This window comes from Mesoplodon mirus (assembly GCF_964341445.2).
Source record: "Mesoplodon mirus genome assembly, chromosome: 18".
Lineage (NCBI taxonomy): Eukaryota > Metazoa > Chordata > Mammalia > Artiodactyla > Ziphiidae > Mesoplodon > Mesoplodon mirus.
In genome coordinates, this window is record NC_138994.1 from 41,318,336 (window position 1) to 41,390,424 (window position 72,089).

Here is a 72,089-nt window from a genome sequence, read left to right on the forward strand (position 1 = left end):
GAGGGTAAGGAATCAAGGATGAGCTTAGCTGTGTGGTTGCAGATAAATGGAACTGCCTTGGAGATGGTCGTTTTTAGCACTGCTAGGCTATATTTTAACTGGCATAAGGACAGCACATCAAAACTCAGCATAATTTCCATAAAGACATTGTTGAGGATTTTATTCGTTCCAGGACATGTGTTCTGTCCTGTTTTTGAGGACCTGTTGGAGAAAAGTATAAGAAATAGCTGTGCTTTCTGGGAGCATGTGGTTTAGGAGTGCCCCTTAAGGATGCTCCAAATTATGCAATAATCTGATTTCACTCTTCATTTTGGAACTAGCAAATGTAGAAAGCAAATGTACAAGGGCTGTATAATACGTATGTGTATTAGCTTCACGCCTGACTCTCCTGGATGTCCCTGTCCTTTTGCTTTCCCTTTTCTGTCTCTTCTTCTTCTACTCTTCGGTTTTATTTTATATATTCTTGTAAGCTTCCTTAAAGCCTGTCTAGAACAAGACATTAATACATAAATAAGTAAACAAAGCACTACCTATAGTAATTATATGTATATGTACATAAATACAGATAATCTAAGAAGGATACATTTAAAAATATGTTAGTCACATTTAAAATTGAAGTGAAAAATAATGCCATTTGCAATAGCCTAAAGATGTGAAACTGTTAAAAGAAAACAAATTATATGCAAGACTTCTACGTTAAAAAATACAAAATATTGCTGAGGGAAAATAAAGAAGACATGGATTAGAAGACTGAATATTATGAAGATGGTAATGACCCCCCAAACTGATATAAAGACTCCACACAATTCCAATCCAAATTACACCAGGCAATTTTGGTAACAATTGACATGCTGATTTTAATTTTATATTAAAATGTAGAGGACTTAGCATAGCCCAGAGAATTTTATGAAATAAGAAAACTGGAGGACATAGACTACTAGATTTCAATATTCACTCTACAGTAACCAAGGCAGCATGGTAGTGGAGCAAGTGTAGAACTATAGATCAGTGAACCAGAGAAGAATCCAGAAATAGACCTCACCCCAATATAGGCCAAGTGATTTTAAGTAAAATCACCAAGGTAGTTCATTGGGGAAAACAGGCTTTTCAATAAATGGTGCTGAAACAATTAGCTACCCATCTGTCAATATACAAATATGTAGATTGATAGATGGATGGATAGATGGATAGATAGATAGATAGATAGGTGATAGATGATAGATAGATAGATAGATGATAGATAGAGATAGAGGTAGATGGATAGATGGATGGATAGATAGGTAGGTAGATAGATAGATAGATAATCAACGCTTATTTCAACGATACTTAAAAATGAACTCAAGTTGGATCATAGAACTCAGTGAAAGAGCTAAAACTAAAACTTTAGGGAAAAAATGGGAGAAAATCTTTGTGACACAAAAAGCACAAATCACAGAAGAAAATATACTCACATGTATGTTGGCCTTCACAGTTTAAAGCTTTTGTTCTTCAAGAGACATGGTTAAGAAAATCAAAAGACAAACACAGGCTTGCTTTTTTAGTAACATTTGAACCTTCAGACATTGCTGGTAGGAATGTAAAATGGGGGAGCCAGCTTTTTAGAAAACAATCCGTTTCTTATAAAGTTAAGCATATACTTACCATTCCACCCAGCCATTCCTCTCCTAGGCATCTACCCAGGAGAAATGAAAACACATGTCTACGCAAACCCATGAATGTTCAAAGCAGCTTCGTTTATCATAGCCCAAAGCTGGAAACAAGCACATGCCCCCCGACTGGTGAATGGATGAAAAAATTGTGAGAATAGATACCCCAGTTTCTTGCCTTAGTATAGGATGAGCCTGAGGTGTGGTCCGCATCCACTCCCTGGGGTCCTCGTGGGACTGTCCTGGTTGCCCGCATAAGAGCCTGTTCATCACCTCCCCCTGCACTGGCTTCCCTGCCGTCCTTGTCACACTTGCTTCCTACCCCCAGCCACGTGTCCCGGCTTATGCCCAAATAAACCACTTGCACTTGCACCCCTGTCTCAGGATCTGCGGTGATGCAGCCCAAGACGGTTCTGCTGACTGGGAGCTCTGGTTTGCTTTCTCTTTTTTTTTTTTTTTTTTTTTTTTTTTTTTGCGGTACACGGGCCTCTCACTGTTGTGGCCTCCCCCATTGCGGAGCACAGGCTCCGGACGCGCAGGCTCAGTGGCCATGGCTCACGGGCCCAGCCGCTCCGCGGCATGTGGGATCCTCCTGGACCGGGACACGAACCCACGTACCCTGCATCGGCAGGCAGACTCCTAACCACTGCGCCACCAGGGAAGCCCTGGTTTGCTTTCAAAGCATTCTTCACCCCATAACTACCCCTAAGGGAAGTCTGGGGTTGGACTCCTCGATGGCTTTTCAAACGGGGTATGGCTGTGGTCACGGTGAAGACTGAAGTGCCAGGTGACACGTGGGAACAGGAGTTTGCAGGCTTTGCCCCCAGTGGAAATCTGCCACTGTAACTAGGGCTTTGGAACCCACCCTGTCACCCCTGTACATGTGACATGAGACATGTAACATTTAGGTTAACATGTGACATTTAGGTTAACACTAAAACCGGGGAGGAGGTGAGCTGTGCACTCTACCTTCTTCTGGAGAGAAATGGCCTTGTCTTTCATTGGGTATAATAATCACAGACAGAGATTCATTATGACACATTTAAGTACTTAAAAATTGTCGAGTATCTACCGTGTGCCTGGCACTCTACTAGACACCGTGAGACCAAGAATTGAAACAGGAGGAGATAAGCCTGGTAAACGAGACAAAAAAGCAAAATCAAAATATGAAGCACGTAGAGAGGCACAGGGTGCTACCTGTCAACTGAAAAAAAGCACAAAGTGAGAGTTGTGAGTTGAGTTTTATTGGGGGCAAAATGAGGACTATAGCCTGGGAGCAGCCTCTCAGAGAGCTCTGAGGACCTGCTCGGAGGAGGTGGGGGGGTCAGTACGTATGTGGGTTTGGTGAAGGGGGTGCAATCAAGCACACATATTGGCAGAGGCTGGCTGCTGGCCTCGTGAAGGTCACTGCTGGTCACAAGGAAAGGATGTTTCTGTTAGTGATTTGAGCGCTTTTCTAGATGTGAGAAGATGCAAGAAATTGGGCTCATAAAATCTTCTCCTGAAAATATCTTACTATCTGAAGACCTGTTCTGACAGTTTTCCCAGGGCACAGTGTCTCATTCCTGATCTCCACCCTGAAGCCCTTTCAGGGGGTGTTGAAGGTCAGAGACTGCTGTGGCCAGCGACTTTATTCTTCTAGATTGTAGGGGCCCAGTTTTAGTCGGCACAGCCTAGGTATGAAGGGAGGATGGGGGAGACAGAGGGCTCTTTAGCAAAGCTCAAGCTGAGTTTTGAAAGGTAAAGAGGAGCTTATCAGGTAGAGAAAGGGAAGGGCACTTAGGCAGACAGAATAAAGTGTGCAAAGGCACCGAACACCAAGAGCAGGGCACGGTCAGCCGTGCGAAGTCTGCAGAACAGCTGGAGGGGAGAGGTTTTGTTCTGACCAGCAAATGGTCGAGGAGAAGGGGGTGCAGGTGGGCCCAGATGCTTTCACCCAGCCATCGCTTCTGAGATGCAGGTACATGGCATGTGTGGTCACCCAAGAGGCCAAGTAGAAAGGTGAATTTCCCAGTGCTCGGGGTGGGACCAGGGAACTCATGCCCTCGGGCCTGGAGAAGCTTGGAAACCCCTCTCGCGGCTGTCACCCCTTTTCTCAGACCCACCTGTACCGTCTCCCTACAGCTGCCACTCAGATGACCCCAGCTCTGGTTCTCTCCTGCACAGAAAGAGACAGACTCTCCGTACGTCTTTCAAGATTTGTGAACAGTGACAGGGTCTTGGCCGCCGTTTCCTCGTCTGTCAAGCCACACACTTGGCTCTGCATGAGGAGGATTGTAAAACTGATGTGACCATTACTGACCATCTCCCCTTTGCTTCTGACCACGTCAGTAGCCTCTGCCAGATGGCCATGATGTGTTTTACACAATCATAGCAGTTTTGCCTGCCAAAGTACTTAGCTGTGGTATTTATGGAGTTAAGGAGATTATCTCCTCAATGCTAGTGTTAGGCAGGTACCAGTGCTACCCAATCAGATTCCTTGGCATCGGGGCGGCTTCTCGAAAAGGTGATGCAGGGGTCGAGAGGCCCCAATTCTGACATTTTCTCCAGCTTAAAAGATGCCCACACACATGTCATCTGTACATGGAGAAGCAGGGTCCCAGAGAGAAGCCTGAGCTTCCGCAGCCACCAAGCTCTCCAATCTATCTCTGCTTGGCCTTTGAAAAATTACAAAGAAGCTTTGGAGTTTGTTCTGTTCTGTTTTGTTTTATGGGGTTTTTTTGCACGGTGAGGTAAAAGTGAGGGTCAAGACGCTGGAAGCGAACAACTTATCTTTTCACTTCTCTGCTCAAAAAGATGGATGCCAAAGGATCCACGTTTTCATCTCTCCTCCCTCTTTCCTCCCCTGAGCTAATCCTTACACTCAGGGATATAAAGATAAACACTGATCCAGCTGCCAAGAAACTTGCAGTGTCTTCAGAGAGAAACACAGTGCAAACAAAAGCACCAAGCTGTCCTCCTGCCCTTGTGGAGACCAGGAGCATGACTTGGACGCCACTAGAAATGCAGAGTCCCAGGCCCAGCCCACAGCCCTGAATCCGAACCTGCCTTGTAACTGGATCTCCAGGTGACTTGTACGGATGTTGAAGTTTGAGAAATATCCTGTGCTTTCAAATCAGGAGGCTGTGGGAGAATGAAGGATTCTGGAATAAGAGACTGCAAAGCAGGTTCTATGGAAACAAGCCACCAGCTTTGACAAAAGCTCAATATAAACCAGGTAAGTAGAAGAGAGACTGGAGAACAAGACATACAGAGCCTGGGTGGGATTGTAGAATCAAGGGAGAGTTCTGGGACGAAAGCAAGACCATCCAGATTCTAGTTTCAGAACTCGTCTCTAATCACTTTTTTTCTTTTTATAAATGTGTTTATTTATTTTTGGCTACGTTGGGTCTTCATTGCTGAGCGCAGGCTTTCTCTAGTTGCGGCGAGCAGGGGCTACTCTTTGTTGCGGCGTGTGGGCTTCTCATTACAGTGGCTTCTCTTGTTGTGGAGCACGGGCTCTAGGTGCGTGGGCTTCAGTAGTTGTGGCACGTGGACTCAGTAGTTGCGGCACGTGGGCTCTAGAGCGCAGGCTCAGTAATTGTGGTGCACGGGCTTAGTTGCTCCGTGGCATGTGGGATCTTCCCCGACCAAGGCTTGAACCCATGTCCCCTGCATTGGCAGGCAGATTCTTAACCACTGTGCCACCAGGGAAGTCATCTAATCACTTTCGAAACATGTGATATTGGACAAAAATCTCAGTTTTTTATCAGTAAAATGCAGATCATGATATCTGCCCTGCTAACTTCAGAAGGTGCTTGTAAATGTCATATCTGTTCACATACAGGAGAAAGAATTCTAAGTGGCAAAGTGCTTACAAATGTAAGTTTTAATTAAGAAACTAGACAAATGGGCAGGAATTGATGGTCACACAGCTTATATTACAAGCGATATACTGAAAGAGTTGACCAAGTTGAATCTAGTCCCTGCTCTTCGAACATCTAGAGTATCTCAGGAATCAAAGATCTGAGCCCAACTCGAGTTTCTGATTCAGTTGCTCTGGGGTGGCAGCCAGGAATTTGCATTTCTAGAATGTTCTGCCTTGATATCAATGCTGCTGGCCCAGGAAGCACACTTTGAGAACCACTCTTCTCCTATTCATAAGATGAAAAGAAACATTTACCAGGGTTTGAGGACAGTCTGGTTTTCTATCCTTTCATTGAAAATGTATCTTCTGATAGTTCTTCACCTTAAGACTGAGTCGTGGAAGGAGACCCCTTTGGGCTTCTAAGGTTGACCTGTGGCATCGTAGGGCAAGGAAGCTGTGTAAGGGAGTGGGAGAGAAGGAGCAGGGCCCCTGAGCAGTAAAACAGGTTGGGAGCACATGGTGACCATTGTCTAAGCCAGGACTGCGTCCCTAGAGACCCACTGTCAAAGTCAGGACTTTAATAACAAGTATGTGTCACCTGTACTTGTCACTATAGTTGTTATTACAGCAAAGGTAGGCGTCTTGCCTGGGAAGATGGTGAATTATTTCAGGGCTGGGCGCTCACTTATGAAACTGGGCTCAGAAAAGTCCTGAGAATGCTGGTCTGTGGTTGGCGAGATGCCTGTTGGGCATGGAGGAGAGAAGTGTGTGAGCTTGTTGCCCTCCTCTGCTGTTCCCCAGGAAAGCAAGCTCTTCCACAAGCATCCTACGATAGCACAGAGAAGTGACAACTACAGTCAGGTGAGTGGTCACATCCTGTGTCCCTGACCAGAGGTCAGATGTCCTTACCACTCCTCAGAAGAAATTATAGTTCATTGACCCAACTATTTAAATCATTGGCAATTAAGAATGAGAAGCAGGAGGTGAAAACTTTGCTGGCTGAGGGAGCAGTGACTCTGCTTCCCAGTAATGAATGACCTTGGGGCCAATAGACTTGGTGTCTTCAAACCCCGGGGGACTAAGCTTCAGCAGATGTATTAAATGGGCTTACAGACCTCCGCAAGTAGCAGAGGGACAAAGGACTGGAGGATTCCCTTTCATCATCCCAAAGATCCACAGGAAACTGTCAGTCCCTTCCTCCAGAAAGCAGAAGGAAGGCTAAGAAAGATGATATTTATGCATTTCATTTGTGAAGGGATGGGTAACTTCTACTCAATAAGCCAGAAAGTCAGAAAAGACATCCTAGGATGTCTTGAAGTCCCCGCTCCTTACCAGACTGAGATGTTCGGGAAGAACCTTCTTGGCAGAGGGTTGCTACTGAAAAATCACGAGCCTTCTCTCTTGACTCCTGTCTGTCTCCAAAAGACTGGTTTTCACCATGTGGTTCCCAAACCAGTATCATCAACATCACTTGGGAACTTGGTTAGAAATGCAGATTCTAGAGCTCCACCCAAGAGGTACTGAGTTGGAAGTTCTGGGGCTGAGGTCCAGTGATTTGTATTTCTATTTATTTATTTATTTTATTTTTTAACATCTTTATTGGAGTATAATTGCTTTACAATGGCGTGTTAGTTTCTGCTTTATAACAAAATGAATCAGCTATACATATACATATTTCCCCATATCTCTTCCCTCTTGCGTCTCCCTCCCTCCCACCCTCCCTGTCCCACCCCTCTAGGTGGTCACAAAGCACTGAGCTGATCTCCCTGTGCTATGCGGCTGCTTCCCGCTAGCTATCTCTTTTACATTTGGTAGTGTATATATGTATTTTTAAAGTGTTCTAGATGATGCTGTTACTCACCCAACTTTGAGAACAAAGACTCCGAGATTAGGTTCCACTCTCAGCCTTTGTACATCCTTGCAACGTCATATAATATTTAGCCATTAAGGATGCTGCAGTACAGGGAGATCAGCTCGGTGCTCTGTGACCGCCTGGAGGGGTGGGATAGGGAGGGTGGGAGGGAGGGAGACGCAAGAGGGAAGGGATGTGGGAACAGATGTATATATATAACTGATTCACTCTGTTATAAAGCAGAAACTAATTTTTTAAAAAAAGATGCTGCAGTAGATAGATATATATGTACACAGAAAATATTCCAGCTCACCCTCTCCTGCTCTTTGAAAGAAGCAGTGCCCTGTCCCTTCGAGAATGTGGGGCCAACAGCAGCACATCCCTGGGGCGCCCCTGATTTTGGGGAGGAAAGAAACCCTTACTTCCTGAGGTCAGGGTAAGAAGGCAGATGGTACCAAACCCTCTCCAAATTCTATTCCCAGTAAATTGCAGAAAGGTGGTACTGAGAAAATGCAGAAGTGGATTTGCTTTTTACGCAGTGGCAGTTAAACTGCTAAATCAAGACAGACACGGGATAACTTACATTGTTTTACTGTTTTATTTGGTGAAATTAGCAAGAACTTCTCAAGTTTGACTTGCCTGCTACTTGGGTACTCATTCGGTATTTTCAAGTTCACAGTGACTTGGCTGGCACTCCAGGAGGGACACGTACTTCTCTACCTGTGACGACAACCAGGGCTCCAATGTGATTCTCCAAGGCTGGACGACCACAGTCCTGAGCCATTGTCATTGGATCTGTTCCTCCAGTGAGAGGGCGGCATCCAGGCTGACTCACCACATCCCCATACCTGGCGCTCCTGGTGTCCAGGGCTGTGCCCTGGAAAGGCAGCTGGCCTGATGGGCCTCTACCACCCATGGCCCTGGGACCTTGGCAGGACTTTCTGAGGCTGAATCAGCAACTTAGGTCTCATGAACACAAAGCTACGAGCTAACCCCCTAGTCAAAGATGTTTCTTGTAAAGTCAGCCTGAGTCTGGATGCCTGGTTATCACTTGGCTGGGCTGGAGGGAGTCCCTAGGGGCCTTCTGTGATCACAAAAGGGAAATGTGACAGCCCGAACTGGAGACCACCCCTCCCTTAGAGGAGGACCCCGGCCCAAGTAAACTTGCCTCTCGGGATTAGCTGTACTTGGTTTCCCCTCTCCCACCGCCCCTACCATAATTGTACAAAGGAAAGTCGTCGAGAAAATCACCCCCAGCCCCTTCCCAATCTCTTGTACACACTAGAAACACTATTTATTGGGGTCCAGTCTATGAGAATGCACCCCAGTTCCATAGATGCTCAATCAGTAAAAGAAAGGGTGGGCTTCCCTGGTGGCACAGTGGTTGAGAGTCCGCCTGCCAATGCAGGGGACACGGGTTCGTGCCCCGGTCCGGGAAGATCTCACATACCGCGGAGCGGCTGGGCCTGTGAGCCATGTCTCTGAGCCTGCACATCCGGAGCCTGTGCTCCGCAACGGGAGAGGCCACAACAGTGAGAGGCCCGCGTACAGCAAAAAAAAAAAAAAAAAAAAAAAAAGAATGGAAAACAACTGATGTCCAACGAGTCAAAACTGGACCCACCATTTCCCAGGTGGGGCCTCTTAGACAAGTCACTTAGCTTCTTTAAACGTCAATTTCCTGCCCTTTAAATGGGGTTAATAAACCAGCTCCTCCAGTGTTGCCATAAACATTTTAAAACATGCCACATGTAGAGCGCCTAGGACATCCTGAACAGGCCCTGTGTAGATGAACCAACCAGGCATTGACAGATAACATGGGTTTTCCGGGCTCTGCAGTGGTGAATTGATCAGAGCTGTCCAGAGCCTGGGGTGGGAAGTCTGCTTAGGCTAATTGAACAGAGACCCCTGTCTCCTGTGCTCTTCTGTTTTCCAATGGGACTAATAGAGAGAAACAAGTTAATGAAAAGAAAACATTTCCTGGTGAGCGCTCCTCAGACAGCTGAGGGTGGTTGCAAGGTTGAGAAAGGAAACAACTTCATGTCAGTTGGAAAGGTCAGGAATCAGGAGAAGCAAAACAGTCTCCAGACAAGAGGCAGTCCCTGGGGAGCCATGAGTGACAGAAGCCTGAGGCTGTTCACCCGGTGTGAAAAACAGGAAGGGCCCTGGGAGACGTGAAACAATCCTCCTCTAAGCTCGGCCTCCATTTCCTCGTGTCCTCCTCCTGGAAGGCTAACAGATGACTTCAAAGTGATTCATGGGTGTGAGTCCACCGAATTCCATACTAGGTAGCTTTCTTCCCAGGAACCTAATGAAAAAGTGAGTCTCAGCCATGTTCAGGTTCTAAAGGACGGCTGCTGTGGTTCCTAAAACCTACCAGGTCATAACTTCAAAATGATCATAGGAAACCCAGGATGTCAACCTTCAGGGTAACAAACATTGTGTGGACATTGGAGCCAGGCAGGAAGATGGCTAGAGACAGATCTCCCCACAAAATACCAGGCTAGTTCTAATGGGAAGAATGGTGAATTTAGGGTGGAGAAACCTGCAAGACACCAACGTGGTTAGGTGATCGAGGCTAAGATTACTGATGACAGCATGTTTTGGTGTTTGGGCTGTAACAAAAATACCATAGACTGGGGGGCTTAAACAACAGATATTTATTCTCACAGTTCTGGTGGCTGGAAGTCCAAGATCAAGGTGCCAGCAGATTCAGTGTCTGGTGAGAGAGGTCTTCTAGGTTTGCAGATGCTGCCTTTCTGCTGGGTCCTCACGTGGAGAGGAGAGTGAGACACAGAGAGACACACAGAGAGAAAACCCTTCTGTCTCTTCTTGTGAGGACACTAATACCCTCATAAGGACCCTGCTTTCATGACCTCATCTAAACTTACTTTCCAAAGGCACCACCTCCTAATACCACCACACTGTGGTTTAGAACTTCAACATGGGAATTTTAGGGGGCCACAAACATTCAGTTCATAACACGGCATGAATGGAGATTATGTTTCCCCTGAGGAAAGGCAGACAAGAGCCAGGATCCCTTCTGGGGAATTCTTGCCAAGAGTATATATATGACCAGAGTCTGATCATGAGGAAATAAGGAAAGAACTCAGGCAGAGGGTTCTCCAAAGAATGAAAGGCTTGTGTACTCTTTAAGACAAAGACATGATAGACAGGGAAAGACCAAGGAACGATTTCAGACTGAAAGAGACAATGAGACACAACAGATAAAAGTGATGTGTGTTCTTAAATGGGATGGGAAAGGGTAAAGAGATCCTCTGTCTTGAAGAGAGTCCGAATCACCTACCACTATGATGGGCGCCTGAGAGTGATTTTTTTTTTAACGTCCATCATTTTCTTCTACTGTAAGAAAGAGTGTTCTCTTGGGATTGACATATATACACTCATATGTATAAAACAGATAACTAATAAGAACCTGCTGTATAAAAAATAAATAAATTTAATTAAATTTTTTAAAAAAGAGTGTTCCCTTCTCCTCCATTTATTTATTTACTTAAATCAGTATATGGGTGGTAATACAGTATTTTTTCAACCTTATTTAGGTATAATTGACAAATAAAATTGTAAAATATTTGAAGTGTACAACGTGATGATTTGATATATGCATCCATCGTGAAAGGATTCCCCACCGAGTTAATCCAGCACCTCACATATTTACCTTTTTTGAAATGAGAACATTTAGGTTCTACTCTTGTAGCAGATTTCAATTCTGTAATACAGTGTTGTCAACCATAGTCACCATGTTATTTACAGTAGATCCTCAAACCTATTCATCTTACAACTGAAAGTCTGCACCCTTCTACCAACCTCTTCCTATTTTCCCCACTAAGCCCCTGCAACCACTTTTCTATTCTCTGTTTCTATAAGCTTGACATTTTTTTTCTTTTTAGATTCTACAAAGAAGTGATACCATGCAGTATTTGTCTTCCTCTGTTTGGCTTATTTCACTGAGCATAATGCCTTCCACGTCCATCCACGTTCTCACAAATTACAGTATTTTCTTCTTTTTAAAGGCTGAATAATATTTTATAGGGTAAATACACCACACTTTCTTGATCTATTCATTCATCAGTGGACACTTAGGTTGTTTCCATGCCTTGGCTGTTGCGAATACTGCTGCAATGAACACAGGAGTGCAGATATTTCTTGGAGATCCTGCTTTCCATTCTTTTGGATATATACCCAGAAGAGGGACTGCTGGATCGTATGTAGTTTTATTTTTAATTTCTTGAGGAACCTCCATGCTGTTTTCCAGTGGCTGTACCAGTGTACATTTCCACCTACGCTGTACAAGGTTTCCCTTTTCTCCGCATGCTCACCAGCATTTATTTCCTGTCTTTTTTTCTTAATTTAATTATAATTGGTTTACAGTGTTGTGTTAATTTCTGCTGCACCGCAAAGTGACTCATTTATACACATGCATATATTCATTTTTATATTCTTTTCCATTATGGTTTACCCCAGGAGATTGGATAGAGTTCCCTGTACTATACAGTAGGACCTTGTTGTTTATCCATTCTAAATGTAATAGTTTGCATCTCCTAACCCCAAACTCCCAATCCATCCTTCCCCCAGCCCCCTGCCCTTGGCAACCACCAGTCTGTTCTCTATGTCTATGAGTCTGTTTCTGTTTTGTAGATAGGTTCATTTGTGTCATATTTTAGATTCCACATGTAAGTAATATCATATGGGATTTGTCATTCTCTTTCTGACCTATTTCACTTGGTATGATAACCTTATCTCCTGTCTTTTTTATAACAACCATTTAACAGGAGTGAGGGGATATCTCATTGTGGTTTTGCTTTTCATTTCCCTGATAAGTAGTGATGTTGAGCCCCTTTTCATGTACCTGTTGACCATTTGCATGTCTTTGAAAAAACGTCTGTTCAGGTCCTTTGTCCATTTCTCATCGGGTTTTTTGTTATTTTGCTATTGAGTTGTATGAGTTCCTTGAATATTTTGGATGTTAACCTCTCATCAGATATGTGGTAGCAACCCAATATTTTGATGCTCAAATTGTCCTTGCTTTGTTTGGTGGTTTCCTTCAAGAAGACTTCTGTGCCCTTTAGATTAGTGCCCCTGATTCTTCAAACTGTTTCAGACTTTCTGGCACAGTGTTCCAGGGTCATCTTAAATTTCTTGTCCTACCGCTAGACCAGCTCTTTGCTCCAAGGTGCCCTGGTTTCTTTCAGTGAAGTATTTAGAACGTGGGCACTCAGTGGGTTCATTGCTTTGGGAGACGAGGTGGCTGCTTCATCAAGTTACTCCTAGTTACTAACTAGGAGACTTTAATGAGAATTGTGCTTCTGAATAACGTCCTTGAAATCTGGAAGTAGACCCCAGACAGGGTGGAGGTCTTCTCACTCCAACTACAGATGGATCCACCTACAGATATTTCTGTAATATTTAGACTCAGAGAGTAGAAAATGGTTGGTAAGACTAAACATGTGAAGAACACAAAAATGATTTTTCTTTGCTTTATGCTGTAGGTAGGAAAATGTGTTCACCCGGGACCAGTTCAAGCACCGTGAATTAGTTCCCTGTCATTTCTGTCCAATGTGGACAAAGCAATGAAAAAAAAAAAAGCAATCAAGCATTGTTCTCTGTGTCATGTAAAAGAAACTATTACTACAATTTAGCTTTTTCAGCAGGTTGTTTGCATAGCAGGAAGATACATACACAAGCACAAAGGATTTGAGGAAGTAGTTACATTCTCTCTAAGCTCCAGATTGATCTCCTGCCATTTTGAGGTTTGCTCATGAATTAGGAGGAAAAATGTCCCATGTTTTATAGATGAGTTTTCCCAGCTACCAGATTACAAGCTAATGAGACAAATTTGGGGTGCATCAGGTCTACTTTACTCCATTTCCAGGCTCTTCTTTCTTCTCCTCTTCACTCCTGGGGTCTCTGATAGGAAATGTAGGTAATTTCCTCACCACAGTATAGTTTAGGTTGAGAAGACTACTGTAACTAATCCAGTTGCAAATGAATCCAGTAACTAATCCCATAACCCAGTTGTGGACATTCTAGGGCCGTATTGCCCAAAGTGTTTCTCACTTGACTCTGAGCACTAGAAGGGCAGAGACTATGTTTGTTTGTTTGTTTGTTTGTTTGGGTTTTTTTAGTGTTTATTTTTACTTGTTGACAGTTTGTTTTATTTATTTATTTATTTATGGCTGTGTTGGGTCTTCGTTTCTGTGCGAGGGCTTTCTCTAGTTGTGGCAAGCAGGGGCCACTCTTCATCGTGGTACGCGGGCCTCTCACTATCGTGGCCTCTCTTGCTGCGGAGCACAGGCTCCAGGCACGCAGGCTCAGTAGTTGTGGCTCACGGGCCCAGTTGCTCCGCGGCACGTGGGATCTTCCCAGACCAGGGCTCAAACCCGTGTCCCCTGCGTTAGCAGGCAGATTCTCAACCACTGCGCCACCAGGGAAGCCCTATGTTTTATTTTATCTTAGAAGTGGAAGTAATAGTAGTTACAGCTACTGTTTACTGAGCAGCCACAGAGAGCTAAACGTTTTGCTTATGCCCATTCTAATTCTCACTGCAGTCCTTCAGGGTGGTAGGATAATCATCCCCATATTCCAGATGAGGACCGAGGCTTCACCACGAGGTTATAACGTGGCCAAGATCCAACAGTTGGCGGTAGGATTGGGATGTGAACTGTGGAATCTGGCTGGTCTGAAGCTTCTGTTCTTTCCACTAGCCTAACCCTCACCCCCCAGCACTGTGGAGAATGCAAACACATAACAAGATTGAGTCTGTGATTATTGAACAGAATTGAACTAGACTGGGTTGTGAGCAGGAGGAACACCCAGCAGCTCCAGGGACGTATTCTAACCAAACTGGGTGCGGGCGAAGGTGGGGAGTAAAACTTTGAAATGGGGGGAAGAACTCCAGACTGGACCCTCACCTATGGCTGGAGCCTTAGAGTAAGTAAGTGACTCCAACTTTTTGATCCTCACTTTCCAAAATGCTAAAATGAGGTGGGGACACCTGACTGCCAGCTTTCCTCCTAGCTTTATTCTTCTTTACTCTCCCTTGTCAAAAATTCTTCCTTCTGCACCATTAGGGGAAAAGCTCTGAAAAAAAAAAAAAGCTCATCCCATCACCTTCCTCCCCACCTACCCCAACCTTTAGCACCCATCTTCCCCCTTATTTTATTTTATTTTATTATATATATATTTTTGCGGTATGTGGGCCTCTCACTGTTGTGGCCTCTCCTGTTGTGGAGCACAGGCTCCAGATGCGCAGGCTCAGTGGCCATGGCTCATGGGCCCAGCCGCTCCGCGGCATGTGGGATCCTCCCGGACGGTGGCATGAACCCATGTCCCCTGCATCAGCAGGCGGATTCTCAACCACTGCGCCACCAGGGAAGCCCATTCCCCCTTATTTTAGAAGTAGCTTTTCTTAAAAGAACTGGAAGCAATCAGCTGCTTCTGGAAGAGTAGATGCTTGGCAGGTAGAGGTGTAATATCAAGCACTTCCTACTTGAGTGCAACCCAAGGAATGTGCCCAGGAATTAAAGGGGGAAAAAGTCCGTATTTACTTATCCTCTTTTATTTTTCTTTGCATTAGAACAAATAAAGAACGAAAGATTGTTCTTTAAATGCAGAAGTGTCAACAACGAAGATCAGCACACTCTGTAAAGAAAAGCCAAATTCTCCCTAAAATAAAGAGGCCTTTAGACACGTGATAAAAACTACTCATTCCATTGTTTTTCTCAGGTGAAAGAGGGGGTGCTGTTTTTAAGCTCCAAAATCTATTTTGTGTAAATGTGCTTGGTAATAAAGTCTGGGGGAAATATCAAGCATGTATTTATCTTTAAGTGTATATATTGCTAATTTATTTATTTAGACCGAAGTCCAAATGTGAACTGAGATCAGGATTAGGCAAACAAAAAAAAAGGCTAAGGCTGAAACTCTGGCGGAAATGAATACATTTTCCACACTGGAGTTTGAAAATTAACACCTTCAAGAACCAGCACTCATTAGCACATCAAGAATTAGGATGATGCCTCTTTCAGCCCTGTTAATGAAACAATTCTTTGTATTCGATTTTTGCAGAAGGCAGAGGTAGCCTGGCTTCCAGAAGCAGAATTCCATGGAGGTCAATCCAGGTTCACCTGTCAAAAATAGAAGTACTGACCTATAAAGAATTTTTTCCAATGTAATCTTTTCAGGGTCTGGGAGTATTCTGAAGAAATACAACCGGGCAGGGGCACACTGATGGATGGGGAGTGGAGGACCGTCAAATCCCCTCCCTCCCCAGGAGCCCCACTCACGTGACGGCTGCAGCCCCCTTCCCATAGGACCCAGGTTGCAACCTGGGCCCACTTCACCTGGGCTCCAACTCCTCAAAATAGAAAAAGAGAAAACTCCAAATTGTGGCCCAATAACTAAATCAGTGAAAGGAGGCTGGGTGATTGGGGGAAGGTTTTCTACTGCAGAAACACAAAAATCTACTTAAAATTTAACTCCCCTTGAGTAAAAAGACTGTTGAAAACCTCTCTAGAAACGGTAGAAACCGCTAATTCTCCGTCTGCAAGTAAAGGGCTCTCTATAGGGAGAGAATATGCCCCACTTTAAAAAATAGAAGTTATGATTATTTGCATTACAAAAGGATTCCCCCACTGATGAGCAATTTCACTGTATTCCTTTTTTAAAATTTAACTTGTGCATTATAGAAAAAAAGTAGAAAATATAGAAAAAAAGTAGAAAAAAATTTTTTTAAGTAGAATAAATACCCCATAACCCACCTCTCAGATATAAACACTGCAAACATCACCCACTCCCTGATATTTTTTTTCTTTGCATATACAATGACACATATATTTTGGACAAGAATGAAATCACATACAACGTATTTGATAGCCTATTTTTTCACTTAACATACATTATGAATACCTGTTCCTGTGAAGAATATATTTCTCCAACATCAATTTTAATGGCTGTATGGGCTTTCATGAAATGGGTTTATTGAATATCTCCATGGATGTTCACTAAAATTACTTCCGATTTTTCACTTTTATAAAGAATGCTGCGGTGTAAATTTTTTTAGCTAAATACCTACTTCTCTATTTGTCTCTCTAGAATCAATTCACAAATCTGAAATTCTGTTGGAGGATGTGCCAACTTATTATTATTTTTTTTTTATTTTTTACATCTTTATTGGAGTATAATTGCTTTACAATGGTGTGTTAGTTTCTGCTTTATAAAGGATGTGCCAATTTAAAGTGTTTGTTCATTGTAGCCAGACTGCTGTCCAGAAACCTGCCATGGATATGTGCAGTTGTTAATAACCACTTAGAAGGAACACAGCTTTGGAAACTCCTCGGGGGGGTCTTTCTTATCTTTTTCCTTTTTCCAGCATGTCCTTACCTATTTGCAGGCAGCCTGCCAGGTGGTCCCAATATATCGATAGTGATAAAATTACAATTTCATCACTAATTGGAAAAGCCTTCAGGAGCAATTTCCCATTCTTTCAGATCTTCTTGATCTTGTGCTCTTTCTTCAGAAAAAAAAAATGGTATTTTCTCAAACACGGGCTCATTTTCAGTGGTCCAGCAGATAAGCCAGCTCCTTGGTCCCTGCAACAATCTGGTGAGGTAGTTACTATTTTCCACAATCATGAAATTCAGTGAAATCATGCTTGTGAAATACTTGCGAGTAACTATTTTTGAGGTCCCCTTGAGGAGACCATGGTGACATAGAGTCCAAGCTTGATGGTGGTCCTTGGGGAGCAGGTGAGGAAGGCGTGTCTTTCTAGTTTGATCTCAACACTTTTCCCAGGCCAGTGAGTTTGGGCTAGCATTTTCCACACTTGGGAGAGGTAAAATTCCCATTTCTTTATAATAGCTCCCCTTTTTAAGGAAGATTGGATATATTTTTCTATTGTTTGAAACCAAATACCCTCAAGATGGATTTAACTTCCTGAAGGGTCCTTCAAGATAAGATATAACTTTGTCCAAGGGAGGAAGCAAAAAACTGACTTATTGAAAAATTGAAATGCAGAGAAGACCCTCAAAAGCCTGTATTCCAAAATGTCAGGTAAGAATTAAAATAAATGTCAGATAATATTAAGGTAAAACTCATTCCATTGCTGCCTCATTTTTTTTAATCCAAAAGATTACATCCTTTAAAAAGCATTTGTTCTTGCTCTACCTGTCAAAAGTTTGATAACCTGACCTCAACAAAAGGAAGAGACTACACATATCAATTAGTCAGGATTAGGACAAGAAAACAGCTACTCTCTGTATTTGCGGTATGAAGGATTTTTGTATAGGGATTTAGGGTCTTAGACAACCTTTATGAAGGGCTGGAAGTGTGGATGAAATGCGAGATACTGCCAGTGATTTCAGCCCGGAACACCAACAGGGGCGTTTCTCAAGAGCGGACCAGGAGGGCATTGTGTATCTTGTCTGTCCAGATATCTGACTGCAACTCCATCTGGAGAGAAATACCTTTCCTTCTCATCCACCTTCCAAACACCCTGTGACTATGTCTCACTAGCAGACTCTCCCCTGGACCATATAGGAAAAGGGATTTTAGGAAGTGTCGTTTCTAAGTTTAGCCATCTTCAGATTAAACCTTAGAAGGGAGTGGCAGTGATTCCCTTAGAGGGGACTGACAACAGACAGTCCAGCATCTGGGAGGCTTTCTTCTGGATGTGTGGTCTGGAAGCCATGCAGAGGGTCCTCCTAGTCCCCAGAGGGAGATAAATAAGTGAGGTAAGCCTGTTGTTGAGAGGTGTGAGGCAGACCCCTGGGATGGGAGGTGGCCTTGACCAAGCAGGGAGAGAAGAGGGTCACAATGTCACCAGCTGCAGACATTGAAAATCATAGGCAGACCAGGGACAGCATTGCTACAGAGGCCATGGGGACAAGTCAGTGCCACGACTGAGCAGGTAAATCTGAAATCCATCTTCTATGTAGTCAAAGCCACCACCTCTTGCCTCTAATATGTGCCACGTGGACACAGAACTTTTCCTCATGGCCTCGGAGCAGCTACTCCTTCTTTCATCTACATCTCACCTGCTTATTCTTGTCCCTTTGTAGACTGGGTCCCCTGCTCCCTCATCCGACTGTACGTGCTGGCCACGCCCCAAACAGCAGCCTTGACCTCAAGTTTATCCACCCTCCAGCTCCACAGCCCAGCGCTGACCTCAGTGCCTGCCTCTACCAGGAGAGAAGTTTGCTTGGTCCATGCAGTTATGGCTGGACTAACTCCAGAGGAATGGTTATTCCCAGAAGACGCTGAGGGTAAGAAAGAAACCATTTTCAGAGGGAATTCTCAGCATCTGTATGGTATTTTCCTTCTCTTGAAGTGGAAACCACAGCCTCGGAGCTAGCAGTTTCTCTATTTGAAATCAATGAAACATGCCCCACCCCCACCATCAGCAAAGGAATTATTAAAAGATACATTTATCAGAACATCGTTACCCAAAAAGGTCATAGTTACAAACAGGCAACATTCAGATTAGAAAGAATTGAAAATCTGTAGTTGACATTTGCTGAAGGTGTTAGAGGGAAGCAAAGACTTTGAGAAAATTCGATTAAGAAAGATTGCGTGTTTTTAGTAAGTCTTGAAGAAAGATTAAAGCTTTTCAGTAACAGCCCTCTAGCAAGAAGTGGGTATTCCCGACAAGAAGAAAAAGAACAAAGAGGATGGGACCAAACCAGACCTGCACAAGCCATTGGCTTCCATACCTGGCTGTGGGTTACCAGCAACTCCTTTGTGAGAACAGAACTTGATTTCTGCACCCACGGTATATCCTTCAGAGATCATATATAGTAAACTATGAACAGTTCTTTCCAGAATTTATTTCCAGTGGTCATTACCAAATCCTTTGATTTGTCTCATAAATCCCTGAGACACTGCATCTTCCACATAGACGCATGGATACTGGAGCTGAGTAGACTACAGTCCCTTTACAGGAATCTCTTAATGAGTCTTATTTTTGTCCTGAAGGTACAGTAAATTTTTAAATGGTTGTATTTTCACTAGGTAGTTGGCTCTTTTAGGACAGACGTTAAGTCCTATCTTATTCATGTTCTAAACATATAAACTTGTGTCTGGCACATACTGGATGCTCAGTAAATAGCTGAACTTAACAGTTTAAGAAATACCTTGGGGCTTCCCTGGTGGCGCAGTGGTTGAGAGTCCGCTTGCCGATGCAGGGGACCACGGGTTCGTGCCCCGGTCCAGGAAGATCCCACATGCTGCGGAGCGGCTGGGCCCGTGAGCCATGGCCGCTGAGCCTGTGCGTCCGGAGCCTGTGCTCCACAACGGGAGAGGCCATAACAGTGAGAGGCCCGCGTACCGCAAAAAAAAAAAAAAAAAAATACATAGACTAGTTTGAATATAGTGAGTTCTCATAATTTTCTTAAAATTAATCTATACATGTTATGCATGTTCAGTCCCAGTTTCAATGAGGCATTAAAAAAATCTTTAGTTTATTATTATGGTACTAAAATCAACAGCCATAAAAGAAAATTGACAATTAAAGGAAACTATATAACTTTTTCTGTATAGAAGTGATTGAATGGCAAATGTTGAACAAGGGGCAAAGTTTTACCATACAAAGAGCAAATTAACATATAAAACAAATTTTTATAAATCAGTGAGAGAAAATAATACCCCTACCCCACCATAAAGGCAAATGATTTTAACATACATATCTAAGAATTACAAAAACATAGCCAAGAAAGTATTGGGCTACTGGTGCACCACAGACATCTCCTAGGCAAAGCTGGGCATAACACACAGCCCGAGCCTCTAAAATGGGTCTGCAAACTCAAGTGTCTCTGAGAGTGGACATATAGATGTGTGAAGCAGGATATACCGTGGGTACCAAGAAATGGGAAGTGATGAGGGCTGGGTAAACTAGAACGTTAAAGTCTTACCAAAGAACAGCCAAATCAATGTTCTTTTCTAAAGTTGTACCTCTCTAATTTGGCCCATGGGCCATGAGGTTGTGACTTGTGTGTTGATGCTAAAAATAAAATGGTCCAAGCAGCTCTGGAAAATGTACTTTGGGCATAGAATGACACATTTTCTGGATGAGTAATAAGAAGGAAACAAAAGATACCAATGGTGTCCCAGGGCAGATTGCTTAAATGTGCAAAACGTAAAAGCATGCACTACACATTTTACCCTCAAGAAGACTTTAACTGAGTCAAAGGAGGTTTTAGGTGACTTTCAAGAGAACAGATGCAGAGAACTGTGGAGACAGCTATTATCTAGAAGGAAGAGAGTTACAAGAGCATGACTGAGGGAAAGAGAGGTTGAGAGAGCGTTGTTTGCCGTAGAAGTTGACTATGAACAGAACCAGTACCATAGAAGGATGGCTGCAGGTAGGAGCAAAACCATGGGGAAGACTTTCCCAAGATAATAGTTACCATTTGTGGGCCCTGTTGGCCTGGAGTATTTAGGTCTCCACACATATCTTCTTGTGTATAAAACATTCCTTTACTGCGTTGTATAGTGTACCCCCCAGAACCATGTCCACCCAGAACCTTGCAGACGTAATTAGTTAAGATGAAGCCATACCAGATTAGGGTGGGCCCTAAACAGTGTGACCAGTGTCCTATAAGAAAGCCATGTAAGGATACAGACAGCCATACTCACAAGGAGAGTGCCATATGGCCGGTGGGGGGGGGGTTGCAGAAATGGCAGTGATGCAGCCACAAGCCAAGGAATGCCAAGGATTGCCAGCCACCCCCAGGATCTAGGAGGAAGCAAAAAATGATTCTTTTCTGGAGCCTTCAGAGGGAGTATGGCCCTGCTGATCCCTTGATTCCAGACTTCTAGACTCCAGAACTGGGAGAGAAGAAATTTCTGTTGTTTTTAGCCACATAATTTGTGGTCCTTTTAAAAGGGGGGCAGGACCCTGTGGTCCTCCCCACACCTCCCTGCCCTCCACCTACCTTCTCTCTGTAGAAAAACTTTAGCAAAAGAGTAAATTGAATCAGAAAAGTGAGAAAATGCAGAAGCAAAGGAAAGCAGTCCAACAGGAAAAAATAATAATAGGTTAGTCATTAAGCAAAGTCAAGGATCTTTAGTTCCTCCTCAAGGGCTATAGATAATATTCTGAGCCATGTCCTGGGAGCTGCCTTATAGACACTGAAACCCCACCAGGTGGAAGAAGCTAACTACCTGATGACCAGGCTGTAGCCATGACATAAGCTGCCACAATTCCGAGAATTTTCCTCAAGGACACGGGAACAAATAGACTCTGGAATTGCAGACTAACTGTACTTAAAACAATCAAGATGACGCTGATCAGACCACCGTGTGACCAATTTCAAGACAACAGTCGGAACTGACTGTGCTGTTCTACATGTAGTCCCCTCCCTCCGGCTATACACCCCTGAAACTCCCCTTTAAAAGCTCTTGCCCACTGTCATTGGGAGAGTCGGCCTTTGGACATGAGTCCACCCACCCCCAGTTGCCAGCCTCCAAAATAAAGCAAACTTTCCACCAACTGTGCCTCTTTATTGGCTTTAGAGCAGTGAGCTGCCGGACCCCACTTTCTGTAACAATTTGTTACTGCAGCCTTAAGAAATGAATACACGTCCTACATCTGACAGCAGAGAGAGAAGTCAGGCTGGAAATGTTGGGACAGAATGCAATAAAGAGTCAGATCCTCTAAATAGAAGTGCCAACAGGCTGTTTTTAATGGAGCTGGACAGCTGATTCTAAGGTTCCTATGCAAAGCAATCTTGCAATGAAAACCAGAAAAAACAACAAATAAGAAAAGCACATGAAGGGGAATTATCTCTGCCAGGTAATAAAATACACTACAAATCCTCTAAAATAATGTGACACTGGTACATGAATAGACAGACTAGTAGTAGACGAGAGTAGAAAGTCCAGTAGACTCACGTTCATGTGGAAATTTGGTAGCTGATGAACTTGTCTTTTTGCTCTTGTGTTGGTTACCTTTCTTCTGCAAATACACTCAGCTCAGAACTTTTCCCCAACAGGTAACAGGGCTTGGTGGCAAGGCTAAAAGGAGGGTTGATTTTCAAAAGAATTGGGAGAGCCCCTGGCCCTTGAGAGTAGCTAATGTGATGGAGAGAGCGTCCGAGAGAAGGTGGCTTTCTTCTTTCACAAGATCTCAGGCACTTGGAACAACCAAGAGACATTATGGAAAAATGGAGCCAACCACATATCCAGCTGATGGGAATGCATGAGCATCCCAATAAATCAGAAGTAAAGATGCTTGAGTATGGAGTATGGGGAGTCTGGAGCCACAGAGACCATCAGCCAATGTGTAGACTGGTGTTGAAGCCCAGATGAAGCCTCAACCAAGGCGAGCACCACATTTTCTTCTATGGGCCCCATCACATGAGGCATGACCAGGAAATGGAAAGTGGACATGAGGTGATCTTTGCTCAGGACGATGGTCCTGAGGCTCCATGGTGGATGGGCCAGATGTTCCGGGACCAGGAATCCCTACATCCTGGATAAGACCTGATCTCAGGAAGACCCCACTCACCCTGTTTGACCTTTTTCTGCACCGGGAGCCATCCAGACAATCTGGGCTGGGCCAGGTGGCACCAAAACAGTGCCAAGGGGAAAGACTGAGTTTAAACCAAATGGTGATGGACACTCACTTGTGCTTCTTTGTGGCTCAGCTGCCACCTTGGTTGTGTGACTACGGGAAATGTGGGGAAAATCTGTATCTCATTCTTACTTTCTCGTTTGATGAATCAGAAACATTTATTATGCTTTCCACAAAATGAGCGTGAGCAGAGGCTAATGTCGTCTTTACACTTCAGATGTGGGAAGTCACTGCCATGTCCTTGCACAAGTTAGTGAGAACTAGTTAGGAAACACACCAGAGATTTTCAAATCCCAAACCCCACGTGCTGTCCTGCCTGGGGCTGAGCGCTTTCAGTTCACGGTGTGCTGTGTTTTATTTTTTCCATTTCTAAGTCAGTGCTCTCAAGTGGTCGCTGGACTTATAGAATGGTGACTAATAGCACAATTCAATATGTCCAAGTCTAAAATGATGCCAAAAGTAACATTTTCCCCCAATTGTTTGAGAATATGTGCTTATAAATGTCATACATTTGGACTCAATTGACTTTTTAGCAGGATGAAATTAATTGCTCTTAATAAAAATTCAATTTATAGTCACCTTTTGCCTAATTCATTAAATAAGAGGAATTTTTGGTCTTTCCCTTCCTTCCTCAGTAATCCTTAAAGAGAGAACTTGAAAAGATAAGTCAGCAGCATAATAAATCCTTTCGGCTCTCTAACTGAAGTGTCCTCTCACTGACTTCTGTATTTACTTTTCTGTATTTACTGAATCAATAAAGCTTTTGAGCTCCTTTTCCTTGTTCAAACAAAAACAACACATTCTCCCCATCACAACCTCATTTCACGAGGGAATTTGCTTTAATCATAATTAAATGAAAGCTCCTGAAGTTCCCTTCCACAACCAGTGTTAGAAGGATTCTGAGCAAATAGTTTGCCAAAGCCTGTAATTTGCATAGTAATGCCATCAGCTCTTCACTGGGATTTGCAGCAATGACTACTTTTTAGCTCAGCCTCATGCCTAAAAAGCATTTTAATGGGCTCACAATGACCATAAGTGCTATTTGCAAAGGTCTGAAAATTGTGGACAATGATATTCTGTGCAAGAAATCATTCTCTTAGGCTGCGACAGTGAGAGGCCCACGCACCGCGATGAAGAGTGGCCCCCGCTCGTCACAACTGGAGAAAGCCCTCGCACAGAAACAAATACCCAACACAACCAAAAACAAACAAACAAACAAACAAATAAAAGAAATCATTCTCTTAAACTAATTCCACACATTCTATTCATTCCATCAGCCCAGGTTTTGCATGACTCCGCTCAGAATTGAATAATATCTCCCGGGGTCACAAGCCAGTGACATTGGTGGAATTCTTTGGGTCTTCCTGGAAGACGTTTGACACCATCTCCTCAGCTAAGGCCAAGCAGAGAGTGGAATCTGTTTTCTGAATAATTTGGAACAAATGACCCATATTATTATCCTCACCTTCCATTTCACTTTAGCTGTGAAGAGCAGAACTATGTCTGTACATCCAACAAGTTGGATCTTGAGCTTGGAGTTACCGTTCAGATGAGTCAATTGATCAGCATAACATTGTTGAACTGCTTTGATAAGTTATTCTTCTATTGGTCAACGTGACTGAGTTCACAGACTATGCAAGCACGCTGTGAGATTTTACACAAGGTCCCTCTTCCATGCAAAGCTGTCATCAGTAAGGCCAAAGCAAGTGGGGGAGTCAGACAGTTCATGAAAGAATTGGCCTTTGTGTTCCTGCTGATTACAGACGGCAAGCATCCTGGATGCTGGGCTTGACCTCTACAGCCTGACGTAGCCAATTAATTCAAGTGCAGTCCATCCAGCGTCCACGTGAAAATAGCTTTTTTTTTTTTTTTTTTTGCTGTACGCGGGCCTCTCACTGCTGTGGCCTCTCCCGTTGCGGAGCACAGGCTCCGGACACACAGGCTCCGCAGCCATGGCTCGCGGGCCCAGCCGCTCCGCGGCATGTGGGATCCTCCGGGATCGGGGCACGAACCCGTGTCCCCTGCATCGGCAGGCGGACTCCCAATCACTGCGCCACCAGGGAAGCCCGAAAATAGCTTTTTATTAAAAAAGTCAACCAGGGAAGGCTGTATGTTTGAGGAGGGGTGGGCAAGAACAGTGGAGTGGAAGTCAGGCAAAACCAGTTGGGTTGAGAGTTGAACTGTGAGTCTTAAATCCTCATAAACCTATGAAGCAAATGCAGAGTCGTCATTTCCCTGCACGCACCCTGGATTTAATTTCCTGATAGTTTCAGAGCCTCTTTAAGCGGAGATTAAAGCCTACAACTAGCTCTAGCCACAAGAATCAATGAGTTAATTAACTGATTAGGAGATACTCAGTTTTCTAAAATTTAACTCATTTAAAAGGATAAAGGGATCCCTTGGTAAGCGCTGGGACTGGTGAGCGAAAGGTAACACTTCGTCTCCTTTTGTTTATTCTCTGATTTTGGCTCGAGGATCTGCACATAGTGGATGGTGGAGCAGGTCTGTGGGTGCTGTCGTGGCAGGCAGATCTGCTGCCAGGAATGCTCCCCACTTCATAGGCTGTGACTGAGGAGGACCCAGCAACAGGAAGATGAGGTCAGTCATATCAAATACCCCTTTGACCAGGGCAGGGATGATAACGAAGCAATGGCATGGAGGTGATGGGATAAGTCAATCTAAGAAGTTAGGTGTTTCACCCCTCCATTTTCCCCAAGCTATATAAACACCACCTCCCATACTTTCACGAGACTTCTTTCTTAGGTGGTCTTGAAGGTGGAGGGTCCCTGTGGAAGTCACGAAGTCTATTGAAAATGTAGATTCTCTCTTTCATCCACACCCTCAACCTCAGGTATGGCCATGGCACTCAGTTTAAGCAGTGATGTACCAGGGGATGTGATGTGGGAAACCTCCATTAGGAAGTGGGAAGAGCCAGTGCACACTGGAACATGGTGCCCTCTCCTCTGCCTCTGTGGCCACCACTGATGTCCCCCTGATGTCTTTCCATCAACCGGGGGCCCACTGTGGGTGATGACATAGAGTAGGGTCCCCAGCCAACTCATACTGGACATGTAGCCCGAGAGAGAATAACCTTTATTTTTCATCCCTGCTCTCAGGCAAATCAATAGGTAACAGGTATCTTTCAGCCCTAGTCATGGGGGATTCATAATTCCTGTATGTGGATAGGAGGGTTCTAAAAAGTAATCATTTTAATAAAAGGCTAGATCCACTCAGAGTGTCCAGGATGGATGACCTTGTGGTTTGCACATGCCAAAGACCTACATACACAGCCTGGTTTCAAGAGCTGGTTTCTTTTAATAATAAAAAAAAACTATGCTCATTTTTGGCTCATTTGATGCTTATGGTGCAATCTGACAGTCTGGTTCACTTCTAGTGATATTGACTCTTGGCAAAACCAACCTGGTCTATTCTGCATCCTTGCACACCAGCTGTCTCCCCCAGCGAGTTAGCATATCCCAACACCTATATAAGCAGGGCCAAAGGACTGGTTCCAGCTGAGACCTGAGGTGAGGGGCAGGGCGAGAATTTTCTTATCGTCCAGGCATCACGGTCAACACATTGAGTCCCAAGGTGTTGGAAAAGGATATTTATAGGTTACAGTGTTCTACATTAAGTCAACATTAGAGAGAGTGTCAACAGCAGGGGGTATGGGTTGCGTTTTGGAGTGGCTGCTCTTTCCTCTGCTGATGGCTCTCATGCCAAGAACTGCATGGCTGTTCTCCTCTGAGTATTTACAGTCACAGTTTAAAATAACAGCCCTAAGGATCTTAAGCCATTGTAAACGTATGGAGAACAAAGTGCAATCTGTGACACTATTATTACGACGTGAACTGAATGCCATAAATCAAAAAGAACTGGGAAGAGAAGCGTGCAAAAATGAGATTGTGAATATGGCCCATTCCTTAATTTTCAAATCCTCTATTATTGTTAACATTAAAACATTAAAACGTTTTAACAATTGAAGCAGAAAACTTATAAAACATGGAAGCAGCACAGGGTTTGCATGAATTGGCCAGTGTTCTTTCGTGAAGTGATTCAAGTGGCTTGACCTGGGAGGTCCAGTCTGTCTCTGTCATTTCAAATCTCCCTGTAACTCAAGCCCTCTTGGGATGCTGGGATGCTGGGAGGTGCCTTCACCAAACTCATTCATTAAAGATCTAATGGTGGAGGCGTATCTGTTCCTCTGTCTGTTCCCCCAAGTTAGCTGGAAAGAGACCCTGGTCCACACACACATCTTCTGTGATGTATCCATCAGAATGTGCATTTAGAGTAATGAATTTGTGTCATTAATATTTTGGGCATGTTCCATGGTTGTAAAGTATCCCACAAGGGGAAAGTCGTTGCTGAGGACAGAGGTGTTTTATAGCTGCTGCTCTGGTAGAGACAGTCTTCAGTTGCCCTTGAGGATACAAAAGAGAAAAAAGACGGTGTGTGAAATCACCCAGATAGGTCTCGATCTACTCTGATATGGGGAATGGAATGAAAAGCTAGTTAGCACCTCAAGTACACATCGTTCCTTTCTTAGGTGTCTCTAATTCAGCCACTCTAAGAGCTCGGTTCTCCTGGTACCTGCCAGGTGGGGGGTTCTCAGATAGACAAAGAGCAAAAAAAAGGGACCATCAGGACCAACATGGCAGATAGAAGAGGTAAGGGACCAGCTGAGGACCAACAAAAGCAATCCTACATGTGAATAAGGCAGAAGTAAATGATCAAGAAAGGGTGTCATAAAATGTAAAATTTAATAAGAAATGCTTTAATGTTAAGATAGTACAAAGGCATCAGGAAAATGATGTGTCCTTGTTTGTGCTGGACAACTGAAATTTTAGGTGGGTAGAAACAGCAGCTTTTATTTGGCAAGCAGGGCGAGAGAGGAGCACTGGATCCCGGAGTCCAGTAGAATAGGAGAGGTGGATACACCACAAGGAGTTAGAATCAGAGAAAAGTCATCACAAGTTAGCATGGGACACACATCATTAACCCTCCACCTTCCATTCAAGCTCCCTGCTTAGTGAGTGTCCAGGGCTGGTGAGAACAGAATCAAACTGCAGGAGAATGAGTCAATACAAAAGACAGACCAATAGGAATCGTGGGACATAATTCTTCAGTGAAAAGAACCAATATTTACTGACGATCTACTATGTGCTAGGCATCATCAGCCTCCTCGTATATTTATTAATCTTTGTAATAATGCTGTAAATTTGCTATTATTATCTCATTTTAGAGATGAAGAAATGGCACATGGAGGTTAACTGACTGACATGAGGTCACAACCCTCTCTCCCCTCTACCCACAGTTTCATTGACATTCTCTACCTTCTTGCCCTCCTCTGCCCTTGGAGGAACAAAGGTTTCTGATGCTTTTTCTTCTGAGTTCTTTTAGTAAATATACCTAGATTTTCTTACCCTCAAGTCAGACATAATTATACAAATTCAATTAGGACTGGAGAGTATAAAATTGAAATGAGTAACCTCCTTTCCCCCTGTAGTGCCAAAGCCCAGAGATCACTAAATTTTGCCATTTCTATTGAACTCTAACTAATGTCATAACCTCTGTCTCTTGATTGATTGTTTTTAGAAAGTGCCTACAAATTCCCTATTATGAAAATGAAATTTTAGTCCTTGCAATAGCTGCCTACTTTTCTGATTCTTACTAGTCACATATTTTTAAGTTTTTAATTCATCTATTCATTATCACCCGAGCTTTACAACAAATCACAATCTCTTGACCTCTTGTCATTATGCAAAATAAATCTTTAGCCGTGTTACAGCTGTCCACCTCTCCTGTCTTTACTTCCACCTTCCAACCACCTAGTCACTGCTTTTATATTGTCATGGTTTAAATCATCCATATTTCATGCTGTAACTGAAAAGTCATTACTATTTTACCTATAAATGGGTTTTAAAAATTGAGTACCAGTAATTCACATTTAACAGATTAAGACTGTCTAAATATCATTTGCTGTGGAATCAAGTAGTGGGTTTAATTCATGAAGAAGTAAACGGTAGTCTAGTGTCATTCAAGGTGTCATCTAAAGAATATAGAAACTGAGCAAAGAAATTGACTGTGATTGCATGTTTTCACAGTTACTAATATAATTTTTTCACCTTTTAAGTGAAATCACCCAGCTTCTTTTTTTTTTCACATCTTTATTGGAGTATAATTCCTTTACAATGTGGTGTTAGTTTCTGCTGTATAACAAAGTGAATCAGCTATACATATACATATATCTCCACATCCCCTCCCTCTTGTGTCTCCCTCCCACCCTCCCTATCCCACCCCTCTAGGTGGTCACAGAGCACCAAGCTGATCTCCCTGTGCTATGCAGCTACTTCCCACTAGCTATCTGTTTTACATTTGGTAGTGTATATATGTCCATGCCACTCTCTCACTTCGTCCCAGCTTACCCTTCCCCCTCCCCATGTCCTCAAGTCCATTCTCTATGTCTGCATCTTACCCACCTTCTTTATTTTAATTTTTATGGGGAATTAGGTTTCTTTTTGACATTATTTTCAGAGCCCTTGAACTTTCAGCCAAGTTTGGATTGCCTGCTTTTCTGATCTACTGCAAAGAATTTGTTCTGGAATTTTTTAAGTTGTATTCCTGGATTTATTTTCCCCTCACATGTTACCACACACTTGACCTTGTCAGTCTTAAAATTATTTTTGCCAATCTGATGGGCATGAAATCGTTGATGTTTTAATACTTATTTACCTGTTCACCAGTGAGGAAAAGTACTTTTTCATAGGTTTACTGATAATTTGTTCTCCTTATCTTTGTTAATTCCTTGTTAATGTCCTTTGACTTTTTTTCTTACTGAGAGTTTACCTTCTCTCTTTTTATCTGTAGGAGTTCTTTGTCCATCCTGAATACGATTGATTCCTTTGTCAAAGATTCTTTTCCCAATCTGAGACTTGATTTTTACCTTTGCTTTTGGCATCTTCTGAAGCACAGAAAGTTGTTAAACTTAAAGTTAATTTATTTATTTTATTTAAAAAGAAAAGAAAAAATTTTAAATAATGAAATTTGACAAGATCAAATGTATCAACAGTTTCCTGTGTCAGTTTTTATTTCCTGTTTAAGAAATCCCTTCTTTCCTAGCACACTCATTCTTCTCTCCAAGTATCATTTTTCAATAACAGGAAATATCCCCCTTGAGAAACTGCTGATTCCATATCCAGGGCTGAAAATGTAAAAGATGATCTTGGAACATCTTGGACCTGAAAGCAAGGAAATTATCAAAGTGTAAGGAGAGTGGGAAACGGACACAGGAACCAACTTGAAGGGGCTCTCTGGTCAAAGTGGGGACAACTTGAGGACCAAGATGAATAATGATTATAGAAAATAAAAAGCAGTTAAATATATAAAAATCCATGAGTCCCTAATAATACGAACAAGTACGTTTCATTGATCACTTCTGGAGGTTGATAAGGCACCAATGCACGTATTCTACCTCTCCAGTGAGAACCAACTTCAAAGTAACTACATAGACAATAAGGAAATTCTTCTTTACAAAAGAATTAAGCTAATAAATGCAGGAGGATGATAGAACTAGAAAATAGTCACTTTGCAGAACCTGAAAAATAATGGGTCTAAGGAGATTATCATCAGTGGCCATGGTGATCTTTAGGCAAAAAGTCGGTGAAAACTTAATGGACAGTTTAAGGTGGACAATCCATTTTAACATCACAAAATGTCTAATGGGCATTGACCAAGGTGCATTGTGTAGCACACTGCACAGCCTGTGAACTGTTCTTGCCCTCTGCAAAACACACACGCACACACACACAAAACAAACAAAAACCAAAACTGAATCTCATCAAAACTCCAGCTCAAACCACCTGTTTACAAGACCTAAGGGGGAGACAGGAAGCAGTCAGCCAAATCCAAAAGATGCAATATTCTGCAAGACAAATGACCTAGTTTTCATCTTCAAAACAAATAATATGCAGGGGGAAAAAAGAAAGAGGGTGTGTGAAAAAGCAACTGTTACAAATTAAAAGGGACTTAAGAAACATACCCAGTAATTATTTAGAGCTTTTTTTATATTCTGATCTAAACAAACTGTAAAAAGACACTTGGGAAAAATCAACATATATGGAGCTGTAGATGATGTTAAGGAATTGTTATTAGTTTTGTTGGGTGTGCTAAGTGGTACTATAGTTAATTATTTTTTAAAAGCCCTTTTCTGGGCTTCCCTGGTGGCGCAGTGGTTGAAAGTCCGCCTGCCGATGCGGGGGACACAGGTTCATGCCCTGGTCTGGGAAGATCCCACATGCCGTGGAGCGGCTGGGCCCATGAGCCATGGCCACTGAGCCTGCACATCCGGAGCCTGTGCTCCACAACGGGAGAGGCCATAGTAGTGAGAAGCCCGCGTACTGCACAAAAAAAAAAAAAAAAAAAAAGCCCTTTTCTGTTAGGAACACATTAAACACATTATAGGTGAAGTGATATATTGTCTGAGAATTAGTTTTAAATTCTCCAGCAAAAAGGAAAAAAAATAAGTGGGGAGGGAGGAATAGAGGACACAAAAATAGAACAAAGTTTCTAAAAGACTAAAATTAGGTGATGGTAAGTGGAGTTCATGATATAATTCTCTCTAATTTTGTATATGCTTGAAAATACCCATAGTTAATATTTTTTAAATATCTCAACTTGCCACAAAGAACAATAATTCTTGCAATAAATGAACAATGAAATTTTAAAATGTTATGTTATTGAAATATAGTTGATTTACAGTGTTGTGTTAATTTCTGCTGTACAGCAGTGATTCAATTATGTATGTATGTATATATATATATATATATTCTCTTTCCTATTCTTTTCCATTATGGTTTATCACAGGATATTGAATATAGTTCCCTGTGCTATACAGTAGGACCTTGTTGTTTATCCATTCTATAGATAATAGTTTGCATCTGCTAATCCCAACCTCCCACTCCATCCCTCCCCCACCCACCCCCTTGGCAATCACAAGTCTTGAACAATGAAGTTTAATAATAAAAAGAAGAAACCTTTTGTGACCACCTCACCCCTCCACCAATGTCATTCTCTCATCAAGTTGTTTTACATTTTCACCTTTAGAGTTTTCATACAACTTGGGTTTACTTTTGAGTCAGGGATATATATCTACAAAACATTTATTGATTAGTCCACCTTTCCCCCCATGTAATTATAATGTCTCCTCAATCATATAACAACGTCTCATAAATGTTTAGGTCTATTTTATACGCTCTCTTTGAACCTATTGAACTGTTCGTCTATCCTTGTGCTGGAATTATAATAGGTCTTAATATCTGGTAAGTCTAGCTCTTCTTGCCTTTTCTTTTTCCCCTAACTGCCAGACTATAAGAAGCAGCACCTGGAGATGGATGTAGAGGGCTATAGACTCTGGACTTTGCTAGGAGGCAGCAAATAGTGAAACTTTGCTTTTACTCCCTTGGGGAGGGATGTGAATGTGTTGTGTGCATCATATCTGTTTCCACAATTATTTTGGTCAAATAAATAACCCTGGTTGATCAGCCAAAAGCCTCAACCATGGCAGAGAACTCAGTTTCTATTCTCTCTTTCTTCCTTAGTAAGAAAACCTCAGATTTTGGCTGGGCTTTCACTTCCCACTTTTCCTTACATTTATGTATAACATGTTTAAATTCTGGTCGATGATGTGTGAGTGAAACAACTTCCAAGAAATGTCTCTAAGCAATTGCTGGCATGTGACCTTTGCCCGTTTTCATTTTTGTCTATTCTTCCATCTTCTTTTCCCCCTATTAAATTATGCTTTAATAGTCTTTTCTCTTTTTGTACAGCAGATATTTCTTTTTCTTTTATTTCTATTTTCTTTGACTTAGTCTACTTTTCAAAAAAATTATTTATTTTTTTAATCGAAGTAGAGTTGATTTTCTCTTCTTCCATCTTTTTTTTTTTTTTTTTTTTTTTTTTTTTTTTTTTTTTTGCGGTACGCGGGCCTCCCACTGCTGTGGCCTCTCCCGTTGTGGAGCACAGGCTCCGGAAGCGCAGGCTCAGCGGCCATGGCTCACGGGCCCAGCCGCTCTGCGGCATGTGGGATCTTCCCAGACTGGGGCACGAACCCGTGTCCCCTGCATCGGCAGGCGGACTCTCAACCACTGCGCCACCAGGGAAGCCCCCTCTTCTTCCATCTTGATACCTAGAGCTCAGATACGATGGTTGGAGTTTGGGCCTTTATCTTTGATCATGAGAACACGGTCTCATTGGGACAGGCTGGGACCTGGGACCTGGGACTCTTTACTGTAGAGCTTGCACCTGGCAAACGTCTCCTTGAGCAACAAAATACAAAGAGACTATGAGGGACTAAAAATAACTGCATGCAGCACAGTTGGGGCAAATTATGGACAAGATACAAAAAGACCAAAAACTCAACTGCCACTTCTGAAGAGCTGGGAGGAAAAACAGGGTGTCGGGAGCAAAAGCAAGGTCCTACGCATGCCCGCTGTACACAACACCACCAAAGGGTGGGCAAAACAGCTAAGTCACCCCTCTGGCCCATCACCTGGACACACCCCTACCCTCACCCCATATAAGGACCGCCCCCCTTGGGAAGTGAGCAAGGGAACTTGTTACTTGTTTTCACTCCCTCCTGCTGTAGCAGGGGCCCCAGTAAAGCCTTGTTTGAATTTCTTGTCTGGCCTCTTATCAATTGCTATTGATTAAGGAAGGCCAAGGACCCTGAGTGCTTAAGTCATCATAGAAATCATGGACCAAGAACACGGGTTACTATTGACTCCATGAAGCTCCCTCAGTGCCTTGGGGCTGCCTACCTCATTTACATAAGGGATCCCTAAGGAGCCCTGCGTTATTCAGGAGGTGAGTGTGAGGTGGGGTGGGAAGAGAGGACACAGGGACACTGGAGTTGTGCTAAAGAGTAATTTAATTTGTACCTGACACCTCATTTTCCCTTAATTAAACCCAGAAAGCCCGATGCAGAAACACACAAACCAAATTCTCCTCTGTGCAACAAAGTCTGCTGAAATAAGCTCAGTGTTCTGGGGAATCCGAGGTCAGATGCTTCACGGAGGCTCACCCCGGAGGAGCAAGTAAGGCAGTGACGTGGCAGGTTAGGACATCCGACTCCAGAGCCGAGTTCCTTCAGCCTGGGGGGGTCTTTGGGTGGGCTGGAAGTTATTTTCTCCAGATGCTGCCTCGTGTTTCAAAGGCACATTTTGAAGCCTCAGCAATTGATCAAAACGACTACTGAATATTTTTCTCTGTGTGTGAAAACTACAGTGGGATGGGGAGCCACAGGAAGTGCTCTGTTGACTTCTGAAGTTGGTCTTACACGCAATTCTCCTTCTGGGACTCTTTCTCTCTCTCTCTTTTTAATTGCAAACTCCTTCCTTCCTCTTCCCTAACCCCTAACAACTGCCCTCCCCCACCGCCACTGTCTCCTAGACTTGAAGCTCTGGCTCTGGTTAATAATGCATTGACATTCCCTTGGCAGTGAAAGATTCAGAACTTCTCACTGATTACTGATCAGAGTTGGAAAGGTATTCACAATGAATGCTTGTTTGCTAAGTGTTTCAGGGGAAGAAAAAGAAAAGCATGAAAGCAGCTAGCATGTGTTTGCCTAGAACTGGTCTCTAAATTATCTAGACTGTTGTCCAATTTAATATGAATTTGAATCCCAGCTAGAGAAGGGGGTTTTTGCACAACGAATCCAGTATCATCGGACCGTTTCAATAATGTGTCTGAATGGTCCTCTCACCCCCCCACATAAGCCCTCATTCCCCACCCCCATCGTTTATTGACTTTGATGGGAAAGGTAGTGAGGATGGAATTCAATTGAGAAAGCACCGAATCTCCAATCATCCTCTCATCCTATGGCTGCATTGCTATGAGACATTCCCAACTACAGCACTCTCTAGCCTCACCTCTCTTTTGGTCAATTCTCCTCAGTTTTGCGGAAATGACCTTTCCAAAATCATGTATGTGATCAAGTGATTCCCTAACCTAGAATCCCTTTGCTGCTTCCCATGGTTAAAAAGCACCATTTAAGGCCTAAACCCCACCTGCTTCATCAGACGCATCTCCACCCAAGGAAATCTACATTAATCCATTAAATTTCTTGTCTTTCCTAGAATAAAACATACTCTTCATGGCTCCTTTTTGAAAAGTGCTTGGAAAGATTAACTAACATGTCCAAGGCCACATAGCTTGGAAGGGATAGAGTTGGAATTCAAACACAAGCAATGACCATAGATCTCATGCACTTTTCCACAGGTACTTTTAGTTTTTAAGCTGGGAATTTAAATGTTTTTTTTTTTTTAAATTGAGACATTTAAGAAAGGAAATAAATGTACATCTTCTGACTTTTGGTTTTGGTGTCATAGCCATAGAGATGACCCTTTTAACCTACAGTTTCACTTTCTTCCTTTACGATCTGGCACAGTTTAATCCTCAAGGAAGAATTTCCCAATTATCTTCACCCAGTTTTCCCACATCTGCCTGAGAAACTCTGTTTAAATAATTCTGTCTAGCAATCATTGGCGCCTCTCTTTCTTTGGCTGTGTAAGAAATAAAAGAGGACTAAATCTTGGTTAAAATGAATAAAAAGATAAATGTCTTTCATGAATTTCCCCTTTCCTCCCATCCTGGAGGAAAAGCAGCAAATTAACTTTTCTCCTTCCTCCTCACAGTAACTGAGGTTGTAACTAACACTCAATAAACTCTTTTTATCAAAGTGGATCCTATCAGTGATGGAAGAGCTTCTAAATAATCCGTAATTCTCTCATCAAACTGTCAGACCCAATAAGTTCCAGTGAAATTGGGAAGAGGAATTCAATTCCATGGCTGAGTCCCAATGACATTTTCTTACAAAGATTCATAATAATAATCATCTCTGGGAGCCTTGGCTATTCATTTCCTATTGTTCTTTGTTGAAGGGCTGTTAGCTTTGGGTTTCACTTTGTTTTGTTTTGTTTTTTCAAAAACAAAGAATAATACTCTGTGACTTTTGGGAAAAGCATGGAGTTAATGAAATGGTACCAAAAGGGATAGAAAGGAGGGACTACAAAGGACAAATTAAATGCTGTCCTTTTGAAACTTCAATGGCACCAAGTTTTATATTTTAAAAAGCATAAACCATCCTTTGCCATGTCCAGAGGGGGAGAGGCTCATGGAAGAAGGAAAACAAAGTGATTCTTGTGACGGAACTGAACTCTTTCTCTCTTAAAAAGAAATCTGTGATCCTTGTGAAATATTAGAAAATGTATATATGAAAAACAAGGGGCGAAATTTACATAATCTTGGACAAATGGGAAAGAAGGGAAATATGTATTGTTTTCGATTTGGGTGGTCTCTTTTGTATTTGTCTAGAATGGTGGTGGGGGGGGATGACCTTAACAGGGAAGAGAGACTTATCCAGGGGGCTATGAAGGTGGGGGACGAGGGGGTTCCAGGAAATTTATTACCAAACCGAGTGGCATTTACCTGAGATGATAACATCCATCCTCTTCTTGAGGGTGTACACCAGTGTGTGCCTCTGAGGTATGTTGGGTTCTCTGATCTGATCCTCATCGTGCAAAGGCCAAAGGCTCTGCCTTCTGTCCCGACGTACACACAGCTGTTAATGCTGAAGCCCTGGGCTTCTCCAATCAATAGATGCCCCAGAGATGCTGGTGACTCTAGGGCCTTCTTAGTGTCCTGGATCCACGTGCCCACATTTTTCCTGCCTTTAGAAGAATATCCTTGCTTTCTTACAATTTCATCTTTGAATTTAAAAGGTTTCTAACAAACATTTTCTCTAGCATTTGCGTTTGGTATTGAGAGAGCTTCAGGATTGCTAGTCTGTTGATCACATTTCCAAACATGAAAGAGTTACAGGAGGGCTAGAAATCACACATTTGATGTTTGAATGTCTGTCTTATTCCCCACTACTCTCATATCCAAACAAAGAAGCCAAAAAAAAAAAAATGCCCTTTTGGAGATCAAGACCCTTTAACATCACCATGTAATTATCTTTCTTCTGGAAAACAAGTGGAACATGAATTTTTATATTGTTATTAAGCAATCTAGGCAAACTGCAAGTCCCCTTTACAGAAAATGGGCTTCATAGTCGCACCAAGGAGGAGAATGGGTCAGACCTGTAATTTACCTGTTTAAAGTCTTTGTTTAGAAATTGTGCCTGCGAGACGTCATGATGTGTTTATGGAGCAAGCTGCCCCTCCCTGCTCCCAAATAAGTTAAGAGATATAATTGTTTATAACCATAATTTCTGCCCCAAGGAATAAAATCAAATGAGTCAGAACATCTCCCAACTAACGGAACAGTTGCCCAGTTGCCCCCGCAAAAAATTAGCTATGTGGCTGCAGGAGAAATTTGTGTTCCCAGCTCCATCACTGAGAATGCCAAAGCCCAGTCTATTCCTCCTGTTAAACATATAGAGTTAATATCTGAACTGAACGTTGAGTAGCATTCCACTGGATTGGACAAAGGCAATTTTAATGAGTAATAAAGGGAACCTTTTGACCAGGGAGAGACTAGTCTAAGTTTTCTCTTAGAATTCTGAATTTCCCCATCTTTTAATGATGAAAAGAATTTTGAAAAAAGAGATTTAATCCCAGAGAGGAGAATTATCCCTAATTTTCAAGGCCCTGCATCCAGCTCTGTTCCACCACCAAAACACACGCACCAGCACACAAAGTAATGATGATCAGTTGCATTATCTTCATGCCAAGACCCATTACGTGAGCTACAATTCCACATAAAACTGTGTCCCTGGGTCTGTTCCACAGCTTCCAACATGTTTCATATGGTGCATTTTTCTCATTACAAGGGGATAATCCTGTCATGATCGTCTCACCTGATCATGATGTGCAATCTGGATGTTCCAGGTCCCTCTCTTTTCTGTGAATTTGGCGGGGAGGACAAGAGAGGTTCCCAGAAGGTTTCCTCTTGCTCTCTTCTGACCTGCAGGATTCTCATGTATCTCCTGGGTGCTGGGGTCTCTGCCATTGTCCCTATCCAATGCCAGCCTTGGCGTTTTCATGAAAATAAATTCTCCCATCTACGTGGGATGGTTATCATTCTCTTTGACCACCCAGCATCTGAACCCTCATTCCTGTATCTGTAAAGTTCTGCTCCAGACGAGTCTTGGTTAGAGGTAGCTTGCACCTCGGATTTGGATCTATGACCCAGGTCCTATAGCATAGAAATCTGACCTTCTTAGATGAAAGGAAGGACAACCTATCTCTGCAGCCAGCCCAGCACCTCATGTTGGGAGCCTTCATATTTTGGTTAGTCAGTGGATGAATGTGTGTTGAAATCAGATGTCCAGTGCTTTCCTTATGGCCTTGAAATGACAGACATTCCACAGTTGGTCCTTGACATCCGTTGGGCTAAGTGGGCTGTGCCGCCATGTGCCCACATTCCCCCTAAGTTCCGACTTCCCACCCCTCAGGCCTACCAGCTCTTTTCTTTCCTCTGATACTCATTTTGTCAAGCAATCCATGAAGGGCTTTGTTTGGGAGATATTACGGAGAAGAATAAGAACCAATTGAAATCTTTTATAAGGTTAAAATGTCTGTGAGTGAGGCTGTAAGAAGGGGGGATGTGAATTAAAGACTGAAAGAACTGCTGCTTCGAGATCTACTGAACACGAGAAGCCGAGAGGAGGGGTATTCATGAAAGGGGAGACGGTCAGAAACCACTGCATAACTTTGCCCCAGCAGCCTTCCCTCTTCTGGACCGCAGAGTCCACCTAGGAATGATGGCTGAACGTTCAGATCTTTCTTTAAGATCCCTATCCAGCTCTGACACCGCACTTTCAAAAGGAAAAAATCATCAGTCCATGATTCGTCTTTCACCCAGTGAAAAATCCTTTAACAGAAACCAAACAACAGGGCACGAGCAAGAATCGAGCCCTGTGATCATGGATGGGAAGCTGGGCCAAAAGCGGCTGAGGACTCAGCTGCTGGAACCCTATTAGCAGCAGCTCAGATTTCCTGGTTCCAATGGTTGCAACACACTCAGGATTAGCTTTGCCCGCAGCCTGTGGTTAACGACTGTTTCTACAGTAACTGTCTGCTGTTATGCCGACAAAATGCCTGTAAAGACGATGCTCAGATTTCTAGGAGAGGCCACATATTCCCCCCGTGGATGGCAAAGCCGTTTAGAGAACAAAAAAGTTTCTGGAATATGTCACCTAACACCCAATCCAAAACTGGGCTCTAAGTATCCATCGTGCCAATGCTAGTGGCGGCTGGCATCCTGCACTGTGAAACAGAACATCCATATCCACCAGGGATGCCTGGCTCCATTCTCTCCCCTATCACTGTTCTATTTATTTATTTATTTATTTTTATTGAAGTATACTTGATTTACAATGTTGTGTTAGTTGCTGTTGCACAGCAAAATGATTCAGTTATACATATACATACATTCTTTTTTTTAAATGTTCTTTTCCATTATGGTTTATCATAGGATATTGAATATAGTTCCCTGTGCTATACAGTAGGACCTTGCTGTTTATCCATCCTATGTATAAAAGCTTCCGTCTGCTGACCCCAACCTCTCACTCCATCCCTCCCCCAACCCCCACCCCCTTGGGCAACCACCAGTCTGTTCTCTAGGTCCGTGATTCTGTTTCTGTTTCGTAGATAGGACCTTTGTGTCATATTTTAGATTCCACATATAAGTGACCATCACCGTTCTGTTCATCTCTTTCCCTTCTTGCTTGCTTTCTTTGTTTGTAAGCTTTAAAAAGCCCTCCTAGGGACTTCCCTGGTGGTCCAGTGATAAAGAATCCACCCACCAATGCAACGGATGTGGGTTAGATCCCTGGCCGGAGAACTAAGATCCTACATACCCTGGGGCAACTAAGCCCGTGCGCCACAACTACTGAGCCCACGTGCTCTGGAGCCCACACCCCACATCTAGAGAAAAGCCCGCGCATCACAACGAAATATGCTGCATGTCTCAACAAAGATCCTGCGTGTTGCAACTAAGACCTGATGAAGCCAAAAATAAATAAATAAAATAATAAAATTAAATTAAATTAAAAAATAAAAAGGCCTCATACTTCCCCAAGGGGAAGGAAATATTCATAGTCCGACAAGATTCTATACCAAAGGTGATATGGAATTTGTTTTATTGCCAAGGAATTGATATCAAATTATTTGTGAAAATTTCAGTGGCTTCTTATTGGCAAAGAAGAAAGTTCAAACTACTTTACATCATTCAAGCCCCCCTTTCAATGCCTCCAAGCTAGGTTGTTAGACTTATCATTCCCTCCTGGAATTCATTCTGGTCTTGCTTTAGCAAAATATAATGTTTTAATTATTTTAGACCATGGCTGGGGTTTTTTGGTCTTGATCATCTTCGCTCACACTCCTGCTGCAGCCAGAGTGCCCATCCATCATTTCTGTTCATCGACATCATCTTTGTGGTTTAAAGTACAGACTAAGTACTGCTTTCTTTACTGAGTCCCCAGCAGTCTTTTCTCTTATTTATTCCCTAAAATTCTGCTTTGGGGGCTTCCCTGGCGGCGCAGTGGTTGAGAGTCCGCCTGCCTATGCAGGGGACACGGGTTTGTGCCCCGGTCCGGGAAGATCCCACATGCCGCGGAGCGGCTGGGCCCACGAGCCATGGCCGCTGAGCCTGCGCGTCCGGAGCCTGTGCTCCGCAACGGGAGAGGCCACAGCAGTGAGAGGCCCGCGTACCGCAAAAAAAAAAAAATTCTGCTTTGCAACTCCATGATTTGGGTATACTTTGCCTTCTCCTTGAAAATAAGGGCTGTATCTTATTCACATTTCTGTTCCCCCTGGTGACTAGGACAGAGTAGATCCCAATGACTACTTTTTAAACCACTGTTTGCACTTTTTGAGTTTGAAATTTAATTTTGACCCAAGAAACTCTCTTGGTAGACTTGTAATTCGGGGATGCTGAAAATACATGGAGTTCACTTTCATTCTTTTGACTGATAGACTGAAATAAAACTGTGAGGACAAACACTTCAAATTCTTTTTTTAGTACCTGTATATATATTTAAGCTAAATATGCTTTAAAGGTAATTATGTTCTTGTAGGCTTAGAGTTTAGTAAGTTAGTAACAAAGCAAGTTGAGTCAGAAGCAAGTTGTAAATTTTAGAGGGGAGCTTCAGGGCTTAGGTGTAAAGAAAATTACTCCTTTCTGATTGAGAATATAATTATGAAGATTCACATAGCAATGCAGAAAAAGACCATAATCTTCAGTCTTGAGGCTCTGACAACTTGCATGAAAGAGAAAAGTTGAGTCTAAAAGGCGCAGCAGATAAAAGCTTCTGAGGAATCAGAGAGGAAAAGATAACCAGAAAGAGACAACAATAGGTAATTCTTATTGAAAAGAGCCAGAGGGACCCAGATCGGCCACAAGAGGTGTGAGGCCTGAGAGAATTTAAAGATCAAGGAGAAAGCTCCCTATTTGTACGTAGATGTTCTCATTTCTCAAAGATTGGCCTAGGAATGTGTCTTTTTCAAGACAATGTCTTTTCGTGTTTATCACTAGCCTTTTTAAGAATGTTCTTTTTTCCTACCTATTGGAAAAGCTCTCCGAAAATTCCCATCCCAAGAACATAAGTTTAAATGACTGGGCTGTTTCCAAAATTTGGATGAGCGTAAGAATGACAAGAGAAAAAAAAGAGCCATCTGTGATAATATTTTTAAAGACCTACATTCACCTTCCCCCTATAATTATGTATCAAGGGTTTAATAGAAGTGGAATTAGAGCTGCCTGTAATATACAAACATGTATTGGGTATCCTGATATGAAAACACAACGATGCCCTTACTAACAGGGGAGATGCATTGTGGCAAAAACCAAAACAAAGATAAAAACCTCAGAAAACCCTTGTGGTCCAAAATATTGATTCTAGAGGTAGAAATACTAAAGGAGGTACGTGGATCCTTTCCAGAATGTCAGAAAAGGCGATACACTATGATCCCAAATCTCTGAGGTGCACCCAGCTGCTCTAATATCTAATATACCTCCCAGAGTAGCATTAAATACTACGGTAGGCACGTACTCATAGGCTGCCCCTTACATCAAAGTCAGCACCTTCCCTCTCTCTTTGGATAAGCACAATACCTTGGCTGATGAGCCGTGATGCTCCTTTAAGCCAATAGGAATGTACACTTACAATCATGTATACCATACCAGTTCTTTTGATTGTGGAACTTCTAGACATCATTTCTCACAGCCAGGGATGCCTACAGGGTCAAGTTGTGGGAAGATGGCCTGTAGAAGCTTACAGTTGAATTTAAGAAAGGAGGAATCTCAATGAAATATTTTTAAAATATTTATTCAACATAGCAGATACTAATTTTACAATGGGAGTAAGTGCCAGGCAGCAATGGTGTTATAAATGACATGTATTTTCAGAGCTGGTTTAACTCTTACCTCTATCACTTAGAAACCTTGCAGTTTTGGTCAACTTTCTTAACAAGCGATGCCTTTGTTTCCTCATTTGTAAAATGTGCGGGGTAACAGTACCCACTTTGCAGGGTAGGGGTATTTGATGGCATACAATGTGGGTAAAGTATACAGCAGGTGATCAATAAGTGGTGGCTGTCATTACTGTAGTTGCTGAAATACAGTTGAGATGATGGTGGGGCAGATGCATTTGGGGAGGAAGGGTGTGGAGGCTGAGCAAGGGCTGAGTTGATTCAGACAGAGGGCATCCTGGAAGACTCCCTGGAAGAGGAGGAGGACATAGCAGTGGGAGAGGCAGAAATACAAGTCAAATGCCTGGGGTTATGAGATGAACTTCTGGCTGGAACAAGAGCTTTGAACTGAAAATAGGGGTTGTGTATGAAGGGAGCAGAATAGAGGTGAAGAAGTAGGTGGGGGTCAGGATGACTTTGAATCCCAAATGGAATAGTTTGTTCTTTCTCCTAAGAGGCAATGGCCAGCCACTGGGTGATTTTCAGTCCAGAAAAGAAAATGATTAAAGCTGTATTTTGGAAAAATCACTCATAAACATAAGTAGGTTGGATTGGAGTAAGGGGCGGTCAAGCACTGGGAGACCATGGGGATGGCCATCGGGGATCCAGGTGGGGAGGACAGAGGGAAGGAAGATTAAACTGAGCCTGGTAGCTGATTGCATAAGGAAAAGAGTAGGAGCAAGGTTTCAAATCCAGGTGACTAAGGGAATGATTATGTTGGTCCCATGGACAGAAAGATGGTGGCCCCAAAGGGCAGTCGTGGGGATAGGAAAAAAAAGGGATGTGAACAAAAGTTCTCCAAGAATATCTGCTCAGGTTATTAGAGCCAATAACAGTATTTACATCTGAGCTCCCTCTACGCCTCCGACCCCATGTTCAGTGTTCTCCCCCACATTATCTCCTTTCACCCTCACAGAACTAGTCATTGAGAATTACTCTTATTATTCCCAGGTTACAATAAGGAAAGTAAGGCTAACAAGGATGAAGTAACTAGCCCAATATTAAAAGACCACTAAGTAGACAACCAGGATTCTAACCCAGAACCCAACTCTTCCCCATTCTGCCTTCCTGAACTGCTGGGTTGCAGTTAGCATTGTGTTGACCACATTCTATGCCCAGATTTCTAAGATCCTGGAACACAGCTTAATTCATGTAGAATTGAGTGAGCAGGTTGAAGCCATAAAGGCAATGGATTTGTTGTAAGGGGAATATAGAGGAAAGAGGAGGGGATTGAAAACTGGCCATTAGAATGTGTCCACATATAGCGCATGGACTTGGGGTCAGGAAGCCTGGGTTAACTTAGCTCCATTTATTAGCAACTCGCTGCACTTTAATTTTCTCCTCTTCAATAGGGTGATAACATACTCCCCTCATAAAGCTTTGAAACTCCGAAATAACAGAGATGAACCTGTTTCATGACCAGTAAAGCAATTTACAAATATCAGCTGTTATGGGGAATTTGAGCGCAGGACGAGGAACCATTGAAGGTTACAAGGACAGAATACTAGGACCACAGCACACTGTATTTTGGATGCTGAGGATGGAGAGTTTCAAGAGAGAGGGCACTCACGGGTTAAAAGTGATGCGAACATGTTGGTGACCAGTAGATCTTTGGTGACCTGGGGGAGAACGAACGGCTTCTGTTGAGAGATGGGGATAGAGGCTAGATTTTATGAGATTAAGGAGAAAGTGGGTGGTGAGGAAATAGGGGCTCTGGAGAGTAGACCACTTAATTAAGAAGTTTACAGTGAAAGGAAGCAAAGAATGGGACAGTAGCTTGAGGGGGCAGCTTAAATTCTTACCGCTTCCATGGATATAGACATTTTAACAGGGATCAAGGCCTTAAACTAAAGGGATTAAGTGCTGTGGGTGGAATTTCAGGCAGCCAGAGGGTGGGGGAACAGTTTCTTCTTCGACACTTGGGGCCTTTTCCAAAATCCCAGAAATCACACCATGAAGAGTCATTTGCCTGTTCTGCCTAAATGTGAAGCTCACCCTGTAAACCTGCAGAATTTGGGGGTTCTCCCATCCTCCACTCTTGCTATTTTACATCTTTGTGCCCTTTCAACAGTACTTCCAGACGCACTGATTTGCCTGAAATGATGATGCTATGAAGTAGATCCTGCAGGGATGGGAATAAAATCCCACTGGTCTAAAAGTTCGACTTTGGTTACCTTCAGCCTTCCGAAACACCAAACTGTGTTAAGAAGTTAGAAAAAAAAAAAAGTATTTTGAGTTGTAAATAGCTGTCGCTATGTCCATAAATTTTTAGTCCACCAAAAAGGAGGTGGCTCTTGCCTTTGACCTCTTTGACTAAACATTTTATGTAAAACAAGGCAGCCAGCATTGCTTTCACGTTCCCTGTAATCTTGGGTCCAGCCCACTGAGCATCACACTTTTTCCCCCATCATCAGTGTCCCCACTTACTCACGCCAGCCCCTTGTCTTCTCTGTGCCTGTGTCCATCCTGTCCTCCCTGTAACAGCCTTTTCATTCCCTCCCCCACCTACCCCCATCCCAATTTTTTCCATCTAGAGGGCTGGGTTCAATTCTCAGTTACTTGCAAAGGCTGTCCTGACAGTTCTCGCCACATCTTCTCCAAAACTCTACAGACTGACACAGTCTGTGCCATAAAAGTCAGCCTTGGCTTACATAGAGTTTCATCTAATGTCTGAATTGTTCCCTGCCTGGTAGCCTTCTTCCTTTTTCTTTAAAAAAAAAAAAAAATTGAAGTATATTTGAGTTACAATGTTGTGCTAACTTCTGCTGTACAGCAAAGTGACTTAGTTATACATATATATATATATTTCTTTTCATTCTTTTTCATTCTGGTTTATCACAGGATATTGAATATAGTTCCCTGTGCTACACAGTAGGACCTTGTTGTTTATCCCTCTATATAGGTACCACTTTTTACAATTTTTTATCTCCTGCATTCTTAACTTGTGTGTATTTAGTAAGTACACCTCGTCATGGAAGGATTAGTGGGAAGCGTGGCAGGAGAGTGGTGATGGTGGCCAGGAATAAGACGACGGACTGACAGGGCTTCCCTGGTGGCGCAGTGGTTGGGAGTCCGCCTGCTGAGGCAGGGGACACGGGTTCGTGCCCCGGTCTGGGAAGATCCCACATGCCGCGGAGCGGCTGGGCCCGTGAGCCATGGCCCCTGAGCCTGAGCATCCGGAGCCTGTGCTCTGCAACGGGAGAAGCCACAACAGTGAGAGGCCCGCGTACCGCAAAAAAAAAAAAAAAAAAAAGACGGACGGACAAATGATGAGGGGCAGTGTCACTTTGGGTTTTTTTGTTGGTTTTTTTTTTTTTTTGCAGTACACGGGCCTCTCACTGTTGTGGCCTCTGCTGTTGTGGAGCACAGGCTCCGGACGTGCAGGCTCAGCGGCCATGGCTCACGGGCCCAGCCACTCCGCGGCATGTGGCATCTTCCTGGACCGGGGCACGAACCCGTGTCCCCTGCATCGGCAGGCGGACTCCCAACCACTGCGCCACCAGGGAAGCCCGAGAAGTGTTACTTTGAATCCTGAGATCTCAGAGAACCCGGCTTGAGTCAGGAAGGATGGAGTTGCCAGATGAAGCGGTTCTGTGCCCTCTTCTGCTGTCTTTCACGCTGGAGATGTTACCTATTGATTTCTGTTGTGCAAATGTAAGAAAGGATTTGGTTGTTTGGAGTCAAACACAGAAATGCTGAGTCCCACCAGCCTGCCTGACAGCCCCACTTCATTCTTCTCCCTCCCCTCCCGCGTCCTTCCCGCAGCCCTGAAGGAAAAGTTAAGATCAAGGTTTCACATCATGCTTCATAGTTTCCTATGTGTTTTACAAGGTGTAGCATTAGTTATTCCTTGAAAACACTCCGATTACAAGATGAGGTGATGCTATTAAACTCCTTCTGCTTTATGGCTCTGGGAACAGAGGCACAGAAAGGTTAAGTGGCTTGGCACTGTTGCCCAGCACTTTGATGACTGAGATGCATTTTTAACTCCTGGCTGACAGGATCTTACAGAGAACATTCACGTGCCGGAGAATTTTCAGTGTCCACGATTGGGGACACTTCGAATAACCCAAGGAGACAGCACCTTGCATTAGCATGCAACCGGCAATCAGCTACAAAGTATCATTGTTTAAATCTCGAACAGAGAAAGGGGATGGAATCATGAGGATAAGGAAGTTTTAAGTCTAAATTTGAAAGAGGGAAGGCTGCGAACGGGTGGCCACACAGCCAGCTGTCAATATGTGATACAGTGCTGCAGCAAAGGGCTCCAGAGGGGAAGTTTGGAAGGCCCGTTTTCCGCATTTCCCATCAGGAAACCGTGCCTGGGTCCATGAGGCTTTGCACTGCCCTGGCGTTGGATGTGTTAGTATTCTAACTCCGTCTTCTCCTTTATGGCTCTTCACGACTCTGTCTAATGACAAAGCAGCTCTTTGCCATTTAAAGGTCAAATGCCAGTAATAGAGAGATGGCATTTTATCATCAGATGAGCACAAGCAGAAGGGAGATGAAAACTTGGAGGCTTGAGCCAAGTACAATCGTATCCCCGGGTTGAGATTCCATGAAAATGTGGAATGTACCTTCAATTAACCTTTCACAAATACCTGGTCACTGGGACCGATTTATCTGAAGGTTGTTAGCTGGGTTTGGAGAGCGTGTCTCTCCTGCTGAGCTGGAGAAGGCATCTGATGCTATGCTCAGTTAGTCCCACAGATTAGAAATTCCCCCAAATCTCCCAGTGATAAAGATCCTTCTGATATTCTGGAGCACAGAGGCTTTCAGGGGGCCGTGGATGTGGGAGCGTCTACTGACAAAGAAGGTTCTGGTCGATTTTCGAAAGATTTTCAAGTATTAGTCTCCTTGAGGAAATTTACAGAGAAATGTATGTTGCAGAATAGAATTTTAATACTGACAACAGCAGAGATTACACAGCTTTAAGTTGGAGGCTGCTGTCTAATGTAAAAATCTTTTTTTATGTCTGGTCTCTTTTAAATTCCTGCAACACCAGGAAGGAGACAGAAAAGGTATTATTTATATGACTCAGGGAGGCCCAGTGAACAGCTCAGGGTCACACAAATATTAGGTGGCAGAATTGGGATTTTGAGCCACAGGGATTTTTTTTTTAATCCAGCATTCTTTCTGCCATTGCATTGACCTCCCAGAATCAGTAACACAGGGGAGGATCTGGCTTTGCAGAAAGAGGAGAGACCTCCCTTCTGCCTTAGAGGAAATTCCAAGCAATTCTACCCTGAGCAAGAGGATCTGGATGAGCTTGTTTTCTTCTCTCTCTCACCTTTATTCTCTGAAAAATAAAATTTAAAAAAAAGAGAAATCTAGTCATTCATTAAGAAAAATTCACGTGCTCCCCCGTGGGCTGCGGGCTCGGGTAGCCCCACAAACACAGCCAGGTAGAGATAATTTGCCCTAAATGAAGGGTGAGGAATGTAAAACTTGCAGTGGTAAATGATTCCCCCAAGATCACTGCATTGGGAGAAGATCTGGATTCAAACCCCAATTGGCCACTTCTGAAAAGTCTGCTGATTCAATGTACAGACCCCCGCGCAGGCAGGGCAGGGCGGAAAGGGGCTGGTGGCGGTGAACCAAGCACTTGGGACCCCATCAGCCTTCTTGGCCAGTAGTCTTCCCAGATTCCCAGACCAGCTTGGGCCTTGGGGCGCATCCTGCCTTTGTGGGCCTGGAGAGCCTTTTTAAAGAGGGGTCTGTAACTATTTTGGCAAAGGCTAGGGAATTCAGTCTTTGGAAAATAATAGGAGACACTTGTACCAAGTTCAAATCAAAAAGAACTAGTAGGGCTTCCCTGGTGGCGCAGTGGCTGAGAGTCCCCCTGCCGATGCAGGGGACATGGGTTCATGCCCCGGTCCGGGAAGATCCCACATGCCACGGAGCGGCTGGGCCCGTGCACCATGGCCGCTGAGCCTGCGCGTCCGGAGCCTGTGCTCCGCAATGGGAGAGGCCACAGCAGTGAGAGGCCCGCGTACCGCAAAAAAAAAAAAAAAAAAAAAAAAAAGAACTAGTAAATCATATTCAAGGAACAGAAAGTCTCAGTTTTCCCACTTATAAAAATGGGAGTAAGAGTATACTGCACAGAGCTGAAGTAAGGATGAAAATTTACCAAGAATGAAAGGCCTTTGAAACACGAATGCATCGTGTTATTATTCCCCTCATTCATAACCCACAAATTTTCCCCTTTTATTGTTCATTTGTAGTCAATGTTAGGAGAGCAGGAAAAGGGTGTTTGGAGCCAAACAATACTATTGGAAATGCTTATCTTGCATATAAAAGCCTAGTGGTGACAGTATTTCCTCTCTGCTGAGTTCCCTTTAACTCCAAAGCCCTTACCACCTTGGGAAGCTTTGTTCACGGCAAACCCTCAACACTGAAGTCATTAGGCCTGTAATTTACCCCCCACTAGAACATGAGAAAATGTAATCAAATAAATATTATTGTTTTTCCTTCCTTTCTTAGCAAATTACCACCTTCTGCTCCTCTCTCCCTGTGAGCTCTAATAGTCGGGCAAGTCTGGAACTGATCTCTCGGCAGAAAATTCTTTTCAATCCAAGTGCCGCCATCTGTGAGAAGTTCCCTCATCTGTGAGAAGTTCCCCATCCTCGAGCCCAGAAACCTCCTTCAGAAATCAGTAAATAAATGCCCATTTGGCTCCAAGGGAAGGTGCTCGACTGGGTTCTTAAATTCCACATAGAAAACTCACATGTGTGCCCTAAAATATAAATTACCCAAACAAAATGTATTCTGATGCCCCTGGAACAAAGACTTAATACTTTCCTTCTCCCTAAGGGAATTCTACACGATGGCACCTGCAGAGTGCGAGCAAAGTCTGGAGGTTTGGGAGGAGGAAAAGAGGGAAAGAGGGAAAAGATAAAGGCAGGAAAGAATGCTGATTGTAGAGGGTTTGTCTTTTCTGCACACAAGAAGTATCTGTTCTTGTGTGTGTGTTTCCCAAATATACGCCAGGGATGCGCCATTGTCTTGGCGATTATTCACGTACGTGATGCCCATGAGACATCAGTGCTTTCTTGAATATGCCTGATGAGGACAGACTTAACAAGAGCCCACAGGTTAATCAGTAATGTTCTGCAGAGAGATTTTTGAGCATCTGCTTTGAGGACCTCGTGTTGTCGACACGCCAAGACATAGAGCAGCAGTTATTTAAATTATGTGTGTTGGGGGGAAATGAGTTCTTTTTTTTAATTGAAGTATAGTTGATTTACAATGCTTCAGGTATACAGCAAAATGATTCAGTTATACATATGTGAGTATATATATAGGTTCTTTTTCAGATTCTTTTCCTTTATAGGTTATTACAAGATATTGAATACAGTTCTCTGTGCTATATAGTAGGTCCTTGTTGTTTACCTATTTTATATATAGTAGTGTGTATCTGTCAATCCCAAATTCCCAATTTATCCCTCCCCCACCCTTTTCCCTTTGGTAACTGTAAGTTTGTTTTCTATGTCTGTGAGTCTGTTTCTGTTTTGTAAATAAGTTCATTTGCATCATTTTTTTTTTTTTTTTTTTTTTTTTTGCGGTATGTGGGCCTCTCACTGTTGTGGCGTCTCCCGTTGCGGAGCACAGGCTCCGGACGCGCAGGCTCAACGGCCATGGCTCACGGGCCCAGCCGCTCTGCGGCATGTGGGATCTTCCCGGACCGGGGCATGAACCTGTGTCCCCTGCATCGGCAGTCGGACTCTCAACCACTGCGCCACCAGGGAAGCCCTCATTTGCATCGTTTTTTAAAATTCCACATATAAGTGAAATCATATATTTGTGTTCTCTGTCTGACTTACTTCACTTAGTATGATAAACTCTAGGTCTATCCATGTTGCTGCAAATGGGAATATTTCATTCTTTTTTATGGCTGAGTAATAGTCCATTGTATATATGTACCACATCTTCTTTATCCATTTATCAGTTGATGGACTTTTAGGTTGTTTCCATGTCTTGGCTCTTGTAAATTGTGCTGCAATGAACATGGGGTGCATGTATCTTTTAGAATTAGAGTTTTGGTCTTTTCCGGATATATGCCCAGGAGTGGGAATACTGGATCATATGGTAGCTCTATTTTTAGTTTCTTAAGGAACCTCCATACTGTTCTCCATAGTGGCTATAGAGCAGCATTTCATGAGCTCACTTCTTTTTTTCTTTCCTTTGTTCCGTTTCTCCCCACTTTTCTTCATTTTCTTCTTTTCTCCCTTTCTCCCTCTCTCCCTGTCTCTTTCTTTCTTACTTTTCCTTCCTTCCTTTCTTTCTTCCATTATAATAAGGTAACAAGCATCCGTGAACCCACCATCCCAAACAGTAGGATGTTGGCAGTAACCTACATCTGGCCACGTGATTTTCCCTTCCTGTTCCTTTCTTTCCCCCACCTGAGGTAACCATCCTCCTGAATCCTGTATTCATTTACTATATCCATATGTATTTCCAAGAAAATTTCAAATATGTATTATCTTTAGGTTTATAAAAAGGATATCCAGCAATATGTAATCTTCATGGACTCTGTTTTCACTTAATGGTATATTGTTAAGATGTATCCAGATTTTTGCATGTTACTATAGGTATTGATTTGGGTAGCTATACAACATTCCATTGTATCAACACAGCTGTGTATTCATCTACTCTCTGTTAATGGGAATTTGAGCTGTTCCCTGGTTTTTGCTGTCAACAGTGCTGCCGACAACAGTCTTGCACATTTCTCCTGTATGCTTATTTCTGTTGGGTGTACATCTAGGAGTGGAATTGCTGAGTAATTGGTTACATGAATGTTCAACTTTGGGAACAAATGTCTCAAAATTGACACCTCAGAGAACCTACAGATCATATCTTCTCCAACACTAAGTATTGTTAGCCTTATAAATTTTTGCCAATCAGATGAATATAAAATGATATCTTATTGTAACCTCGTATTGTCTTCCCATCATTACTAATGCTATCAGACATCTCTGACCTGTTGTTTGGCTATATGTGAATTGCCTGTTTATGACTTTTGCTCATTTTTCTATTTGTCCTCTTATTACTTATTTATATATGCTATTTGTTCTTAACCCTAATGCTTTATTTCTGTGTTTTGCAAATATTTTCTCCCAGTTTGTAAATTATTTTCCCTTTTAAAAGTGTCTTTAAAAAAAAAAATTGGGGGCCTCCCTGGTGGCGCAGTGGTTGAGAGTCCGCCTGCCGATGCAGGGGATACGGGTTCGTGCCCCGGTCTGGGAGGATCCCATATGCCGCGGAGCGGCTGGGCCTGTGAGCCATGGCCGCTGGGCCTGCGCATCCGGAGCCTGTGCTCCGCAACGGGAGAGGCCACAACAGTGAGAGGCCCGCATACCGCAAAAAGAAAAAAGAAAAAAAAAAAAAAAAAAATTGGGCTTCCTTGGTGGCGCGGTGGTTGGGAGTCCACCTGCCAATACAGGGGACACAGGTTCATGCCCTGGTCTGGGAAGATCCCACATGCCGCGGAGCGGCTGGGCCCGTGAGCCATGGCCGCTGAGCCTGCGCGTCCGGAGCCTGTGCTCCGCAATGGGAGAGGCCACAACAGTGAGAGGCCTGCGTACCACAAAAAAAAAAAAAAAAAATGTATTCAAATAATCCAAAAGTAGTCATGAATGAAGGACAGAGGAACCATAAAGCAGAGAGGATGAATAGAAAACAAATAATAAAATGGTAGATAGAAATCAACTCCAATTAAAAGTCAGAGTTTGTCAGAAGGGCTAACACAGTGAGACCTGACAAAATAGCATTTATAGGAGTCACACCAAGACCTGGTTAGGTTGAAAATAAATGGATGATAATTGATTTTCAGTGCAAACAGTAAGCATAAGAAGACTAGATTGACTTGTTAAATTGGAAATACACCTTCTAAACAGTATTACCAGTGATTGAGAGAAATATTTCATAATAATAAAAGAATAAATTCATCAGGAAGACATAAGACTCATTAATGGGTATGTCCCTCAAGACTGAGCTTGAAACCACATAAAGCAAACAGTGACAGAATTAAAGGAGAAATACATAATTCCATAATCATGCCTAGGAAGTTTTAACATCCTCTCTCAGCAATTGTTGGGATAACTCGACAAAAATCAGTAAAGTCAGAGAAAATCTGAACAACTCCCTCTCAGCTTAAAGCCTGTCATTTGTTAGTTGCTATGGGTGGCATCGTGCTGAGAAGGATGGAAATCATGAGCTCAGAAGAAAGAGTGCTTTCATGGGTGATTTCCACCATGGACATGGAGTAGGAGAAAGAAGGCTGCCCCTGGACCAGTAACCTCCTTAACCCTTGCTGTGCATTAGAATTAGAAAATGGGGAGCCTTTTAAAAATACTGATGCCTGGGCCTCTCACCTGGAGACTTTGGTATAATTCATCTGTGGTACAGCCCAGGCATTGTCATTTTTCTGAAATCTCCCCAGATGATTTCAATGAGTAATGAGGATTAAAAACCACTGTCCTAAACTGTGAGAAAGCGGCCACTAGTACTCTGATGAAGAGAATGTAAAATATGTATAATACATTAAGGACCTTCAATGCATATTTTTATATAGAAATCTCATTTCTAGGGAAATAATAATGATGTGCCCATATAATTTATATTCAAGAATGCTTTTTGCAGTTCAATTTATAATAGCAATAGATATAGATAGATGATAGGTAGATGGATAGATAAGTAGGTGATAGGTAGCTGATAGATGATTGATAGGTAGATAGATACACAGATACATAGATACATAAATAGATAATCGGAGAAAGGGAAGGAAGGGAGGGAGGGAGATAAAGAGAGAGAAAGGAAACCTAATTATTCAGCAGTATGGAATTGGTAAAATACATTTAAATCAATGTACAATAGACATCTCTTAATAAGATGATGTTGATATGAATTTCACATCAAATATGTCCATAACAAGCTGAGAGAATGATGTTGCAAAATGGTCTATAAAAGAGTCTATTCTTTTTTTTTTTAAATTAGTTTCTGCTTTATAACAAAGTGAATGAGTCATACATATACATCTGTTCCCACATCCCTTCCCTCATGCATCTCCCTCCCTCCCCTCCTCCCCATCCCACCCCTCCAGGCAGTCACAAAGCACCCAGCTGATCTCCCTGTGCTCTGCAGCTGCCTCCCACTATCTATCTACCTTACGTTTGGTAGTGTATATATGTCCATGCCTCTCTTTCGCTTTGTCACAGCTTACCCTTCCCCCTCCCCATATCCTCAAGTCCATTCTCAAGTAGGTCTGTGTCTTTATTCCCGTTTTACCCCTAGGTTCTTCATGACATTTTTTTTCTTAAATTCCATATATATGTGTTAGCATATGGTATTTGTCTTTCTCTTTCTGACTTACTTTACTCTGTATGACAGACTCTAGGTCTATCCACCTCATTATAAATAGCTCAGTTTCGTTTCTTTTTATGGCTGAGTAATATTCCATTGTATATATGTGCCACATCTTCTTTATCCATTCATCTGATGATGGACACTTAGGTTGTTTCCAGCTCCGGGCTATTGTGAATAGAGCTGCAATGAACATTTTGCTACATGTCTCTTTTTGAATTATGGTTTTCTCAGGGTATATGCCTAGTAGTGGGATTGCTGGTTCATATGGTAGTTCTATTTTTAGTTTTTTAAGGAACCTCCATACTGTTCTCCATAGTGGCTGTACCAATTCACATTCCCACCAGCAGTGCAAGAGTGTTCCCTTTTCTCCACACCCTCTCCAGCATTTATTGTTTCTAGATTTCCTGATGATGGCCATTCTGACTGGTGTGAGATGATATCTCATTGTAGTTTTGATTTGCATTTCTCTAATGATTAATGATGTTGAGCATTCTTTCATGTGTTTGTTGGCAGTCTGTATATCTTCTTTGGAGAAATGCCTATTTAAGTCTTCTGCCCATTTTTGGATTGGGTTGTTTGTTTTTTTGCTATTGAGCTGCATGAGCTGTTTATAAATTTTGGAGATTAATCCTTTGTCAGTTGCTTCATTTGCAAATATTTTCTCCCATTCTGAGGGTTGTCTTTTGATCTTGTTTATGGTTTCCTTTGCTGTGCAAAAGCTTTGAAGTTTCATTAGGTCCCATTTGTTTATCTTTGTTTTTATTTCCATTTCTCTAGGAGGTGGGTCCAAAAGGATCTTGCTGTGATTTATGTCATAGAGTGTTCTGCCTATGTTTTCCTCTAAGAGTTTGATAGTCTCTGGCCTTACATTTAGGTCTTTAATCCATTTTGAGCTTATTTTTGTGTATGGTGTTAGGGAATGATCTAATCTCAAACTTTTACATGTCCCTGTCCAGTTTTCCCAGCACCACTTATTGAAGAGGCTGTCCTTTCTCCACTGTACATTCCTGCCTCCTTTATCAAAGATAAGTTGGCCATATGTGCGTGGGTTTATCTCTGGGCTTTCTATCCTGGTCCACTGATCTATCTTTCTGTTTTTATGCCAGTACCACACTGTCTTAATTACTGTAGCTTTGTAGTATAGTCTGAAGTCAGGGAGCCTGATTCCTCCAGCTCCATTTTTCGGTCTCAAGATTGCTTTGGCTATTCGGGGTCTTTTGTTTTTCCAAACAAAGTTTGAAATTTTTTGTTCTAGTTCTGTGAAAAATGCCAGTGGTAGTTTGATAGGGATTGCATTGAATCTGTAGATTGCTTTGGGTAGTAGAGTCATTTTCACAATATTGATTCTTCCAATCCAGGAGCATGGTATATCTCTCCATCTATTTGTATCATCTTTAATTTCTTTCATCAGGGTCTTATAATTTTCTGCATACAGGTCTTTTGTCTCCTTAGGTAGGTTTATTCCTAAATATTTTATTCTTTTTGTTGCAATGGTAAATGGGAGTGTTTTCTTGATTTCATTTTCAGATTTTTCATCATTAGTGTACAGGAATGCCAGAGATTTCTGTGCATTAATTTTGTATCCTGCTACTTTACCAAATTCATTGATTAGCTCTAGTAGTTTTCTGGTAGCATCTTTAGGATTCTCTATGTATAGTATCATGTCATCTGCAAACAGTGACAGCTTTACTTCTCCTTTTCCAATTTGGATTCCTTTTATTTCCTTTTCTTCTCTGATTGCTGTGGCTAAAACTTCCAAAACTATGTTGAATAAGAGTGGTGAGAGTGGGCAGCCTTGTCTTGTTCCTGATCTTAGTGGAAATGGTTTCAGTTTTTCACCATTGAGGACAATGTTGGCTGTGAGTTTGTCATATATGGCCTTTATTATGTTGAGGAAAGTTCCCTCTATGCCTACTTTCTGCAGGGTTTTTATCATAAATGGGTGTTGAATTTTGTCGAAAGCTTTCTCTGCATCTATTGAGATGATCATATGGTTTTTCTCCTTCAATTTGTTAATATGGTGTATCACATTGATTGATTTGCGTATATTGAAGAATCCTTGCATTCCTGGAATAAACCCCACTTGATCATGTTGTATGATCCTTTTAATGTGCTGTTGGATTCTGTTTGCTAGTATTTTGTTGAGGATTTTTGCATCTATGTTCATCAGTGATATTGGCCTGTAGTTTTCTTTCTTTGTGACATCCTTGCCTGGTTTTGGTATCAAGGTGATGGTGGCCTCGTAGAATGAGTTTGGGAGTGTTCCTCCCTCTGCTATATTTTGGAAGAGTTTCAGAAGGATAGGTGTTAGCTCTTCTCTAAATGCTTGATAGAATTCGCCTGTGAAGCCATCTGGTCCTGGGCTTTTGTTTGTTGGAAGATTTTTTATCACAGTTTCAATTTCAGTGCTTGTGATTGGTCTGTTCATATTTTCTATTTCTTCCTGATTCAGTCTTGGCAGGTTGTGCATTTCTAAGAATTTGTCCATTTCTTCCAGGTTGTCCATTTTATTGGCATAGAGTTGCTTGTAGTAATCTCTCATGATCTTTTGTATTTCTGCAATGTCAGTTGTTACTTCTCCTTTTTCATTTCTAATTCTATTGATTTGAGTCTTCTCCCTTCTTTTCTTGATGAGTCTGGCTAATGGTTTGTCAATTTTGTTTATCTTCTCAAAGAACCAGCTTTTAGTTTTATTGATCTTTGCTATCATTTCCTTCATTTCTTTTTCATTTATTTCTGATCTGATCTTTATGATTTCTTTCCTTCTGCTAACTTTGGGGTTTTTTTGTTCTTCTTTCTCTAACTGCTTTAGGTGCAGGGTCAGGTTGTTTACTCGAGATGTTTCCTGTTTCTTAAGGTGGGATTGTATTGCTATAAACTTCCCCCTTAGAACTGCTTTTGCTGCATCCCATAGGTTTTGGGTCGTCATGTCTCCATTGTCATTTGTTTCTAGGTATTTTTTTATTTCCTCTTTGATTTCTTCAGTGATCACTTCGTTATTGAGTAGTGTATTGTTTAGCCTCCATGTGTTTGTATTTTTTACAGATCTTTTCCTGTAATTGATGTCTAGTCTCATAGCATTGTGGTCGGAAAAGATACTTGATACAATTTCAATTTTCTTAAATTTACCAAGGCTTGATTTGTGACCCAAGATATGATCTATCCTGGAGAATGTTCCATGAGCACTTGAGAAAAATGTGTATTCTGTTGTTTTTGGATGGAATGTCCTATAAATATCAATTAAGTCCATCTTGTTTAATGTATCATTTAAAGCTTGTGTTTCCTTATTTATTTTCATTTTGGATGATCTGTCCATTGGTGAAAGTGGGGTGTTAAAGTCCCCTACTATGAGTGTGATACTGTCGATTTCTCCTTTTATGGCTGTTAGTATTTGCCTTATGTATTGAGGTGCTCCTATGTTGGGTGCATAAATATTTACAATTGTTATATCTTCTTCTTGGATCGATCCCTTGATCATTATGTAGTGTCCTTCTTTGTCTCTTCTAATAGTCTTTATTTTAAAGTCTATTTTGTCTGATATGAGAATTGCTACTCCAGCTTTCTTTTGATTTCCATTTGCATGGAATATCTTTTTCCATCCCCTTACTTTCAATCTGATGTGTCTCTAGGTCTGAAGTGGGTCTCTTGTAGACAGCATATATATGGGTCTTGTTTTTGTATCCATTCAGCCAGTCTATGTCTTTTGGTGGGAACATTTAATCCATTTACATTTAAGGTAATTATTGATATGTATGTTCCTATTCCCATTTCCTTAATTGCTTTGGGTTCGTTATTGTAGGTATATTCCTTCTGTTGTGTTTCTTGCCTAGAGAAGTTCCTTTAGCATTTGTTGTAAAGCTGGTTTGGTGGTGCCGAACTCTCTCAGCTTTTGCTTGCCTGTGAAGGTTTTAATTTCTCCATCAAATCTGAATGAGATCCTTGCTGGGTAGAGTAATCTTGGTTGCAGTTTTCTGTCCTTCATCACTTTAAGTATGTCCTGCCACTCCCTTCTGGCTTGCAGAGTTTCTGCTGAGAGATCAGCTGTTAACCTGATGGGGATTCCCTTGTGTGTTATTTGTTGTTTTTGCCTTGCTGCTTTTAATATGATTTCTTTGTGTTTAATTTTTGACAGTTTGATTAATATGTCTTGGCGTATTTCTCCTTGGATTTATTCTGTATGGGACTCTCTGTGCCTCCTGGACTTGATTAACTATTTCCTTTCCCATATTAGGGAAGTTTTCAACTATAATCTCTTCAAATATTTTCTCAGTCCCTTTCTTTTTCTCTTCTTCTTCTGGAACCCCTATAATTCGAATGTTGGTGCGTTTAATGTTGTCCCAGAGGTCTCTGAGACTGTCCTCTGTTCTTTTCATTCTTTTTTCTTTATTTTGCTCTGCAGCAGTTATTTCCACTATTTTATCTTCCACCTCACTTATCCGTTCTTCTGCCTCAGTTATTCTGCTATTGATCCCATCTAGAGTATTTTTCATTTCATTTATTGTGTTTTTAATCGATGCTTGATTCATCTTTAGTTCTTCTAGGTCCTTGTTAACTGTTTCTTGCATTTTGTCTATTCTATTTCCAAGATTTTGGATCTTGGAAATAGAATCTTTGATCATCTTTACTATCATTATTCTGAATTCTTTTTCAGGTAGACTGCCTATTACCTCTTCATTTGTTAGGTCTGGTAGATTTTTATCTTGCTCCTTCACCTGCTGTGTGTTTTTCTGTCTTCTCATTTTGCTTATCTTACTGTGTTTGGGGTCTCCTTTTTGCAGGCTGCAGATTCGTAGATCCCGTTGTTTTTGGTGTCTGTCCCCAGTGGCTAAGGTTGTTTCAGTAGGTTGTGTAGGCTTCCTGGTGGGGGGGACTAGTGCCTGTGTTCTGGTGGTTGAGGCTCGATCTTGTCTTTCTAGTGGACAGGTCCACGTCTGGTGGTGTGTTTTGGGGTGCCTGTGGCCTTATTATGTTTTTAGGCAGCCTCTCTGCTAATGGGTGGGGTTGTGTTCCTGCCTTGCTAGTTGCTTGGCATAGGGTGACCAGCACTGTAGCTTGCTGGTCGTTGACTGAAGCTGGGTGCTGGTGTTGAGATGGAGATCTCTGGGAGATTTTCGCTGCTTGATATTATGTGGAACTGGGAGGTCTCTTGTGGACCCGTGTCCTGAAGTTGGCTCTCCCACTTCAAAGGCACAGCACTGACTCCTGGCTGTAGCACCAAGAGCCTTTCATCTACACGGCTCAGAATAAAAGGGAGAAAAAGTAGAAAGAAAGAATTAGTAGAGGAAAGAAAGAGAGAGAGAAAGAAAGGAAGAAGGAAAGAAAGGAAGGAAGGAAGAAAGAAAGAAAGGAAGGAAGAAAGAAAGAAAGAAAGAAAGGAGGGAGGGAGGGAGGAAGGATGGAAAGAAAGAAATAAAGGAGGGAGGGAGGGAGGAAGGAAAGAAAAAGAAAGAGTGAAAGGAAGAAGGGAGGGAGGGAGGAAGGAAAGAAAGAGAAAGAAGGAAAGGAGGGGCGGAGGGAGGGAGGGAAGGTAGGAAAAAAAGAAAGAGCAGGTAAAGTAAAATAGAATAAAGTATGAAATATAGTAGCGTTATTAAAATTAATAAGTAATTATTGAAAAAAAAACGGACAGATAGAACCCTGGGACATATGGTGGAAGCAAAGCTATACAGAGAGAATCTTACACAGAAGAATACACATACACATTCACAAAAAGAGAGCAGGGGGAAAAATCAAAAATCTTGCTCTCCAAGTCCACCTCCTCAATTTGGGATACTTCGTTGTAAAAAGAGGAAAAGGGGGAAAAGTCTTAAATCTTGTCCTCAAAGTCCACTTCCTCAATTTGGGATGATTCGCTGTCCGTTCATGCACTCCACAGACGCAGGGCACATCAAGTGGACCGTGGAGCTTTAATCCGCTGCCTCCGAGGCTGCACAGAGAGATTTCCCTGTCTCTGCTCTGCTCTCACAGCTCCCGGGTCTCAGCCTTGGACCTGGCCCCGCCTCTGCGCGTAGGTCGCCGGAGGGCGTCCGTTTTTCGCTCAGACAGGACGGGTTTAAAGGAGCCGCTGATTCGGGGGCTCTGGCTCACTCAGGCAGAGGGGAGGGAGGGGCGCGCAGTGTGGGGCGGGCCTGCGGCGGCAGAGGCTGGCGTGACGCTGCAGCAGCCCGAGGCGCTCCGTGCGCTTTCCCGGGAAAGCCGTCCCCGGGTCCCGGGACCCCGGCAGTGGTGGGGTGCACAGGCCCCCCGGAAGGCGGGGCGGACAGTGACCCGCGCTCGCACTCAGGCCCTGCGGCGGCGGCAGCAGCAGCCCCAGCGTCCACGCCCGTCTCCGGGGTCCGCGCCTTTAGCCGCGGCTCGCGCCCGTCTCCGGCGCTTCCCCAAGCAGCCCTCTTAATGCCCTCTCCTCGCGCACCAGGAAACAAAAGGGAAGAAAAAGTCTCTTGCCTCTTCGGCAGCTCCAGACTTTTTCCCCGGACTCCCTCCGGGCTAGCCGTGGTGCACTAACCCCTTCAGGCTCTCTTCCTGCCGCCAGCCCCAGTCAAAAGAGTCTATTCTTGAGACAATATGTGTACCCAGACAGAGAAAAAGTCTTAAGGCTATGCTTCAAAATGTCTATCATATTTCTCTCAAAGTGATGGTATTTTCATCCATTTAACTGATGTTCTTTTCGTTTCTAATGTGTGTAAAATGAATACACGTTTTTTGGGTAATACAACAGAAGTGAGAAAAAAACCAGCTCTCTCTGATGATGGTACCCACTCTGAAATGGGGACAGCCTTTCATCTTGTCAGCTCTAACCCTTGAAAGAAGGTCAAATGGATTATTATCCATGCCGGTTAAGGAATTAAGAAGAATTTAGAACAGCTCTGGGAAAGGGTGTGGGAACCACTCCATTACCTTAGGTGAAAACAAACAAGGGTGGGTCCCTTTGATCCACGGGTGCCCATTCCTTTCAGCTTTCTCTGGGTGGATCTGGACCCAACCTGTAGAGAGAATGAGGCCAGCTGGTGTGGCTGAGAAAGTGGGAGCTGCCTAGGTCTCCACCCAATTATCCTTTCCACCCCAAGAAGGTCACACCTGTCAATCCATCTTCTTCCAAAAGGAAGGAATCTAGGCAGGTTCATTCAAAGAAATGGAAACAATGCCTAGATCCTTTGGGGCACTCCACCCCTCCTTCCTCCCACATCATCCCTCCCTCTTTCTTCATGTTCATTGCTTTGCAGACCTCAGATTCTCTCATCTGCTGCAAGAAAAGTGGTCTAAAAACCTCATTCTCATTAAATCGTCAATATTTGCATTTTGAGGAAAGATCAGAGGAATAATGTTCACAAATAAATGACTTTTTTAATATTTTAATTTTATTGGGGTATAGTTGATTTACAATGTCGTGTTACTTTCAGGTGTACAGCAAAGTGATTCAGTTATACATATACGTATATTCATTGTTTTTTAGATTCTTTTCTCAGATAGGTTATCACAGAATATTGAGCAGAGTTCCCTGTGCTATACAGCAGGTCCTTGTTGCTTATCTACCTTATATATAGTAGTGTGTGTATGTTCATCCCAAGCTCCTGATTTATTCCGCCCCACCCCCACCCCCCCGTTTCCCCTTTGGAAACCATAGGTTTGTTTTCAACAAATAAATGACTTTTTAATGGAAGAATCTCAAGCAACAACTTATAGAAAGGGTGGTGATGTTGTGGATCAGAAAAGCCTAAAACATCTGCAATTCTGGACCCACAGTCCCAGCAGAAAAAAGTGGGAAATACAATACCCATGGAGCTAGCTGCCATTGGGACATCATCCTTTAAGAAAACTCTTACCTCTAGGGAGGTAATGCCTAATGATTTTGAGAAGCTAAGTAGAGAAGATGTTTTCTAAACATGCAGCCCAGAACCCCTGCTGTCTCTGATAAACCCACCTCCTCACCGTCAGGCAAAGAAGCCAGATGTTCTCAGTCCTATTCCTAATTTATTTAACCATCTACGTATGGCGGTGCTAGCATCAAAAGATGTGCTTTCCGCAAACAGTCCAGGAAATATTCCTTGATGTCAGGTCACCCAGCAAAGGTTCCAAAGTGGTGGCTGATTACTGCTACCTACTCTACCTCCATCACAAGGTAATGGTTTGCTCTTAGTCAAGACGCTGTAAAGTCTAGGTTCTTTTAGCCCTCTCCCTGCTTCACTGCCGCCAGGGTGATGGGCGCTGGTCAATACCACCCTCCAGTGACTGATTAGTTCAGTCTCCCGTGGCTGTGTGGTGATCATCTATCACAGGGCAATCTCGTATGACACAAAATATAGTGCCCTTGTGACTCTTCACTCTCCGGCACTCACTGACAGCAAATGAAAATGACACTGCCTTCCAAGACCAGCCATAACTCAGCCTCATTTTCCAGAAAACCTTCATGGGGCACTACGAAATAATGAGATGTACACTGCCTAGAGGTTACAGCACAGCCTCGCTGTGGTGCGCTCAGATAAATCAGCCCAACACATGATCAGTCCCTCCAGAAGTAAAAATCACTCTGTTTTCCTACATATTTTACTGTATAATTTAAGCAAATGAGTTCAGTGCGATATTCCTCTTTAGCCATAACCAAGAAGGTGACCAATATTGGTTTGAGAAACAAGAGAAAATAATTTCTATCCTAACCTCATTCTCTACCATCCTGCTTGAACAACTGAAAGGGATTTGGATCTGAAAAAAAAAAAAACAACACCTATTGAGAATGATGATCATTGATGGTGATCATTGGTAAGGATGGTGATGTCCCAGCTTAAGAAAGCATTCTGCTGTACAAAAGGGTATCACATGTATTTTTCATTTAATCTTTATGAGAAATTCTGTGAACTAGATAACACAGGTCAATTATACATTTTTTTCAGATGAATACCTGAATCCCCCAAAATATGACTTACTTAGCATTGTACTTCTTGAAGATTTGGGAGAGCAGAGGGGATGGGGGAGTATGTCCAGGTCTGATCATCCATCTAGAAGTCTCCTACTGCAGCCAGGTTTTTGGCTACCTGAGAAATACAACTTGACTTAATCCCTTCCCACGTTAGAGATCGTGGAACAAATTGAACACAATTAGCATTAAGGCAGGATTTGCAAACAATAGACCTGCACAAAATGAAGCAAAAAAACCCCCAAACAAACAAACAAAAAAACAACCAACTTAGCCAAAATTATTTTACACTCATTGAGAATACAAGTTAAATGATCGATGAATTATTGATTTCTTGAGTAAAGTTTAAATAACATTGATGGAACAATTACTATCTGTCACTGAGTCAGGTGTTGGGGTACAAAGATGCTTTCAAGGAGATGCTCCCTAGTAAATATCACACTGTAAATGCTAAGAAAGTGGGACACAGACATGAAGATTCCCTATAGGTAGTTCATAGCCTACAACGAAGTGGAGATTTGATCATCTTCCAGTTACGTGAATCTAGGGAGACAAATCGAAAAGTCAATCTCACAAAGGAGACAAAATTATAACCCAAATCACAGAGTCCATGAAAAATCCACAGAGGACATTTCTACACTAATAGTTCTTCCACATGGTAGTCTGGGGAGGTCGTTTGGCTTTTAAAATAGTACAAGACCCAGTTGCATGCATGTCCTCTGTGCAATTAGACAATCAGGTATCTTTTTCCACTGAACAATAGGCTCTATCTTATCTGTTATCCCCAACAACTAGCTTAATGCCTGGTGCATAATAATTTTTTTTAATTGATATATAATTGACACATTATGAAATTTATGTTTTGAACGTGTACAAGTCAGTGCTGTTAATATATTCACAAATTGTGCAACAATCACCACTATGCAATTCCAGAACATTTTCATCACCCCATAAAGAAACCCGATACCCATAGCCTGTAACTCCCCATTCCCTTCTTCCCCTAGCCCATGGAAGCTACTAGTTCACGGTCTGTTTCTATGTTACCATTCTGCATATCTCCGTTAAATAGAATCATGCGTGTGACATTTTGTAACTGGCTTCTTTCACTCGGCACAATGTTTACAATATTCACCCATGTTGTAGTGTATATCAGTACTTCATTCTTGTTTGTGAATAAATAATAATATTCTATTGTATGGATATACCACATTTTCTTTATCCATTCATGGACATTTGCATTGTTACAGTTTCTGGCTATCATAGTAGGATTTTACTACTATTTGGTGAACTTCTAAATGTTAATATCATATATGGGAGGGCCAATGAACATATATAAATTATTAAACCTCATTAGTAATCAGAGAACTAGAAACACTAAACAATGTAAAACCATTTTCCAGTTACCAGATTAGCCAAGACTTTTCTACTCTAATAGCTGTTGCCTGTGAGGGTATGCATCGTGCACCGGTTATGGGAGTGTAAATTAGTGTAAGCGTTTTACAGCAAGTTGGTAATATATACCAAGAGCCTTGGCATCCTCAGACAATTTGACTCCCCTAATTCTATGTCTGAGATATGAGACTAAGGATGTAATACAGAACACAGAAAAATTCTTTATGGTGAAGATACTTATTGATAATAATGAAATATAGAAACCAAACCTAAATACTCAATAATAATGAAATATTTAAAGAAGGAAGGAATAGTGGATACATACAATTAAATAGCAAATAGCCATTAAAAATCATATTTTGAAAGAGTTTTAATTGCACCAGAAAGTGTGTATTCAGTGAAAGTAGGCATAGTATGGTTGATCTAAAATATGTGAAAATTTCACAGAAAAATAGGAATTTGAGGAAAGCTACAAAAACATTAATATGAACTTTTCTGAAAGGTGAGATTATGGATGACTTTTATAGTGATGAGAATGTAGAAAAGAGGACAATCTTAGACATAATTGCATCTTATCATGTCTTAAGTTAAATAGTGTTTATGTATACGTGACTTAGCTCCCCTTTCAAACAGTAAGTTCTGAGAGGGCAAAGAACTATCTTAAACAGCACCATTTCTGTATTAAGTATACAACAGATTTTTTTAATTATTAAAAAAAAGAATTTTACTTGTATTAGACCCCACTTAACCCATCCAGCCACATATACTTAGAAAAGGTATTTCAGGTAATTATGATAGTCAAGAACAAGGTAATGGATGTATAGCAAAGTGAACAATGTAAGGTTCTATAATTCTTTTCAACAGGGTCATCCCAAAAGTAGGTAAAGGACTGGTGGCCTGTGTTACCTACTGGCCCACCTCAGAGAACCTGCTGGAATAAGTGGCATGTGGGAAATATTAGATGTTCAGCAAGAAAGTAAATGGATCCAATGACAGAGGCAAGTGGCTGATGAGTTACCTACGGGGTGAAATATGCCACACTTCGTTCTTCTGCCAACACAGCAAGTGTGTTTCTGTCATGTCTCCATGAGTGAAGTGGCAGATGAGACAGGGCATTCTAGTCACTGGGGAGAAAGTGAGCAGTAATGGCCTTTATGTTTATGCAACTGTGACAAGTTGTGAGTATCTCAAAGCTTTCAATGCATTTGCCCCAAGCATCTTTTTTCCATTATATTTAAACATTCAAATCCCTTTTATGGAAAATATACTCCCACATGGTCCTAATTCACTTCTACTCAACTTATCAAAACATTATCCTGTGAGATTCATTTTAAGTCCAGAAAATTATCTGAGCTTCTGGTATGAGGCTGGTATTAGCTCCTCTTATAAACATGTTCTTTCAACGACTGGTTTTGCATGCCCTTCAACTCTGCATGTGTTTGCGTGACTTGAGTTTAAGTCAGACTTGAATACCTTTGAATTTGAGCTGCAGACGTTATCCAGATAATTCAAATGTAAGTATCTGTGTAGTTCAAATCATCTCAAGTGAAGAACAGTCTGAAATCATGCACTTTATTTTTTGTTTGCAGACAAAGCAAAGAGTTAATACCTTAACTCTTTCTATGTACATAGTAAAGTCATGATTTAGTTACCTTGTAAAACAATAATAGATAAAATTAATTGTCAGAATTGATTATGTGCTGAGGCTTATGTTATGGCTACACATGCATGTTTTCATTTAATCCTCAGAAGATGGTAAGAGATAGATATTACTAAGGGCAAAATTATATGTTCACCAAAAAAAAGGGATTTATACAAGAATATTCATAGTTCATAGGAGCTTTATGTATAGCAGCCCCAAACTGAAATAACCCAGATGTACACCAACAGATGGACAAATTGTGATATATTCATACAAGGGAATACTACTCAATGATAAAAAGAAAGAATGAGCCACTAATATGTGTTACAACATAAATGAATCTCAAAAACTTTATGTTGAGTAAAGAACCCAGCCAAAAATATATAAATATGAAATATAAAAACCATAGTGTATGATCTATTTATATAAAGTTCTAGAACAAGTAAAACTAACCTATAGTGATAGAAATCAAAAAAGGGTAGATATTTATTGGAAAAGGACAAGAGGGAAAGTTCTGGAGTGAAGGAAATTTTGGTCAAGATGGACACCATCATCTTGATCAAGGTGCTGGTGTCATGGGTGTGTGTGTGTATCAGATGTTTGTCAAAACTCACTGAACTGTGCATTTTACTTTATGAAAATTACCTCTCTAAAAAAGGTCATTAATAGATGATGAAGATAGGTGGATAGATAGATGATTGATAGACAAATAGATAATAGACAGATGGATAGATAGATAATAGATAAATGGATAGATAGATAATAGATGATAGAGAGATGATAGATTGATAGATAGATACATAGATAATAGATGGATCGATAATAGATAAATGAATAGATAGATCAATAGATGATAGATGGATAGAAGGACAGATAATAGATAGATAGATAGATAGATGATAGATATAAGATAATAGAAAGATAGGTAGATAATAGATAAATGGATAGATGATAGATAATAGAGAGATGGATAGATAATAGATAAATGGATAGACGTATAGCTAGATAATAGACAGATACATAGATAATAGATAGATAGATAATAGATAAATGCATGTATATATATATAGATGATAGACAATAGATGGATAGATAGATGGGTAGGGCTTCGTATTAGTAAAAGAGTTTAGCCTTTTGCTCAAGGTTATACGGTTATAATAGTAGTGAAATTTGAGTACAATTTGAACACGGGGAGCCTGACTCCAGTCTGACTCCTGGCTGAATAGTTCATGAAATAACCCACAGGTACACTTGGCAGCAGCTACATGCCATACAATTTCCTAGCTGCTGTGGGGAATAAAGAAGTTCACCTAAATGAGTTAATACACATAAAGTGCTTATTATAGTGTCTGGCATATGGTAAGAGCTCAAAAGTGTTAACTCGCATTATTATAAGATACGAACCTTGGCCTCAAGGCAATTACAGGGTGCCTGGGGAAACAAGCCATTAATTCATAAACCATTAAACAACAATACAAAAATCATAGTTCAGTATAAGAAATGGCACAAGGAACTACGTAAAGCCAAGGCCAGATACTCAGCGTCTACAGGTACCAAGCAGCTTAACAAAAGTGCAGGAGGGCGTGGGGCACCTGAGGACACAGATCCCATCCCATGGCACAGCCATGCAGCACCAACCTATTGTTGCCACGTGGATATGCCAGGCTGATATTGTCAAAACTCTTTTTAAAGAACCCAGAAATTTAGATATTTATGTGAAATCTCCCAATTTTTACACGTTGGCTACTAATTCAGTGCTTTTCAAAAGTGCATGATCAGGCTTCCCTGGTGGCGCAGTGGTTGAGAGTCCGCCTGCCGATGCGGGGGACATGGGTTCATACCCCAGTCTGGGAAGATCCCACATGCCGCGGAATGGCTGGGCCCATGAGACATGGCCGCCGAGCCTGCGCATCCGGAGCCTGTGCTCCGCAACGGGAGGGGCCACAACAGTGAGAGGCCTGTGTACCGAAAAAAAAAAAAAAAAAAGTGCATGATCTTTGGGTTATGAGCTATAAAATATGTCCCAAATGCATAGTCTTAAGAAGATCCTAGAGGCCACTTAAACATCTACTCCCCATCTTAGTCTTCTATTCAATCTTGACAAGGGAATCCAACCCAGCAAGGGGAAGCCACTTGTCCAAGTTCACCCAACTAGTTAGAGGCACAGCTGAGAATTCAGTCTACACAGACTTTGATGTTGAATAAATGGCATAGCTGCCACTTCGCTGTGAGTTCTGCCCCCTTTGGCTGAAGCAAAGATTCAGGAGGAGGTGAGCTTGGAATGGGATTCAGACAGAAACACCACAAGTGAGGGGAACATCATGGGAAAAGCATAGAGAAAGTTCAAAACATGTTCCATGGACACTAAGGACATTCCAGTTTGAGATGGGAAAAGTCTTGAAATGGCCTAATGAGAGCCCAGGGAGCCACGAAAGTTTTCTATTTTATGCCACCCTCCATGGGAACCGTGGAAGGTTCCTGGAGCCTCATGCCATAATGCCATTAGTCCTAATGGCCTTTCCAAAGGGCAGGCTGATGCAGTGCTCATCTCTGGGGTCGAGAGGTCCCATCAGCCATGCCCCTTCCTCCTTGCACCCAGATTTTCTATCTAGGGCAAAAGGGAGGGCACAAACATCTGAGGAATTGTAATTTATCTAAAGAGTAAGGCAGTAAACTGAGGATAATTTATCAGTCACACTCAGGGAACCAGATTCAACCCAGTTACGCTTTTTCCCCCTCCATCAAATGTAATTGGGTTCTTGAGGAAGAACCAGTAAATTTTAGATGTAGATTTGTAAAACATCATGTCTAAAGATGCACTGTGAATAAATTAGTGACCCTGCTCCAGACATTTCCAACCCAGATGCAGGCAGATATAAATATCATAAACCTAGATTCTCTCTTTGCCAAAAGTCCCTTTTGACCACTCATTCAGAAATATTTATTGCATGTTTGCTATATTCCTGATACTAAGTTGAGCCATGAGGATTCAGTGTCAACCAAAAGCAGAAATGTTCTTCTTACTCATGAAGCTTAAAAGACTACTCATGGAGATAGTCCTTAATAAATCTGATGAAATAAATGTAGCAGTAGAATGTGATATGTGCTTTAAAGAGGCATTGCACGGGCTCTGAGAACATCTGGTAGGAGGCTTGAACCTAGTCAGGGAGATCAAGAAAGGCTTCCCTGAGGAGGTGATGATTTAGTTGAACTCTCAAAATTAAGGAGACATTTTTAAAGCAAGCAGGATAGAGAATCCAGGCAGGCAGAGGAAACAGCAGCAGCTGTGTGCAGAACCCACCTCATACTGGTTCACAAGAGCAGACTGTTGAATTTTCAGGAATTTTGCAAGCCAGTTGATGTCATGTTGGGAATATTTATACCATGGACATTGGCAAATGTTGCAAGATCAGGGGGATCTTTTTGGAGGGCATAGATGTTTTTGGTTTTATTTTTATGAGACCCAGTCTTTAACAATTGCCAGCACACCATCATTAAATGCTGTGGTTGGCAAGAGGTGAGCAAGTATAGTGGACAAAAAGAAAGTCCAGTGTCAAGAGAGCAAAGAACAAGAGGAAGATTATGGGAAATGAAGCAGACAGTTAAGCAGGGGCTGGACCATGCACAGTTCTGAAGCCTTGTTAAGCATTTCAGCCTTCACTTTAAGAATAATGGGAAGCCACTGAAGTATTTATAAACAGGATGAATAATTTAAGCAGATAGTAGTTTTGATAGGATCCATCTGGCTGCAATTTGGAGATTGAATTGGGAGAAGGCAAGAGAAGATGTGGATGACCAATTAGAAGGCAGTACCGTAGTCCAGGAAATAAAAGCTTGGACTAGCCTGTGGAGACGAAGAGACATAACAGATTAAAGATATTAGGGAGATAAAAATCAACAGAATTGAGGATCCTATGGGATTGAGTTGATGTAAATACTATAACTGGGCGTATGGTCAGGATCCATCACAAAAATAGAAAATATTGAAAGAGGATTGACATTTTTGACAGAAAGGAGAAATATAATGAGTTGTGTGGGGACATGCCTGGCTTGCTGGCTTTGAGAAAACCAAAAGGGCATGAAGGATGAGGGATCTGGGCTAGAGCTACACATTTAAGAGTCATATTTAAGAAACAATTGAAGGGCTTCCCTGGTGGCGCAGTGGTTGGGAGTCTGCCTGCTGATGCAGGGGACACGGGTTCGTGCCCCGGTCCAGGAAGATCCCACATGCTGCAGAGCGGCTGGGCCCGTGAGCCATGGCCGCTGAGCCTGCGTGTCCAGAGCCTGTCCTCTGCAACGGGAGAGGCCACAACAGTGAGAGGCCCGCGTACCGCAAAAAAAAAAAAAAAAGAAAGAAACAATTGAAAATGTGAGCATGATATTGTAAAATGAGAGTACAGAATGTGAAGAAAACTGGACTTAGAATTGGGGCTTTAAGGAATTCCCAACTTTAAAGACTATTGAGGAGGATGAGCCTGGGAAGGAAACTGGAAAAGAGCAACAAGAATTCTGTTAGTTTCAGCATCAAGTCCCCCGTAAGTTCAGAAGGTGCTACTCTGATATGATCGAAGTGGCAGATGGAGGAGGGTAAAGATGGGAAGGAGAGGAAACGGAGATGAGGAGTAGGGACCATGCTTTCAAGAAGTTTGGCTGAGATATGGGACCCAAAAAGTCGTCTGTTTTTTTTTCAAGTGAGAGCGATGTTAAGACTGTTTAAAACAAAAACAAAGATGGTGGGATAGCCCAAGTTGAGAAGGAGAATCAATATACCAGAGAAACAGGAGACTCACGGAGAGGGGAAAAGGAACCCACAGGAATAGGTACCAGAAACCATGGTACTAAAGGAAAAGAGGATGAGATGGGTACAGTACTGATGGTACTGAGACTGATACTTTTCATACTGGAAATCTACAAGAGTTCCTACCTGGTGGTAAAGCTTATAGACTGAATTGCTACGTGGGGAAAACTTAGACCAAATGTCCTCTCTGGTTTCCTACTGAAAAATATTTGAACCCATAATTTAAACTGTGTGGGAGTTGAATTTCTCTGATCTTGAGGGTCTCAGAACCTTGGAAGCAGAAATTAATGATCTTATCCACCCCCTTCATTTCAATACGTTCCCTGAATATGTACCGGGCATCCACACTGTCAGGCACTTTGCTAAGCACTGGGAATTCAAAGATAAACAAGACAGTCTCAGACCTAGAAGAGATAGTGGAATAAAAATATTTATACGATTAACTATAATATAGTTGCAAACACAGCAATAGAAGGATGGACAAAACTGCAGGTCCCCAGAGGATGAGCTAGTGGGTGACAGGGCCAAGAAAACGATCGTGGTCTCTAGCCTCCAAATACAATACCTTCTTCACTGTCCATATATAATATTACTCTTATTATTCTAAAAAAAAAAAAGATGAGCTGTGTAAATCTATTTGTGTAACCCACAGAGATAATATAATCTTTCAGCCTTCTTGTTAATACACTAGCATTGCTAATCCAAGATCAACACTCATATATATTGTTGGCCGAGAACTGTGTGATTTGGATTCTGGTATAAACCACTCTTTTCCTTTTAAACATTAGTTTGGAAACCATTAAACAGTAGATGGTCATCATCCCACATCCATTATTCACTAGAACAATTCTACTTGGCTGTGTCTATATGAGGCCACAGAATCAACCACATTTTGTGAGCCTGTTCATTTTTTCGTTACTGCTGCTGTTATAATTCTAACCTACTAGTTAAAAGCAGCCAAAATGTTTGACCATTTTTCAGTCCCATGTCTTTTATCCTTTAGGTTGAACCTATATTAATGGTTAAGAAATAAAACTTTTAGTCATTGACATATTGGCCTCATATGGAGTAAAATATTCATTAAAATGAATTCTTACCTTCCTTTATTTTTTTGGAAATTCATCACATATTTACAGAAGACCCACAATTGCCTGGGATGAGGCCAAACGCATCAGGGGGGAGAAAAGAGACAGTTTTGGCTCTCTAAGAGCTTGTAGTATAAATCTAGAGATTCCATTCTGAACATTTTCAAACCTTAAATTTTGATTTTAAAGCAGATATTGGCACTTTTAGTGGGGAAAAAAACTTTCTAGGACGAAGACTATCTAACAAGTTCATCGTGTTGAAACTCACTTACGTGAAAATGATTCTGAAGCGTCAAGTATCTAATTCACTTCTTCTCTGTAGAGTTTCCTCCTGCTCTGGGGGCTGGTTCACAGTTGGCTTCAGTCTGACAGGGAGAAGAATGGCATGGATTCATTCATCGGTTTCCTCCTCAAATAATCCACCACCTGCCAAGCAACAGGCATTGCACCAAGGACCCTGGGAGGAATATAAAGATGAAAATGCTGTTGAGAAATTTGTA